Source organism: Pelobates fuscus, chromosome 3 (assembly GCF_036172605.1).
Source record: "Pelobates fuscus isolate aPelFus1 chromosome 3, aPelFus1.pri, whole genome shotgun sequence".
Lineage (NCBI taxonomy): Eukaryota > Metazoa > Chordata > Amphibia > Anura > Pelobatidae > Pelobates > Pelobates fuscus.
Window position 1 is genome coordinate 397,386,684 of NC_086319.1, and position 72,089 is coordinate 397,458,772.

General features: G+C 40.4%; 1 protein-coding gene across 1 annotated transcript; it reads left to right on the forward strand.

The window, feature by feature from the left end:
- Positions 1 to 32,207: 32,207 nt before the first annotated feature.
- LOC134601519 (uncharacterized) lies at positions 32,208 to 56,729 on the forward strand. Its single transcript, XM_063446027.1, has 8 exons — positions 32,208 to 32,361; positions 40,070 to 40,471; positions 43,932 to 44,267; positions 45,089 to 45,451; positions 47,360 to 47,740; positions 49,815 to 50,150; positions 52,001 to 52,363; positions 56,637 to 56,729. The coding sequence occupies exons 1-8, from the start codon at positions 32,319 to 32,321 to the stop codon at positions 56,657 to 56,659; spliced, it is 2,247 nt and encodes a 748-aa protein (XP_063302097.1). The 5' UTR covers positions 32,208 to 32,318; the 3' UTR covers positions 56,660 to 56,729.
- Positions 56,730 to 72,089: the final 15,360 nt, after the last annotated feature.

A 72,089-nucleotide genomic window follows, 5' to 3' on the forward strand; every position in this document is an offset into this window, starting at 1 on the left:
ACACAGCAGAGGTACTAAAAAGGAATATTTCAGAGGGTCTTCCTATGCCTCTTTCTTAGGAAGGGGATTAGGTATGATACATGGCAATAAGGTTCTGACTCGATCTGTGTTTTGTTACGCTGAATGTTTAATACCTTGCACACTTTAGTAGTTATACACAGAATCTCATCTGAAGCATAGTGGAATGCATTCTCATCAGGGACTAATTAATTTGAATCATTATACTATGGTCATGCCCCTGTATTCTCACTGCTCAATTCTCTGCAATTTAGGAGTTAAATAAATTTATTTATGCAGCTCTAGTCACACCTCCTTGCACGTGATTTGCACAGCCTTCCTAAATACTTCCTCTAGAGTCATCTAATGTTTACACATCCTTTATAGCAAATTCTGTTTCATTTGTAATTTAGTATCTCCTGCTCTGTTAATAGCGTGCTGGACCCTACAGGAGCCTCCTGTGTGTGATTAAAGTTTCAATATTAAAACTTTTAAAGTACATGCATAATATAAAGGGCTGCATAAACAGAAACAAAAGTGATTTAACTACTAAATGGAGGTGAATTAAGCAGTGAAACTGCAGGGGCATGATGTATACACCAAACCGGCTTAATTAAGCTAAAGTTGTTTTGGTAAATATAGTGTCTCTTTAATGTTGCTGCACCACTGAAAATGCTGAACTACTGGAATCTGAGCCAAAATATTTTTGAATCACAAACCAAACATACCACGCAATAGCCAAACATGTTCATTTTGATTCATGCTTATGAATTCCGCTGTAGCACCAAAATAGAGATGATTGATCTAGGTTATGCAATTCTGCTGAATCGAGCTGACATTAAAATGATGTAAGAGAAAACTAAATTACTTAGTAATATAGCTACATAATAACATATAGCATGTATTAGATTCATTTTCTCTGATGACCAAAATGCTCAGTATCCTTAAACAAATTCCACCTATCTTGAATAGGACAGATACATCAAGTAAAGATGATCATTTTTTCTGTGCATACTATAATTTTTTTTGGAAGCGCTCACATATGCAAAATATTGAGGTGAAATAGGTGTACTAGACCAGCATAGTCTTAGCTGACCCTTCCAAAGCTGCGGGGAAAAAAATATTAATATGCAATCCTATCTTCCAAGAGTAATTTCCTGAAACCATTAAAAAAAATTATCAACATTACCATAGAGGCTTCAATTGAATTCTTACAACTGAAAATTTTGGAATATTTTTTCTTCTTTTTCTATTGCTAATTCTCACTGGAGCCAGCCGGAATTTCAGAAGCCAAACATGAAAAATGGGTCACCTGTTTAAAATAACACCTCTGATAACTATCATGGGTAGGGAAATATCTAAGAAACAGTGAGCAGTGTATTGTAATGTAAATGGCCCCACCTGCCACCTATAGGATGGTGGCTTTTTGGTCTCTTCCAGGTTATTGTTAATGTAATAGCCCTCACCTACTGCCTATGGGTGTGGGAGGTGGCATTAGGTCTTCCTGGTAGATTATAATGTTAGCCCACACAGACTGACCACGGTTGGGGAGTGGGGGGAAATACATTTGCTCTATTTGTATTTATTTGAGAGCCCTCACCATGGGGGAAGAACTTGTGTGGAAGACACTAAGTCCCCATGCTTTTTAAAATGTAATTTCCTCCATCTGCTGGTCATCGGTGGGAGCACAGGGAGCACCGTTGTTCATATCCAGTTCTTTAATTATTATTATTAGTATCATTGGCATTTATATAGCACCAACTAATTCCGCAGCTCTTTATAATATTATGGGGACATTTACAAATGAGACAATTACACAGTGACACAGGAACACTAGGTAGATGAGGGTACTAGACCTAGCATATTCTTTGCTGTCCCTTCCAAAGCTGCGGGGAGGTCTGACTTTGACAAATATCGAAAAATATTACTATGCAATCCTATCTTTTAAGGGTAATTTCCTGAAACCATTCAAAAAAATAATCAATATCACCATGCTTCAATTTAAATCTTCCAACTGAAAATAGTTCAAATTGACCCCCCTGGGTTTTTGTTATTATTTGCCTGCTTGCTGCTAGTGCTAGTGAATCTGATAGGCCTGTGTAACTATGTATCTGGTAAATGGATTTGAATCTCAGAAGCGAATATAAAATATAGGCTTTGTATTAGATATGCAAACCAATATTTTTGATTCTTGCTAAGCCTTTAAGTACAGTAATTAAAGTATACTTATCTTATTATTCTACTCCAATAACCCCCTGTAATACCATTACAGCCAATTGACAATTGAGGTGATCTCTCCCTATTATAAATACAGATTTTTTTGTTGTTTTGTTTTTCCAATTAAACTCCCCTCTCCTTTTTCAATGATTGTTCCAGATTATTTGGACATTGTAATTATGAAATGATTCTGAAGGGATGTTTATTATACTAATAGGGAATATATAGAGACACAATATATCACCTGTTGGCTTGATTTTTAGGATCACTATATCTAATTAGCATTTAGATACAACTGTCAGTTTTATGTTTATTTTTGGCAACGGATAAATAAAGCCTGTTATATCATTGAATAGACGGTTAAATGGTTATTTTTTGCTATATTGCAGCTGTCTTCTCACACATTGTTTACTGTTGAAGACATTTCATTCAATGAATTACTTAGTTTTATGAAATACCAAACCAGGGATTCTCACATGAGGTTTCCCTGATTTATATCAGTAAAGTAAAGTGATCTCAACTGTTAACTGGGTTATTGGCAGCCAAAAAACGGGCAATAAATGTGATTGACTGGAATGTAGATCAGAGTTAGCGGATTTGCCATAGCTGAGCCAGATAGAGGGTCGGAGTGGGTGCTGCAGTATTATTGATACTAGATATGTCCTAAATTTTTTATTGAAACCTTCCCAAGAGGTGGAGAGTACCCCCCACTTCCTGTATTTTTAGTTATCTCTTCTTCTATTCCTTTCCTGTATTCTTCTGTTTGGCCGAGATCAAACTCGATGATCTCAACCAATCCAATGCTTTCCTAAAGGAAATCATTCGGAGGCTCTTGTGCATGTGTGGCAAAAAGCTGCGCAGCCAATCAGAAACTCCGTGGGAAGCGTTCAGCACCTCCATACAGATCCAGTCTAATACATTGTCCAATCCCCCCATTCTAATACACTGCCAACAAATCCAATACACTGCCCCCCCTCCAACCACTCTAATACACTGCCACACTCACTACCCCCATTTTAATACACTGCCCCCTCCCTCCCCAAATTAATACATTGTCCTCCCCCCAATTTAACACACTGCCCCTTTTCCACCACTCTAATATACTGCCCCACTCCCTCCCCGAATTTAATACACTGCCACCTCCCTCCCCAAATTAATACATTGCTCTTCCCCTAATTTAACACACTGCCCCCCTCCCACCACTCAAATACACTGCCCCACTCACTCCCCCAATTTAATACTCTGCCACCTCCCTCTTCCAAATGAATACATTGCCCTCCCTCCCAATTTAACACACTGCCCACCTTCCCACCACTCAAATACACTGCCCCACCCCCTCCCCCAAATTAATACACTGTCACCTTACCTCAAATTAATACATTGCCCCGTTCCTCAATTGAATACACTGGCCCCCTCCCTCCCCCAAATTAATACACCGCCCCCTCCCTCAAATTAATACACTGCCCACTCCCGCCCAAAATTTAATACACTACCCCCCTCCACAATTTAATACACTGGCCCCCTCCCTGTCCCAAATTAATACAATATCCCCTCCCTCAAATTAATACACTGCCCCCTCCCTCCCTCAAATTAATACACTGCCCCCCTCCTCCATTTACCACACTACACATGAAGGTCCCCCAAGCCCCTCTTCCCCTGCCTTAAGATGAGCCACCTGTCCTTCAGTTCCAGCCATGCTCTTCTCTGCTCAAGCACACCAGATGCTCCTCTGGCACTGAGAGCAGGATGGAGGTGTAGTGGCTGGCCTGCTCTGCAGACAGACAGACACACTGCACTCTTGCGGCTGTGGGAGCATGCGATCAGCCGTGGGAGGGAAGACAAGAATCTTCCCACAGCACAAAGTAGCCCCAGGGCAGGTAGGCCTCAAATATATTCATTGTGGGCCACATTCAACCCATGGGCTGCAAACTTGACATGCTTGATGTAGAGGTTTCTGTAAAGGGGTCATATGTGAGTAGTCTCCAAACAATTGCTCTCTGTCCAGTAATTCCAATAACAGCTCTTTACTATCAATGCAGATCAGATCTGGGTGAATCAATTGGATGTCATTCCAGCACTGCCAGGAGAAACGGTCACCATTCCCTGTCCCATCCATTACCCACATGGAAGAAAGGTTACTGTGCAGAAAGTGACCTGGAAAATGGGAGCAAGTGAAGTGTGCAGTGAGAAACAGACAAAATTCACATGGGATAACTCAAACAAGCAAAGACAGTTCTCAGTGGTAAATTTCCCTGAGGATGTCTCATTAATTATCACAAATGTGAGTCCTATAGATGGCCGTCGATACTGTTGCGAAGTGACAGTGGATGGGTCCCTGTATGGAAGTGTTCGTGGAACAGAGCTAGTTCTTGAAGGTAAAAATACAGATACATGCATCTTTATGTCAATTTTTTTTTTGGCAGAATGCTCTAGGATTTTTTAAGACCTGAGAGTTACACTCTTTAATTTGTTACTAGTATATATACTTATTTGTGATTACTTTTGAATAGATGTCCTTTAAAATTAAGGCTAGTATAATATGAAATTATCTAAAGTTTCAAAACTAAATAATTGAAAAATGTATTCTGAAAATGCTAATTTTTATTTCTGCCGCAGTGATTATAACTCCAAATGTAGATTCTCAGAGTTTCAAGCTTGTTTCCAATCATAATCAATGTATATCTTCTTTATGCTATAGTGTATAAAATTAGTCAAAGCTGGACAATAGTAGCAACACATTATGTTGTATGTGAAAATACTATGATTACTACGATTTCTCTTAAAGAGTTCAAATTAAATTTTATATTCATAAAAGCTTGACTATTTATTGAACAAACCCTTCCTTCTAAACAAGTACCAGATAAAGTCCTCTAACTGCACTACTTTACCAACTTGACAATTTTGGAATATGTGTTATACGTATGAATATGCTGTTTTTTTAAATAAAGCTTGTCTTTCAATAGCATTTAGTAGATGTTTTTTAAAAGATTTGTTTCTATCTTTTCAGCACCCTCTTCTGTATACTTTACTGTAGTTCAGCCTCCTGAAATCACAGCCCAACTGAGTAGTCCAACCACCCTTGGCTGCTCATACAAACACTCTGCAGACGTAGTTTCAGTAATGACTGAAATTTACTGGAGAGTTGGCAGTCCAACTGGAGATTACGCTTATCATCCTTCCCAGGAGATGATCCATTCCACATACAGAGGCAGGACTGAGCTGAGAGGACAGGCAGATCTTCACATACAGGATGTGAAAATCACAGACACCACCTTCTATTACTGTCTAGTGATGATCCGGGACTGTGTCGGAAAAGTCAAAGTTAAAACAAGTATTGCAAAAGGACTAGGAACCAGACTAAATGTCCCAGGTAATATCATGCATTGTTTTCCATATTTAACATATCCACTGCTATCTGTCACTGAACAGTTTACAAATTATATTAGATACACACGTATCTCTGTCATCATTATTCATGGTGTGAAAATATATTGAGAAGGTTCGTACCCTACACATTGGCTAGTTCATAAACATTAATGTCTTTTGGCTCACTAGAGTGCAGGTGGAGATGTGTGGGATTAACTGTATGATGAAATATGCTGCGAAAGGAATTTGTTAGGCACAAGGAGACCCTTAAAACATTGTCCCACCCACTCTTTGCAATCAGGACCTCCAGGCATACAACAAGTTTGAAAAACCACAAAACGCAGTTGAATTAGTACTCCAATCCAGCTTTATTTAAAATATTAAAAACACACATGGGCACATTAAAAGTGTGCACGATATTAAAAGGAAAACAGCCCAGTGATAGGTGAATTCACACACATGGCATATCAATTCTAGGATATATAAATATAGAAGTCCAAAATGTAGGTTTCCATACGGAAGTAACAGTTATTTCATATGAAAGACAAAAACAAAAACATTGTTAAAATTATGCAAAACCACATCCACTAAGAAGAAGTATGCACTTACATAAAAGTGGAAAATGCATTATTTGGGCACAGATGCCACCCTGGCAAATTTCCTTGTCTTCCTTCATGGTCTACAGGTATACTCGGTCTGTCAGCAAATATAGAGGAGGAAAGTATTCACTTAACCCCTTAAGGACACATGACATGTGTGACATGTCATGATTCCCTTTTATTCCAGAAGTTTGGTCCTTAAGGGGTTAAGTGGGACACTGCCGGGCATTTTAAAGGACTCATAGCATACAAGTTTCAGTGAAATAATGATAACCAGTTTCATAATAAAACTTCCTCATGGCAACATGTTTTCATTAATCCTTCTCTATTCCATTTAAATGCCCTAATAATTAGCTTGCTAAACATTCTCACCAACTATATGCACAAATTACACTAATTTAATCAAAGTATTTTTTCTATATCACATGCTCCAAATACAATTATGATGATGAAACCACACTCTTCAAAAGTTGAAAACTCAATGTAACGGACCGTTTCAGCATAAAAGGGAATAAAATCCGTTTAGGCGATAATCCCCTTTTTGAGAGACAGGCACAGCTACTGCAGAACACCAAACTCCGAACTGGATACAAGATAACACTCCGAACTGGAACAGCTGAACAAGAAAAGCATACAATCCGCTTACACTCCTGGCAGTCAGCTTACAATCCAATTCCCCCCAAGAACGAGACGACACTTCATTTTGAGGGTTAAACAGGAACTGAGGACTGGCTCATCCAGCCTGGCTTTTATTTCCAACTCACACATACAGGCCACACCCAGGGGGAGGCATAAAAGAACCAATGACATAGATGTTACCTCCCACACATCCCCTCCCCTTAGTGTGACACATAATCCCATTATGCATACAGTTTAAAATATACTTTTACACAACTTTCCTAACTCTAAAACCATACATCACATTCACATAAAAATACATATCCACAATCAATCCATTCAGGGGAACAACATATTAAAAAAATGGCATGGATCAGACCAGGGGTTCAAAAGTTAGTAAAGTATATTTTAAAACCCCTAGCTTTCCAGCTCAGACTGTGTTTTTACAGAGCCTTCTCTGTGCTGGAGAAGTAATCCAATTATCTCCAGCACAGAGACAGACTCCATTAACCACATGGTTACAGAAAGACATAAAACACTTTAAAATACAGAAAGTTACTTTTTATCCATAACACACAGACATTTCACATATCCCCAGATAGCTGGGATCTGAGCGCACAAACTACCGAATAGCGCGCAGATCCTATTCACACAGTACAATTCCCATGGAGCTAAAGTCTTTCCCATAGTCTTTCATTATATGAATAGGCTCCATGGTATATCTATCTGGGGTATCACATTCCCATAAAGTCTGGTCCATAGTCCAAAGGCAGCAGGCGGGCAACCAGGCTTCTCCAGTTCACAGTGGCGAAGTTGGTTTCGCCACACTCAAGGAAACCTGAATAGAAACATCCAAAAAAGATACTACAAAAGCGACATACAAGTGATTTGCTTTCCACCAACCCAAATGTAGGTTGAAAAGAAAAACCTTTAAAAATAAAACAAAATATAATTTGCCAAAAAGTGCAGTAACAGAGAATAAAAGAGTGTATATCTATCTATCTTTTAAAATTCCAATCTTTAAAAACAGGACCAACATTTCAGTCTCGCTCGGGACGTTCATCAGGATCATAATAACACATCATGTATCAAGAGCCTATTTATAATAATAATACAAATTTTAATAATAATTTATTGACTTACCACCGAATGAGAAGTGTGTGACTGCGTGTATGTGCTCCGCCCACTATAATCCTTGATGACATGCACATTGTGCGGGTTGTAACCATAGCGATGCGTGTACACCACTGAAGCTATGGAGATATAGTACAAACACTTTTGTAGCTGTAGTGATTCCTCGATGTGTCCGGCAATATATATGGCTATAACAGCTACTAATACCCTATTGCAATCAATGCTAAAATTAATGCTAAAATAGAGCATACTGTATATATGCCCACACATTGCCAGTGTGAATATGGGATAAAGATGGATTGTTGATCTATTGTGTCTTAGTGCCAGATTGTAAATAAAGATATATTGAGCATGAAAAGTGCTCAAAGCGAAAATGCTTAATATTAACAAAAGCATGCAACTATAATAATGATGAAGTGTATTAAATATAAATAAAGTGCTTTGTTATAAATAAAGTGCATCTTTGTTGCAACCGGCAAGACAATTTAGGAGCTTAGTGGGGAAATAAGTGAACCACGGTATTTAATTTTTTTAAATTCTTTTGTTTCAAATATTGTACCGGAGGATTGGAGGAAGGCAGATGTTGTTCCTATATTTAAAAAGGGTTCAAAATCCTTGCCTGGAAATTCTAGACCTGTGAGCTTAACTTCTGTAACTGGGAAAATATTTGAAGGGCTATTAAGAGATAATATTCAGGAATTCATTGGGAAGAACTTTGTTTTTAGCAATAATCATCATGGTTTTATGAAACATAGGCCATGTCAAGCTAACCTAATTGCATTCTACGAAAAAGTAAGTAGAAGTATAGATCAGGGTGTTGCAGTTGATGTGATCTACTTGAATTTTGCCAAGGCATTTGATACGGTTCCTCACAATAGGTTAGTCTTCAAACTAAAAGAAATTGGTCTAGATGAATATTCTTGTTCTTGGGTAGAACATTGGCTTAACGATAGAGTACAACGAGTTGTCATTAATGGTAAACTTTCAGGCTGGACAAAAGTGGTAAGTGGTGTCCCTTAGGGTTCTGTTTTGGGACTGCTTCTATTTAACATATTTATAAATGATCTTGAAATAGGCACAAAACTTTGTAAAGTAAAATGTGAGCAGGATTTTGATTTGCTGATGGCGCAAAACTTTGTAAAGTAATAAAATGTGAGCAGGATGTTGCTTTGCTGCAGAGGGATTTGGATAGATTGGGGGACTGGGCACTAAAATTGCAGATGAAATTTAACGTAGAGAAATGCAAAGTTATGCATTTCGGGGTTAAGAATGCACAAGCAATTTACACGCTAAATGTTAGTGAACTAGGGATAACCACACATGAGAAGGATTTGGGAGTTGTTATAGACAACAAATTAGGCAGCACTATGCAATGTCAATCTGCAGTTGCTAAGGCCAGTAAGGTTTTGTCATGTATAAATAGGGGCATAAATTCTCGGGATGAAAATATCATTTTGCCTCTTTATAAATTGCTGGTAAGACCACACCTTGAATATGCCATGCAATTTTGGGCACCTTTTCTAAAGAAAGATATCATAGCACTAGAAAAACTTACCAACTGTTTATATTGCTGTAGATGCCGTAAAGGCATTCAACAGAGTAAATTGGCAATTCTTGTACGCAACAATAACAGTTTTTGGAATTGTAGGAACTTTTAAAGACCTAGCCATGGCACTATATACTTCCCCTAAAGCTAAAATTTATGGTAATGGACTGAATACACATTGGTTCGATATTAGGAACGGAACACGTCATGGTTGCCCTTTGGCTCCCCTGATGTACGTTCTTTCTATCGAACCTTGCAATGTTAATCATAAAGTCTGCAAATATTACAGGGATAACAACAGATGAGAAGGAACAAAAAAATAACGTTATTTGCAGACGATATAATATTAACCCTCACTCACCCAGAAACGTCTATTCTCTCAGTAATGAAATGCATAGAGGATTTTAGTTGTCTTTCAAATTATAAAATACATTTACAAAAAACCCAGATAATATATCGAAATTTAACTCAAGATCAAGAAAAATCACTTAAATTTAAATATAAATACAACTGGGACCCACAAACAATAAATTACTTAGGAACCCTATAAATTTTGATATAGAAACTTTGTTAAATTTAAACTATAGGAAGCTACTTGGGACAACTTAATACTTTCATGGATGGGTAGATTAAAAAGAATAAAGGCATATTTGATGCCAAAACTTGAATATATATTTTGTACAATTCCAATAAGGGTATCAAACAAAATACTGAAAATGTTTGACATTTTTTTTGGATTCATTTGTATGGTCAGATAAAAAACCAAGAATCAATAGAAAAATAATGATGACACAATTAAGAGAGGGAGGATTATCATTCCCAACATTCAGTTAATTCATAATTCAGTAATGTATTCCCATTTCTTGGATTGGGGTAATGGAAAATCTAGGGATAAAGCATGGTACAAGATAGAGAAACAACAGTGTGTAGGAATTGAACCCTTCCTTTTTTTTTTTTTGGGCTGGACCGAAACATGTTTAAAAATTTAAGAATCGATAATTGGGTAATATTACAAATGTTTAAATCAATTGATCCGATAAAAAAAACTATTCTTGGCTCATAATCAAATTATCTCTAAAGCTCCATTAGGAATGACTAAACTATTTATAAAAGACCTTGATTTAATCGAGTGGTTAAGAAAAAAATATTGTAAAAGTTGGCCAATTAGGATCTAATATTTCTCCAAATACTTTTTATGAACTTCAGCAGAAATATGATTTGTCTAATAAAGAAATATTTACATATTTAAGAATTGTCAACTTTCTGAAATCAATCCAAATAGATCTCTCTCCTTTGGATACGGTCTTGTATGGATCGCAGCCTTTAAGATCATCCAAAATCAGACAGATCATTAATAAATCTACCGGAGAAATCAAAATAAATACTATCTTAAAATGGGAAAAATACCTAGATTGTAGCATCCCTTACCACTTATGGACAGAGTGTACAGACAATCTTAAAAAGTCAGTACATTGTATAAATATTTTAGAAAATTTCTATAAAATTTTAAATAGATGGTACTTAGTCCCTTCCAGATTATGTACATTTAAGCCTCAATATACAAATCTTTGTTGGAGATGTAATGGGGCAGTGGGAACTCTAAAACATATATGGTGGGTGTCACGATTCGGGGAACCCAACACGCTAACATACACACAGACACACACACAGAAAGTGTGCAGTACCGGTCCTTAGAGTGGCCGGGCTAAGCACACACAGAATAGTCAGGAGACAAGCCGAGTAAGGGGAACCAGAAAACAGAATAACGAGAAACAAGCCGAGGTCAAAGGGTAGGAGAAAGTCACAAAGTCAGTATAACAAGCCAGAGAGTACGTAACCAGAAATCACACGTTCAGAATCAATACTATAAAGCAAAGACCACAACAGGGCAGGGAGGAACAGGAAAGGTAAGTATATAAACCAGAAGGTTAATTCTGATTGGCTAATTTCCAATCAGAATTAACAATCACACGTGGGAGATATCTAAACCTCCCACTGTGATTGAGGCACTGTGCCTTTAACGCCGGGTCAGGTGACTGACCCCGGCGTGTAACAAATTGGCCGGTCTCCCAGCGTGCAGCGTCATGCATGCTGCCACTGGGGGACCCGGAAGAAGACGCGGGCGGCACCCGTGGCTGGGAGGATGCCGCCCGCCGAACACCTGGCAGGAAGGGGACCGTGGACGGCTGGAGGGTGAGTGCCGCGAGCGGATTGCAGCCTCCCCTCGCAGCCGCCCGCGGGATCCTGACATTACCCCCCCCTCGAAGACTGCCCAGAGGGCGGGAAGCTGAAGGCTTCAAAGGAAACCGGGCATGAAAGGAGCGGACCAAAGAGGGAGCGTGCAGATCAGAGCACGAAACCCAAGATCGCTCCTCAGGGCCGTACCCCTTCCAATCCACCAGATATTGCAGCCGACCCCTAGAAACACGAGAGTCGAGAAGGGCAGCCACTTCGTACACATCACTGGGGACAGCGCGAGGGGAAACAGGCCGCCCGAGGGGACGAGAGAACCTGTTGCAAAGCAAGGGCTTCAAAAGCGAAACGTGAAACGTGTTCGGAATGCGCATGGAAGAGGGCAAGTCCAGGGAGTAGGAAACGGGGTTAACCCTACGTAACACCTTGTAGGGACCAAGGAACCTGGGGGCGAACTTCATCGAGGGAACCTTGAGGCGGAGGTTCCTCGAGGACAACCATACCCTATCACCCGGAACATAGGAAGGGGCCGCACCCCTATGGCGATCAGCAAACTTCTTCTGAGCAGCCGCTGAACGGGACAGCGCAACATGGACCTGATCCCACATCTTCCGCAAAGAGGCGAGGTGCTGGTCCAAAGCGGGCATTCCCTTGTCGGAGAACGCACCGGGAAGGACGGAAGGCCGAAACCCATAAGCAACCTCAAAAGGACTTAAGCCAGTAGACGAATGAGACACCGTATTCCTGGCAAATTCAGCCCACGGAAGGAGGCGAGACCAGTCATCCTGGTGCGCATTAGTGAAGCAGCGCAAATACAATTCCACAGACTGATTAGCACGTTCGGCTGCACCATTAGATTGCGGGTGATAGGAGGAAGTAAACGACAAGGAGACCCCCATCTCAGCACAAAAACCCCTCCAAAACCGAGAGACAAATTGAGGACCCCTGTCAGATACAATATCCTCAGGTATCCCATGCAAGCGGAACACTTCCTTGGCAAACACCTGAGCAAGCTGAATCGCAGAAGGTAGTTTCTTAAGCGGAATAAAGTGCGCCATTTTAGAGAACCTATCCGTCACAGTTAATATCACTGTCTGACCATCGGAAGGAGGAAGGTCTACAATAAAATCCATGGATAAGTGGGTCCATGGTTTCTTGGGTATCGATAGAGGCATCAGGAGACCCTGGGGTCTCACATTAGGGGACTTACACTGCGTACAGACCCGACAAGCCTGCACAAAATCCACTACGTCTCGCTTGAGTGAAGGCCACCAGAACTGTTGAAGGAGGCCCTTATAAGTCTTGGTAACCCCCGGATGACCAGCAGTTTTGGCGGTGTGAAATAAAGTTAACAACTTCTTTCTGTCATTCACTTTAACGTATAGTCTGCCGACAGGCGTCTCAGGGGGTGCTTGAGTTTGGTATGTCTTAATATTATCAAGAACAAGAGACGAAACAACCAAACGGGTAGCAGCTATTATCTGAGACGCAGGTACAATAGGTTCAGGGGTCGGGTTAACAGATTCTAGAGGTTCATACTGTCGAGAGATAGCGTCAGCTTTGGCATTACGGCAACCAGGTCTATAGGTAATCACGTATTGGAAGCGTGAAAGAAATAGAGACCATCTAGCCTGCCGGGCGGACAACCTTCTAGCATCAGCTATATAGGAGAGGTTCTTATGATCTGTTATGACCATAACTTTGTGTCTAGAACCCTCTAATAAGTACCTCCATTCCTTAAAAGCTAACACAATAGCTAATAGTTCCCTGTTCCCAACATCGTAATTCTTTTCTGGATCAGATAACCTTTTTGAAAAGTAGCAACAGGGATGGAGGGGTTCGTCATACGATGACCTCTGTGACAGTACTGCTCCCACGCCTGATTCAGAAGCGTCCACTTCCATAACAAAGGGAAGAGAAGGATCGGGGTGGCATAGTACTGGAGCAGAGGCAAATGCCTTCTTGAGAGTGTCGAAGGCCTTAAGGGCTTCAGGAGTCCAAACCCTAGGGTGTAGACCTTTCTTAGTCAGCTTCGTTATAGGGGAGATAAGTGGTGAAAAGTTTCTTATAAATTTCCTGTAATAGTTGGCAAATCCTATAAAACGCTGGATAGCCTTAAGACCTTGGGGAAGCGGCCAGGATAGTATGGCTTCTAACTTAGCAGGATCCATACTGAAACCCTGTTCGGAAATTATATATCCTAGAAATTGCACCGAGGTCTGATCGAACAAACATTTTTCCAATTTACAATAAAGTCCGTTCTGTAATAACCTTTTAAGCACCATCCTAACATGATTATGATGTGTCTGCAAATCAGGGGAATATACAAGGATGTCGTCAAGGTACACCACGGCACAGACATGCAATAGATCCCTGAGGACATCGTTTATGAGGTCCTGAAACACAGCGGGAGCATTACACAGTCCAAAAGGCATGACTAGATACTCGTAATGTCCGCTACGTGTATTGAATGCTGTTTTCCACTCATCATTCTCCTTTATACGAACAAGGTTATAAGCCCCCCTGAGGTCTAATTTAGTGAAGTATTTAGAACCTTTGACCCGGTCAAACAACTCCGTGATGAGGGGAATAGGGTAGGCGTTTTTGATCGTTATATTGTTCAGGCCCCTGTAGTCTATACAAGGCCGTAGGTCACCCTCCTTTTTTGCAACAAAAAAGAAACCAGCCCCAGCAGGAGAGGAGGACCTTCTGATAAAACCTTTACTTAAGGCTTCCTGTATGTACTCCTCCATTACCTGGTTCTCTTTTTCAGAAAGAGGGTATACCTTACCCCTAGGTGGCATAGTACCAGGTAAGAGGTTTATGGCACAATCATATTCACGGTGCGGGGGTAGTTTGTCTGCCTCCCTTTTTTCAAACACCTTAGCTAGGTCCGCATACACAGGAGGAACATAAACAGAAAGTGGTTTGGCTGTGGGTACATTAAGCAAGCCAACAGGACAAACACGAGTCATACATTCCCTTTGACAAGATTTCCCCCAGGAGAGAATCTCCAAACAACCCCAATCAATCATCGGATTGTGTTTAACCAACCAGGGGAAGCCCAAAACGACAGAGGCTGTAGGGGAGTTGATTATTTGAAAGGACAATCTTTCCTTGTGCAAGGCACCCACAGACATAACCAGTTCTTTGGTCTCATGGGTCACCAGAGGTTTCTCCAGTGGTCTACCATCTATGGCCTCCACAGCCAAGGGAGTGACCTTTTGGATCAGAGTCAAAGATGCGGTTTTAGCAAAACTCTCATCCATAAGATTGTCAGCAGCCCCTGAATCTATCAAGGCTTTGGTAATCACGGTAGTATTACCAACAAAAAGGGTAACCGTAATAAACGGTCTAGTAATGGGGACGTGAGGGGTAAACGACATAACACCCGAGGCCGACCCCTCTATAGGCCTTGGGTGCTGCAGTTTTCCCCGCAATTCAGGGCAGGTTCTTAGAAGATGTCCCCTTTTCCCACAGTAAAGGCATAACCCTTCCCTTCTTCGGTATGATTTTTCTACCTCAGTTAACCCAGTAACACCCAATTGCAAGGTTTCAGGGGGAGGTTGGCTAGAAGGGGGTAATGCCAGTAACGCAGTACTGGGTAAAGCAGGTAACATCTGAGTATACATACGCCTCTGACTACGTCTCTCTCTAATACGATTATCAATACGGATGATATAATCTATAAGATCATCCAGAAGGACAGGCAATTCCCTGGAGGCTATTTCGTCCAGGATGTAAGCGGCCAAACCCTCCTGAAAGGCTGTAACGAGGGCATCATTATTCCAAACCACCTCAGCTGCTAGAGTGCGGAATTCGATAGTGTAATCCGCTACAGATCTGTTAACCTGTCGGACCCTAAGCAGAGCTTTGCCAGCAGAAGCAACCCTGCCGGGTTGATCAAATGTGCGTTTGAAAGCGGTCAAAAAGTCTGCAAAGGACATTGGGGAAGCATTCTCCCACATGGGATTAGCCCATGCTAAAGCTCTCCCTGACAAGTGGTTTATCAAAAAGGCTATTTTAGATCTGTCAGTGGGATAGGAACGTGGATTCATCACCAAATGGATGTCGATTTGGTTGAGGAAACCACGACACAATGCCGGGTCACCGCTGTAGCGCTGTGGCGGCGTCATATGCACTACATGAGCAGGAACGGGTGCCGGAGTGGGAATGGGCTCGGGCACAGCAGCAGCAACCTCCTGAACGGCAGGCTGCAAGTGTGCAGTGCGAGCCAGTATGGTTTGCAAAGCTTGAGCAAACTGATCCATACGGTGGTCCAAGCCATCCATTCTAGCCTCCTGATTAACTAGGAGCTGTGGTATGTCAGCAGGTTCCATTATGGCCCTGTTGTAATGTCACGATTCGGGGAACCCAACACGCTAACATACACACAGACACACACACAGAAAGTGTGCAGTACCGGTCCTTAGAGTGGCCGGGCTAAGCACACACAGAATAGTCAGGAGACAAGCCGAGTAAGGGGAACCAGAAAACAGAATAACGAGAAACAAGCCGAGGTCAAAGGGTAGGAGAAAGTCACAAAGTCAGTATAACAAGCCAGAGAGTACGTAACCAGAAATCACACGTTCAGAATCAATACTATAAAGCAAAGACCACAACAGGGCAGGGAGGAACAGGAAAGGTAAGTATATAAACCAGAAGGTTAATTCTGATTGGCTAATTTCCAATCAGAATTAACAATCACACGTGGGAGATATCTAAACCTCCCACTGTGATTGAGGCACTGTGCCTTTAACGCCGGGTCAGGTGACTGACCCCGGCGTGTAACAAATTGGCCGGTCTCCCAGCGTGCAGCGTCATGCATGCTGCCACTGGGGGACCCGGAAGAAGACGCGGGCGGCACCCGTGGCTGGGAGGATGCCGCCCGCCGAACACCTGGCAGGAAGGGGACCGTGGACGGCTGGAGGGTGAGTGCCGCGAGCGGATTGCAGCCTCCCCTCGCAGCCGCCCGCGGGATCCTGACAGTGGGATTGCTCAAACTTAAGTTAGATAAAATACCTTGTACTACACCTCTCTAAAGAATTAGACCTAAGGATATCAGATTTGACAATTGAGAACTTTCTAAATACCTAATGATGAACATACTAATGGCAATAAAGATGTGTATCTCGAGATATTGGAAGAATACAAATATTCCGTCTGTAACAGAAACTTTAGCTCAAATTAACCACCAAGGAGTTATGGAAAGAGCGTTTTCTTTAATAACAACAATATCTCGAAATATAACAATATTTGGTCCAAATGGTTTGAATATTATAACAGGTTTGATAGATCATGAGCTAGTCAACTGGGCAAGAAAGGTAAACTTATGGTCATGTTCTGCTTGCTCTTGATCATTCTTAATTATTTAACACTACTAAATGATGTTCTCCTCTCTCCGCCATGCAGCGCGTTTCGGGGTCCCCCCCCCTCGCTAGATGGTATATTAACGTATATTATATCCATATTGTGATGCCTAGTATGTATTTTGTATTTTTATGTGTGTTTGATTTGTGCATGACAATGAGAAGCATAATAAGTGACTGTCACAGTCACACATCCTGCTCCTATTATAAAGAGTAGCAAAAAATAATCTTAACATTGTCATTATTGTACGTTGTTATCCATGTCATGCAAACACTAATGTATAACGTAAAAAGGAAATGTTTACCAAAAGTATGACTCATTACTGTTACATGGACACTGTTGATTGTTATGGTTTTTTTTTTATATAGAAATACAATAAAAAAAATCGAAATAATAAAATATATGTATATATATATATATATATATATATATATATATATATACATACATATATATATACATATATATATATATATATATATATATATATATATATATATATATATATATATATATATATATATATATATATATATATATGTTCTCACTTCGTGTCTATGAATGGTTTGTTCCAGTAGCTCTCTTGCATACATGGAGAGGCACAACCAAGTTGCTGGGAAGGTGAACCCATCTGTACAGAATATAGGCGGGACCTGCCTAAGTCCAGATGGGAGATACCATAAAAGGTAGTTGAGAATGACATGGCTATGATCCAGTGGGACTTCCACATCCAGACATACAAGAAAGTACTGGCCAACCAACCTGGTGGTTGATAAGGAAAGGAAGGCTGCAGTTTGGTGGATGTGGCAATACTTTGTGTATCATCAGGAATAAGAAACAAGAGAAGATGAAAAATTACCAAGGACTGAAAGTAGAGTAATAAAGAATGTGGAAAGTGAAGGCAGTAGTAGTTCCAGTCGTGATAGGAGCACTCAGGGCTGTGACCCCAAATTTGGGGAAGTGGCTTTTACAGATTCCAGGTGGGACATCTGAGATCGCTGCCTAGTCTGCTGTCCAGTCCTGTCCTGGGGGTGTATTGGTGATAGTGTGCTGTAACTCCAGACATCAGCCATCATGCCGCTTCCCTGCTCCATTATGATTTGTAGTGTAACTTCACATAGTAGTGGAGTATGAAAGAGTGTGCTGCCCTCATCCATCTGTCATCAGCCCTCTCTGTAGCCCCAATCATCCACAGCCACCCTCCAATTAGCTCTTCCTCTTGGAGGGGTGATTTTCTCATTGATCTGCCATCATTTCTCTTTGAATGCATTATTTTGTATCCTCTCACATTTTCTCTCTCTGTTTAATACAACCATAGAATCAATCCAATCTGAAGAGTCTCCCCGTATGATTCTTGTTGTCCGATTCATTGTGTTCTTCGTCGTTATTCTGAGCGGGATTCTGGGATATAAACATATGAGGAGTAAGTACATATGAGCTTGTGCAGTGTACCTTGTGTTTAGAAAATCTTTTGTAAATTGTACAATGATTCTCTCTGTCTGAAACACTCTGTTTTTCTATCTGCCTCACGCTTTGTAATATTCTCTCTATAGGTCTGTAAGTTTATGCATTACTCTGACTAATTTAATTTTGCTTTATTTCTCTATCACTCTGATTCTTTCTTTGGACTCAATTATTTCTTTGTACCCATATCCTGCTCTCTCTCTCCCCCTCGGGCTGCTACTAACTCACTTCCTCTAGTCGTTCTAAGAGTAGATTAAAAACAAGATGAAGGGTGCTCATTCACTAAAAGTTGGACATTTTTGATAATCAAAATGAAAGAGACTAAGATAAGTAAACTGGAAAAAAAAATAAAGCCATTTTTTTCAACTCAGCATTTTCACATAAAATGTACAAATGTTTGTGTGTATAACAGTCAGTTCTGAACTCATCAGAACTCATCAGAACTCACAGGTGAATAAACTCCATAGCCTACAAGTCAAAACAAAAGTATATGTATCTGTTCGTAATAAATAATTGTGAATTTAAATGTTTTCCTTGAATAAAATTGTACTCTCTTTCTTTCTCTCTCTTTCTTTATCTCTTTCTTTCTTTCTCTCTTTCTTTTTTTCTTTTCAGGTAGCGTTACAAGCCCTGGATGACGCCTGTATTTAGGACACACAATTAAAATTCTGGATTTTTGTAGGTGTGGACCCATATAGATTTGTCTTATATTTTTTAATTAACCAGATGAATGTAAAACACAACTGGGAAGCTTGAACCTCATAATAGACCTGATATGTAACCACTCTATCTTTAGCAATATTTAATTTGACGAATGTTCATGTGTTGTCATCTGAATTCAACACGTGCGGATATAAATTCAATGCAATACATTATGTGTGTTAAATTATGTCCTTCTTATAGTTGGCATTAGTATTAAAGTATTTCTCTTGTAACATTGTTGTGAGAATTCAAATACAAATACTTATTAACCCTGAATAGGGAACACATGAGATGGGCGGCAGCATTGTAACCAGGCTGTGTGATGCAAAGTAAAAACAAATACAAAAAGAGAAGTCCTGTGCTTACTCCCATCACTAATGGGCCGGCAGCAAGGACTACAATACACATCAGCCCCAATATATAGTAAAAACCAAAGAAAAGAAAAAGTAACCTGCGCTCTCTCCTTAATCCCTATGTATATTTAGACAAATGGAGGTCATTTAGTTGCTCCAATGGCCATTGGAGGGAATGCCCGCCTGCCAACGTCAAGGCAGACCCCCCTAAGCGGGTCCTAACACTGACCCTTCAGCCTGCTTCCTTTAGCTTCTGGCAAAGATATCTCTAATGAGACAGAGAGGGGTATTTTTTTTATATACACCCCTCTATACTCATTAACCCTTAATAGGGAACACATGGGATGGGCAGCAGCATTGTAACCAGGCTGTGTGATACAAAGTAAATACAAATACAAAAAGAGAAGTCCTGCGCTTACTCCCATCACTAATGGGCCGGCAGCAAGGACTACAATACACATCAGCCCCCATATATAGTAAAAACCAAAGAAAATAAAAAGTTACCTGCGCTCTCTCCTTAATCCCTATACATATTTAGACAAATGGAGGTCATTTAGTTGCTCCAATGGCCATTGAAGGGAATGCCCACCTACATAGGGATTAAGGAGAGAGCGCAGGTAACTTTTTCTTTTCTATTGTTGTGAGAATGCTGGTTGCAAATGTCAGAATGTACAATCTACCTGTTTCATCTTTGCATATATGTGAATATTATGATGGTTACAGGCTTTTTATTTTGAAACACTGCACATGCAGGGAAATAAGCACTTTTGTAAACTGGGGCTAGTTGCACCCCTGGCACATGTGACTTAGATTGGAACTCTGTTCTGGACTAACTATTGTCAATTTTGTTCAATGGACACATCTGTTGCCAGTCTGTTGCCAGCGCACTGGGGACAGACAGATTGCTTCTATCCTTGCAGACAGCACTGCGGGCACTCCTGCAGACAGAAGCTTTAATGTCCACTCCGTCCCTCTCAGCTCTCCCCACCTCCTTTTGTTTAGTATAATTATTTTTATTTTTTATATATGTTTAAATTCCATCCTACATCCTACCTCCCCTCACTGGCTTAGAGCATGTGAATGCTTTTTGAGCCTGATATAACGGGCCAATCAAATGCTTCTATGTGAGAAGGATCTCATTTGACCTCAGCATGAAGCAACATGACAACTTACAGGCATAGAAACAAACATGCAGAACCTCGTCTGGCATTGGCTTCAAGCTAAGTTTTATCTTTTTTTTTTACTTTTTTTTTCTTTTTCATGGAAAAAGTGGGATGGACAATGTAATATTGCTCAACAGGGCATTATAATTTAAAAAAAAAAAACACATTGTAAAAAAGATTTCTGATAAAATGTTCATTTTGATTTATATAAGTTGTAATCTAGTAGTTCATAACTGATCCCAGTACAGATGCTCCAGAGGACTTGGCATGGCATGTAGAGATTACTTATTTTTTTAATTCTTTAATAAAACAGTCCTTTCCCCAGTGAATATTTTCCCAAGTCACCCACTGCACTAAGATAATGATCTCCACTGTACACAAGCACAGAAATACAATGCAACTCAAATAAATATATATATATATATATATATATATATATATATATATATATATATATATATATATAGTGATGGATGCCCTGATCCCTCTAATTTGTTTCATGACTGTTTGCAATGTACATATTACATGTATTGTGTGTACATCTATTATATACAGAGCTGTCTGTATAGGCAGCTGTGCGTCAAGAGATGGGAAGGGACAGCAGCTCTCTATGTGTGAAATGCATTTTGTATGTGATCAAGTTATGTACTGTAAGTGGCCCCCTGCTGTTGGAGCCAGCAAGTCTACATTTAATCTACTACAGCAAAGGGCTGTGTTAATGTAATCAGAGATTGCTCTGAAGGGACAGTGGATCTAGATATCTACCTGACCAATCAAGATAATCTTTTGTTGTCAGAATGGACTTGCAAATGGGGGGAGGTGAAGAACGATTGTAATTAATTATTTTGTTACAAGTTCTTTTATTTGTGTTCTATTTGCCCAGTTCTGAATTCCCATAGGTGAGAATGTCTGTACAATGTTTTTACTGAATGCTGTGATCTATGTAAGCTGGATGTTTCTACATTAAACTTTTTTGAGTTATTTTGAAGAGGAAGCAGGTTTGTCTCTTCCTTGAGGTATCATAGGATATTGACAAGAAAGTCAATAAGAGTGCTGCTCTATACATATATTAAGGCCACATATATTCTACAAATATATAAACAAGGAAAACACAATGTTTAAGATATCTCGGTTCAACTTGGCATTTCTACACATCCTACTATGGAAGTAATGATAAGCTGTGGAATAGATGTTACATTATCTCCTCAAGAGGTGGCTTTACAAGAGTCTGTAAATATGTTAAACAACAGCTGGATGAATTCTTGCAAAAATGTGATGTAAATAATTTTTTCATCCACCCCACTGAAAATGTGTTTTTTTTATTTGCAGACTTTCAGCTATTTACAAATCAAACAAAAGCATTTAAAATAGCCCAACACAACCAATGCTTCAAGTGGTCTACACAAATAATACTGAAAATGCATCATATTATGACTTCTCCAGTCTAAAAATTATTCAAGCCTATGAATAGAATCCCACACAGCAGAAAAAATATGCAAAATGGGTGTCGTCTCAAGCACACCTGATGCAACTAATCAAGGGCTTCATTAGTTTCACCAGATGTGCTTGAGCTGGAACACTTTAAATACCTGAAATGGCTAGGGGTTTGTTGAGTGTCACTTTGACTGGATGTTAGAAATATATCTATGTCAAAAGAGATAATAACCCTTTACAAGCAAGGAACAGAATATAAAAAAGATAGCAAAGGCTGAATGTTCCTAGAGACACCATTTAAGGCATAGTTTGCAAGTTCAAAGTAGAAGGAACACTGGTTAAACTACCAGATTGGGCAAAAAAAGGAAGCTATCAATAGCTACAACCAAATTTCTGAGAAGGCAGGTTGTGAAAAACCCCACAGTGACTACAAAAGACCTGCAACAAGACTTGGTTGCAACAGGCACTGAGGTTTCAGTAAGCACAGTATGGCGTGTTCTAAACACAGAAGGTTTAAGACATACACCACTACTGACCCAAAAGCACAAAAGCTGGCTTTAATATGCTCAAAATTATATAAATAAACCACAGAACCTTTGGGATTCTTAAGCATGGTGGTTGCTCGGTGATGCTCCACCATGCTTTGCATCATCTAGCACTGGAAACCTGCAGAGTGTGGAAGCCAAGATGGATTCATTGCGGTATAAAAAAAACCTAGGAGAAAAAGTAATTAAGTCTGTGAGGAATCAGAAGCTTGGGCATCATTGGACATTCCAACAAACCAATGATCCCAAGCATACCTCAAATTCCACAAGGCTCGGTTGCAGAAGTCCTGGAAAATTCTACAGTGGCCATCACAGTCACCTGACATGAACTCCATAGAAAATCTCTGCTGGGAAGAAGGCAGTGGCAGCACAAAAATATTACTGAACTGGAGGCCATTGCTCATGAGCAAAGGGCTAAGACTCCTCGGGAATGCTGTGAGAGCTGGTGTCTGGCTATGTACCTCATTTGCATCAGGTCACAACAGCAAAAGAGTACTCTATTAAGTATTAAAGATGCTTGCCATGAAGTGTTTGAATGAATTTAAGATTGGATAGGTCATTATAAGTTGCATTTTCAGTTGAATGTGGGGAAAACCTTTTGAAACATTTGTTGTGTTGAGCTATGTTAATTGCTTTTGTTTGATTTGTTTTGTTCATTCAAACAGCTGAAAGGCTGTAAATTTTGACATTAAAGATGATTTTCAATGGGGGTTCAATAATGGTGATCACAATTGTACATATATTTTTGAAGATACGTTTTCATTAGGAATGTCAGTTAGCATTAGAAAAACAGTAATATGTTGAGCAAGCATAAACAAAGGCAATATGCATGGTAAAATGATGCGATAGACACTCCAAAAGTAATTTTACAGTTTGTTACAAAAAATACTTAAAAAAATAAAAAAATAAAGGGAAGGAAAACGAATACATTTGTCCACACTCCTCCATCCAAATCCCCTTGCCTCTGTGTGGGAGACAAGGGCATCCCAGTAGTAAACAGAGAAAGAAAATATAAATATAAATATCCATTTTTATGTATTATTAGCTATATTGCCCTATGAGAGTATATGTTCTTTTTTACGGTAACTGCCCAAGAACATTTAAGGGGTATATAATTTTAATATCACTGTATTTCACTATTCAAGATTTGTTGTGTCGTACACTATTGCAGTGTTTTAGTGCACTGTTCCCTTTATTGTGTGTTTACATTTTATCTGTGAAATTGATGTGATTAATTTCACGATGATAACAAAGTGCACATTTCTTTACACTACATAACTGCACTTTGAATTTAGCGCCAGTGGTTATTACACTAATTCTGTACTGTGTAGTTTTACTTCGAAGACTTCAAGACCAATTGCTCTTCCCCTGAAATTGGGAAGACTGGGCAATACTGATACTCTCAGCCTATCAATAGCTCCCCACTGAGAAAAGAGAGTGAAAAAAGGTATGTTTCCCTGGTGAAGTGTCAGGCATGGAGTGTGGAACATCAGCAATTGGGTGCCTGCTTAAAGACATTGGGGTTACATATTTGGTAACAGTTTAATCCCTTCAGGTAAGCAAGAGGTCTAGTTTTGATTTTCATAAATCCATCTACCCATTACTTTATCTGGAAAAAACAAGGTTTATTGCTTACATTTTTATTTTCATGTGTTCAACACTAATTTACCAGTGGTTATGGAATAAAATATATATTTTTTTATTGGCTGTTTTATTATACATTGAACCTCACTTTATTGACCTGTGTGTCACATCTAGAAAACTACTGCCCATTTATGTAACCTTATCTCACAGAGTGCATGAAAGTCATCCTATAAAATTGCAGTCAAATAATTTCATTCAAAAATTAGTTTTTCAGCATAGTTCATGGGAATTGTATCTAAACATATGTTCATAACACAAACCATTAAAAATATTCATATAGTAAAAAAATAATGTAATAAGTAGGGTTTCGACAACAGCAATTACAAAGTAAAAGTAATAGAAATAAACCTTAAATATAAAAAGAAAACATTCACAAATATATTAGTTAAATGTATAGATGACACAAGTTTCAAATTATCATTGAGAAATATTCTGTTTATTACCTTTTAGTTTACCATAAATATTTTGTTTATTTGCGTGCATCTTCTGTGTAATGGACCGTTTTGCTCAGAAGGGGATAAAAACCGTTTAGGCGATAATCCCCTTTTCCATAGACCAGCAGCTACTGCAAGCACCAATCTCCCGAACTGCAAACTGTACGAATTCACCTGCTCCCGAACTGGAAACACACAAACCCTGGAATCAGCCGAACAGGAAAAGCATACAATCTGCTTACACTCCTGGCAGTCAGCATACAATCCAATTCCCCCAAAAATGAGACAACACATCGGTTTGAGGGTCAAGCAGAATCTGGTTTACTGAGGGCTACCTGCCCAGTATTTATGCAGGTCTCCCACCTGGTGGACACTCCCCTAAGGGACCAAATGGGAGACTGAAACAACAGACAGACATGTATCATGTAGTACATACAGCCACAATACTTTCCCACAATGCATCCTGGCTTCCTCCTCTCTGTCCTGGAGATAATTAGAGAAGTAATTCAATTATCTCCCAGGACAAAGGAAAAACTCCATTACACACGTGGGGACACAAAGACAGACTATCACTTTAAAATACATAAATCCACAAAGAAAAAACTCACAGGCACTCCAACTTCAAGCCGCAGGCAGATTTATTATGACAGAATGCAACGCAACGTTTCGACTGGAAAGGTCTTTTTCAAGCTGACAGCTTGAAAAAGACCTTTCCGGTCGAAACGTTGCGTTGCATTCTGTCATAATAAATCTGCCTGCGGCTTGAAGTTGGAGTGCCTGTGAGTTTTTTCTTCTTGGATTATTGTACTGGGATTGCTGGCCCTGCTCTGGAGCACCCTTGGCCGTTGGGACTGAGTGCGGTTCTCATCACTTACTCTCTTTAAAATACATAAAGACACATTTTATACATAAAACACAGACATGTAACATATCCCCAGATAGCTCAGGTCTGAGTGCACATTATTAGGTGAATGGCACTCAGACCACACAAATACAGTTTAATTGCCATGGAGCCAAAGTCTTTAATTACACAAACAGGCTCCATGGCATGGCTATCTGGGTTAAAGCATTCACATAAAACAAACTACCGAATTTCCATGCATTCGCCCAATCCATACAAATAGAACCAGGGGTTGGAAGTTCAGCGGTGCCTGCACGCAAAAGTGTCCGGGTTTGGTGCATGAAAGCCATCGTGTGGCGGCTGAGTGTAACCGCGACCACCCTGTCACAATCAATTAGGCTGCGGTTAACCGGCACACGCTCAATTGCCGGCACACGCTCGTTAAGCTGTGCTTAACCGCAGCTTCTGGGAGGGAAATTGAGGGCACACTCCAGCTTCTGGGTGGCCCATTAACAGCGCCGGCCGGCTTCCCACGGCTCTGAGGAGTCTGAAAAACAGCTGTTTGTTCGGTAGATAGCATCTACCGAACGGTTGTGCAGAGAGGGAGAAATAAATCCTCCTGCACCGCAAAATTAACCCTTTAGCTGCCGGTCCATAATCTAAAGGCAGCAGGCGGGCAACCAGGCTCCTCCAGTTCACAGTGGCGAGGTTGGCTTTGCCACATTCTGTTTCTGTTATTTGTTTGTGCAGCTGTTTTAGCTGTTTTGAAATTCAATGTCTTTCATAACCTTTCCTGGCGCTGTACCTATATTCTGGTTCATTAACTTTTTTCTTAAATACTGCTGAGTGCACATATATCCCACTCTGCAAAGCTTATTACATCTCTACCAAACACAATTTCAATCACAGAGATGTGATATCACGGCTTGTAAACCCAACCAGTCACAGTAACAGAAAGTTTTATTTGAGATGCCTTAATAAATTAAAGATCATTCAATGGTCAATGACCTTTGCTTCCACTGTATGATCAAGGTTCAGTAGTGAGTAATGCTACGGACCATGACTATTTACCAAATGCTTAAAATAGTTCCTTGATATTTTGTTACATCTCTAGAATGGATCTATAATATATGTATACATTTAAGTTAAAAGCTTACATACGCAATTATTTGATTGTAGGTGAGAAAAATAATAAAGTGTACGGGTATATCTTAAATTGTTGAATACAGTCCACTCTTAAAAGTCCCAAGTGTTAATGTCTTGAATTACCAAGGGTTATAATGAACCATACATGAAAACTTTCAATATAAAGTCTTTAGCAATATTTGTTTGTAGCCACTAAGTTGCACCCTCTGTAAATTCACTGCTATGTTGTAGAGTATGATAAGCCACTTGTGTCCAAATGTATCTAAATATAAGTTAGGGATTAAAAATAAAAAATCCCTTACTCGATGATAAGTCTTTTCAACTATAAAAGACATAGAAACAGAAACATAGTGCTCACTGCACACAACACTTTATTATTTTTAGGGTGAGGTAGATTAACACTACTTTTCCTTATTTTAAGCATTATTTTGAGACCATAAACCTATTTATACTACTCCCATGCCCGCTTACCATGCGACGAGTGGGGGCATTCCTGATACACAGCGAGCAGCAAGTGTCTAAAAACAACTAGTGGCTTGCCAGCTATTGCTGCTTAATTGCTAGTGACATACAAGCCCCATGCCCCCAATTTACAGAACATGGTTTGTACAGATTACAAAATATAAGAAAATAATAAAATAAAGCAAGTGGGACATAGTTCCCCATGCCCCCACTCATGAAATTGCAAAGTGTGTGAAAGCCCGAATATGAGCTTTTCATACCTTGTAACCTAAATCTGCAAAGAGCCCTCGATTAATACATTTTTTCGGCATTGTGTTTTTGGGGAGAAGAGGGTGCAGCTACCCAGTCGCTATTTTTTTTATTGTTTCATTAAAGCGAGCAAACACTTCAGAATTTGCCAGCTTGTGGTGGCTAGCTAAAAGGTTACTTGTCAGTCACCATATGGTTAACCCTTGCAACACCAAGGGCTATTTGCCCACTTGCTGCTAGCGCTGTTAGTGCACCTTAAATTAACAGTCATATGAAATTCCAAGACCAATGAAAATGTTCACCGCATTTTGGCCAAACAGGTTAGACATGTGACTGAAAGTCAGTCAAACTGGAAAAAAAAATTTTCTTTTCATGAATTTTTCGAAAACACCTACCATTTTATCCGTGCACATGCGTAGAAATAAGCTTGATTTTTTTTTTTTATGGGGGTTTGAAGTGTCCTTTAAACAAAGAATGGAACAAGTAGGGTTTCAGCAACAATAAAGAAAGAGTGATGCAATAAAACCAAAAATTAACAAAAACAATCACATTAAAAAAATGTTAGTTAACTCCACAAAATTTTTTTTTTTTTAAATGATCTTTGAGAAATGTTATGTTTATTGCCTTCTCATTTACCCTACATTATTGATATTTATCATCTGTTTCTGTGTTATTTTTTGTACAGCAATTCTAGATGGTTTGAAACTACGTCTTTCATAATCCTGCCTCGTGCAGTACCTATATTTGTACATACTTTTCTTAAACATCAGCTTCTTATTCTGAAGAATCGGTAAATGCACGTGGATTCTGCTGTGTTAACAAAAACACTAAAGAAACAAACAAGCAAACTTGAAAAATCTTTTAACACAGCTAACCTATGACACTTTTTTGTGATATTCATAACATGGTCTGCAGTTGCTACTTTTGTTCCATTATTTAATTAGTTGCATATAACTTTTTTTTATTTTTTTTTTTATAATTTGTGGGGGCCATCTTTTCCTTTTTCCTTTTTTTTTTTCTTCCAATGTAAAAGTATATCTGGATTATTCTCTAAACTCAGAATTTATGCAAATGAATTCTAATTTGAAAATCTAAGATTAAAGAAACATTTTTTTCTTTTTTTTGCTTCAGTTTAACCATTCTGAATTATTTGGCAAACATCCTGAGTTTATATAAAATTAAGGACGATATTCTTCAGAATTGTGATCGTGTCTGAGGACATGCCAATTATTGGTTTAAGATACTTTTAATTCCTAGTATTTTATCTGAAACTACGAAAATCTAATTAAAATAATCTTGGATCCACTATAGCCTAGCATTGGATCAATATCTTTGCTATTTTACTTTACTAAACAACATAATATCATGACAGCATTGCAATGGTTGAGAGTACTGTGTCTTGGTTCGGTTCGGCACTTCCAAAATTCGGGACTTCAGCAATTTGGTTCGGTTCAGGCAATTTGGGACATCAGAATTCTGAACATCTGTAGGGCTTCCTTAATATTAACCCCACCCCTAACCCTATTCTAACCCGACTTTAATCCTACCCTAACCCTACCCTAATCCTACCATAACCTAACCTAACCCTAACCTTATCCTAACCCTACCCTAAACCTGCCATAACCTTAAACCTACGCTAAGCAAACCTAACCTAACCCTTCTCTAAATCTAACCCTATCTTAAGCCTGTCCTAACCCTACCCTAACCCTACCATAACCCTAACCCTACCATAATCTAACCCTAACGCTACCATAACCCTAACCCTACCATAATCTAACCCTAACGCTACCATAACCTAACCCTACCCTAACCTTAACCCTATCCTAACCCTACACTAACCCTAACCTTAACCCTACTCTAACCCTAACCTAACCCAATCCTAATCCTACCCTAACCCTAACCCTACCACTAACCCTACCCCTACTCTACCCTACCCTAACCCTACCCCAAGTGAACTTCGGCACTTCAGTAATTCAGCACTTCTGCTATTCGGCACTTTGGCCATTCAGTACAGCACTTCCAAAATTCAGCACTTCGGCACTTCAGACATTTGGAAGCATCCAAGTGTCCGAATTGCTCGAAATTTGCCTAAATTTACATTTGGACCGAAACGAATTGCGCATGTCTACAGATAAATACACATTCCAATGTGAATGGGTTGATGACAGTTGTAATTCGATTGCTCTCAGCTTCTTGAGCAGTTCCAATCAACCTATTTGATGAGCAGAACTGTAGCTGGAGGAAAAATTATATATTATAAATGATATATTCCAAAAGCCATTGCTGGACAGAGATTTATGGGATAAGAAAGAAATCCATCAAGCAGAATAAGAAGCATCTGACTAGTAGAGCTTCTTATTCATCAGGGAGGGTGTGCTTTCCAAAACTATTTTGTGTATACTTTTAATATAAGGTAGAAGTTAACAGTCACATGAAATTTGAGGATCAATGAAAATGTTCACTGGATTTTAGCCAAAAAGGTTGGACATGTGACCAAAAGTCAATCAAACTGAAAAAAATAAAAAAATCTCTTTGATTGCGTGATCAAAAACACCTAACATTTTCTCTGAGCACATGCCTTTTTTTAATGCGGGTTTGAAGTGTCCTTTAACCCTTAAGGACCAAACTTCTAGAATAAAAGGGAATCATGGCATGTCACACATGTCATGTGTCCTTAAGGGGTTATACTAAAAAATGGAACATATAGGGTTTCAGCAACAATATAGAAAAAGTAAAAGTAATAAAAGCAAAAGATAATCACATTAAACAACTATGTTAGGGAAATCTTCCAATGATTTTTTTTTTAAATGATAAATTAAGATATTTTAGGTTTATTGCCTTCTTATTTACTCGAAATAATTGACATTCAGTGTTTGTTATTTTTTGTACCGCAATTTTAGATGTTTTGAAATGATGTCTTTCATAATCCTTCCTCGTGCAGTACCTATATTTGTACATCCTGTTCTTAAATATCCACTTTTTCTTCCGAAGAATTGGTAAATGCACGTGCATTCTGCTGTGTTAACAAAAAAAAAAAGAACTTGAAAAACATTCTAAAACAGCTAACCTATAACACCTTTTTAATGACATTCGTAACATGGACCGCAGTTGCAACTTTTGTTCCATTATTGAATAAGTTGCAAATAACTTTTTTTTTTTTTTGCAATAATATATGATTCATTCGTGGGGCTATCTTTTCTTTTCTTCCAATATATAAGTCTATCTGGATTATTCACAAAACTCAGAATTTCTGCAAATTAACTCAGAATTTGAAAGATAAGATGTAATAATACAGACAATTCTATAATGAATACAAACAATTCATGTAATGTGCGATGTGCCTGGACACTTTAGTCCCCTTACTATTCTACAGCACAGGAGGGGTACTTGTTTTGTAATCTTTTTTTTTTAAATACTATAGATTATCTGGACTAGTGTCTGATTTAATATGATAAGGGTAGTGTGGTGTTAATTGTGTGATTTTGTTTTGAGGCATCTAGGGACATGGTTAAGGTAAACCATCAGTTTATAAATATATATACATCCCAGGTCCTTAAATGATATAACTCTCTTTATTTTATACAATTCTCTTTTATCTTGTTCCCCCATCTCTGTCTTTTTCCAACCGTCACATTATTGCCAATTTGTATATGGGAAAATATTTGTTTGGATGGAGTTATAATGATAAATTTCAACTGAGCTGCATTTTGAGAATGCTGATATGTTATTATCTCCTAGTACTTTGATGAACTGTTTAAGGGACTCTTTGCTTGTTACCACTTGTTGCATTATTTTCTGACCTGGCCTGATGCTGTATTAGAAATTTGTAAGTACTTCTAACCAAACCTAAATTGGAGAAATTAGTGATGAAACTGGTGCCTAGTGTTATGGTTCATTACAGAAAGTTTGAAGTGACTGTTCCTCCAGTACAAAAATGACCAAACTCCAAAGGTGATAAGCAATAATAAATCCTTATCAAGGAGCAAAAAAAATTAAAAAATAAAAAATAAAATGTGTTACGTGTCATCCAATAAAATCTGCCCCACTTTAGCCCTGTGCCCAATCTTTTCTCTTAGTGTTGTGATTCAGGTCTAGAAGTAAAATTTGTTCTCGAGAAACAACTAATAATTAAAAATGTATTGGAATGATGCTACAATTAAAGTTCTTAATCAGCCATATCCATTTAATATATACAGTGCATATTCATTAATTATCTAGCATTTCGAATAATTTGAAGTTTGACAGTATTTAATATGCTTTAAGATGCTTGTGGATATTGTCAATTCTGCGTTGCAATCTACTGGTAATCATTATATATTACTAGGTCTATTACAGAGCATTTTGTTACTCTAGCAACTTACTAGACAGACAGACAGACAGACAAGTTTGGTTCATAATAAAATAAGGTATTGTAAAAAAATGTTTATGTATAAGAAACTACAATGGGTTTACCAGGTCATCGTGGCACATTGTGAATTACCCTACCACCACTGATATTGTTCCCCATTAAACTGCATTACTATTATTTACCCCAGAGTTCAAGTGATCTCAATATATTCTATCATTATTTTGTATTGTGTGTTGGAATCATTAATAAAACATATTTAGAAATTAACTGTTTGTTTAACAATTCGTATTCAAGTAAAAAAAAAGTCAAATTTAGTTTGAAAATTGTGACAATGGCAGATTCACCCTCCCTTTCATTCCTCTTTCTGTGCGTATATAAGAGCTTGGAGAAGACTCCTCAGATCATTAGCTGTGGGGTCCAGACACTTGCAAAGCTTAAACTATAACCACTGGCAGAAATCACCATTACATTATCTGTCTCTGCCCAGCAAACCATGGGCGTGATCCACCTGCTGCTTATCGTCTGCTCTCTCACAGGTATGTGACCACTGATTTTTTCTTTATTTAAGATTTTTCAGATTTACCACATATCCCACGTCGATTTTTTTGGGTTTACACTTTCTCTGCTCATTTTGCAATATTGTTCTGAATTGAGAGGTGAATGTTTTCAAAAGTTTCACGGAAGGGAAATTACAACATCTAAGTTCTTTTTTTTTATTTTTGCCGAAGTCGTATCTGTATCTTTGGTACTTTTAAAACTAAAGCAACATAGGGCAGGATAGAGCAAACATTGTTTGCCTGAGAAACCCCGTTCTACAGCACTGCTTAATTGGTTGGCGCTTTATAAATAATAATAATAATACAAATAATAATAATAATACCGGGGACTATTTTATTTTTTATTTATTTTTTGTTTAAAATATAATGATTTAACCCCTTAAGGACACGTGCCATGTGCAACATGTCATGATTCCCTTTTATTCCAGAAGTTTGGTCCTTAAGGGGTTAAACACCCCGGTTAGCAATACAGTAACATGTATTATAAATAATCATATGCAATAATTTGAAAACTATGGATAATGAAACTATACATTTATTTTCTTAATTTAATATTTGTATTTATTTTTCATTTTAATTTATCAAAAAGACAGAAGGGAAGAGAAAGGATACATAATGGTGAATATTGTATAGGAAAAAATATACCATTAAACTCTTTACTGTCAAGCACTTTTTGTTTGACAACTCGTTGTGTAACATTTAAACTAGGTGCATATCTAGTACATATAACACAATGTTATATGCTTCTGAACATAACTGTATCCAACTGTTATTGTTGATTTATTCATGTGTCTTTTATAGAAGGTTTTTGGATAGGAAATGCTTTTCACAGAATAGAGGCTCCTTTATTTTCCAAAATTGCATGCAGGGTCTGAAACAGTAAGTGGTATAATTACCTGATTTAACGGATATGTTAATCTAAGATTTGTTTACAGGTCTTTGATGAATCTTAGTTTATAATCCACATTCCTGTTTATGCACCTTCTGCATGGCTAACAAAACCATTTTTTCTTTTTTTTGTCTTGGTTTTTTTAAATCTTTTTTTTTTACTCATCATATCCATAGCAGAGGACCTGCGTGCCCCTTTCTCATACCTACTTCTTTGTTGCTTATGGAAAGTAGCAAAACAATGTAAAACTAATGTCTATATAAAGGCCTGAAAAAACACAGTTAAATCTCATGTTTCAAAATTACAGATATTTACAAAGTGCTATAACAACCATTACCAATCTCTGGAATGCTAATGTAATGTTAATTGTATGACCCATTGGAACTTCCTTTACTGTAATTTTCAGAAAACATGTAGACATTAAATAGGTAAATAATGGCTACTGGGAGAGGCTTCTATTACTCTACAGACTGGTAAACATTTCTGGGTATAAATGAGAGTTAGTGAGTCCTTTTGGACTAATCTTCATCTAGAAAAGTAAATGAAAATTAAGAATCTTCGCTATGGTACTTTTAATATTAAAGCAACATAGGGCAGGATAGAGCAAACATTGTTTGCCTCAGATGCTTGCGGGGTTTGGCTCATTGGCTGAGAGTGATCTGCTGATGCAGAGCTTAGCTCAGGAGATCTGACAAAAGCTTCTAATTAGGAGCTTTCATCTATCCATTGGAAGAAGTGCAGGTGGGGAGCATTTAGGATTTAGGGTTAAGGGTAAGGTTAGTAAATGTCCGAATGTCCAAAGTCCTGAATTGCCGAAGTTCCGAATTTCGGAAGTGCCAAACCAAACTGAATGCCATTGATCCGAATTGCCAAAGCAGACAATTTTTTTTACTTATCCGAATTTCCGAACTGAACCAAACCAAACCACATTTTTTGCCCATGCACATCCCTATTGTCTAGTTCACACGACCATTGCACCCAGGCCACTTGACTAAGATAAAGTGGCCTGGGTTAATCACTTTGCCTACTTCCTGAATAACACACTTAAGTTTACACAATCAATTGCCCAGGGGGATGCAGTGATTGTTATATAATCCTAATCCATTTTTTCCTTATGTAGAAAAGTAGTGAATGTTAATAGAGGCAGAGGTGGAACTACCGCCAATACAGATGGTGCAGCTACACTGGGCCCAAGCGCTGAGCGGGCCCATTGGGTCACCTGGGCCCTGTTTTGTACCCTTGCTCTTTATCAAGGTTACTGGGATGAAGTGAGAGCCTGTCACGTCCTCCCAGCTAACAGAGACTGAGCTGCATGGTAGGGAGAGGCAGGGACATGAATGAGTCAGTTTCTGACTACCGACAACCTCGGTCAGCAGAGTCCACCCTCCTGCACCCAAAAGGTACAAAACTAGAGGGTGGCTAAAATGGTGTAGATTTTCACCAGCATGTGTGTATGTGTGGGTATATGTGTGTCATTGTGTGTATCTGTGTGTCTGTGTATCTGCATGTGTATCAGTGTGTATCTGTGTTTTTTGTATTTGCATGTGTGTCAGCATGTGTATGTGTGTGTGGCATTTTGTGTTTCTGTATCTGTATGTGTCAGTGCTTGTATCTTTGTGTCTTTGCATCTGTATATGTGTCAGTGTTTCTATCTGTGTCTCTGTATCCCTATGTGTGACTTGGTTTGTATCTCTGTATCATTGTTGCATCTGTCTATCAGAATGTGTATCTGTATGTGCATAAGTGTTTGCATATGTGTCTGTGTATCTGCATGTGAGTTAATGTTTGTATATGTGTGTCTGCATATCTGCATGTGTGTCAATGTTTGTACCAGTGTGTCTGTGTATCTGTATGTGTGTCACTATGTGTTTCTAGTGATGTACCGAACTGTCCGCCGGCGAACAGTTCCCGGCGAACTTAGCGTGTTCGCGTTCGCCGCGGCGGGCGGACACATGCGCAGTTCGATCCGCCCCCTATTCGTCATCATTGGGCAAACTTTGACCCTGTGCCTCTCGGTCACCAGACACATTACAGCCAATCAGCAGCACTCCCTCCCTTCCACACCCTCCAACCTCCCTCCCAGCATCCATTTTTGATTCATTCGGAAGATGCATGCTTAGTGAGAGGAGGGAAAGTTTAGCTACTGCTGATTAGATAGGGAAATTGATAGCTAGGCTAGGGTATTCAGTGTCCACTACAATCCTGAAGGACTCATCTGATCTCTGCTGTAAGGACAGCACCCCAAAAAGCCCTTTTTAGGGCTATAACATCAGGCTGCTTTTTTTTTTTTTCCTGTGTAATGTAATTGCAGGGGCCTGCCTGCCAGCTTCTGTGTGAGGTGCACATTGGATACTGTGCCTATTTGCCCAGTGCCACCACTCATATCTGTTTTAACAATTGGTTAAGCTTTACATTTAAAATAAATATTTTTTTTTCACTGTAATAGAAGAGCAGTTGCCTGCCTGCCAGCTTCTGTGTGAGGTTGGATGCCTTGCCCATTTGCACAGTCAGTGCCACCACTCATATCTGTTTTAACAATTGGTTAAGCTTTAGATTTAAAATAAATAATTTTTTTTCACTGTAATAGAAGAGCAGTTGCCTGCCTGCCAGCTTCTGTGTCAGGTTGGATGCCTTGCCCATTTGCACAGTCAGTGCCACCACTCATATCTGTTTTAACAATTGGTTAAGCTTTAGATTTTAAATAAATCATTTTTTTCACTGTAATAGAAGAGCAGTTGCCTGCCTGCCAGCTTCTGTGTGAGGTTCACATTGGATACTGTGCCCACTAGCCCAGTGCCACCACTCATATCTGTTTTAACAATTGGTTAAGCTTTAGATTTAAAATAAATAAATTTTTTTCACTGTAATAGAAGAGCAGTTGCCTGCCTGCCAGCTTCTGTGTCAGGTTGGATGCCTTGCCATTTGCACAGTCAGTGCCACCACTCATATCTGTTTTAACAATAGCTGAAGCTTTAGATTTTAAAGAAATCATTTTTCTTCACTGTAATAGAAGATCAGTTAGTTGTCTGAAAGCGTCTGGGTGTCAGGCCTACTTCAGCGTGTGCTCTGCAGACCTGTGCCAGCGTGCTTTGACAGTTGCCAATCATATCTGGTGTCTCTTTAGCGTGCTTTTACAAAGAAAAAAGGTTTCCAGTGTAAGCTAATAGCAGACAGTCAGTGTCCTTCAAGCGGCTCTGTCAGGCCTTCCTTCAGCGTGTGCCCTGCACAACCCTGCCAGCGTACTTTGACAGTTGCCACTCATATCTGGTGTCTCTATAGCGTGCTTTTACAACCAAAATTTTGTTTCCCCTGTAATAGAAGAGCAGTTGCCTGCCTGCCAGCTTCTGTGTGAGGTTCACATTGGATACTGTGCCCACTAGCCCAGTGCCACCACTCATATCTGTTTTAACAATTGGTTAAGCTTTAGATTTAAAATAAATATTTTTTTTTCACTGTAATAGAAGAGCAGTTAGTTGTCTGCAAGCGTCTGTGTTTCAGGCCTACTTCAGCGTGTGCTCTGTAGACCTGTTCCAGCGTGCTTTGACAGTTGCCAATCATATTTGGTGTCTCTATAGCGTGCTTTTAAAACCAAAATTTGTTTTTCACTGTTATAGATTGAATAGCAGTTACTTGTCTTCAAGCGGGTGTCTCAGGCCTGTAGGCTCATGCGTCCTTTTGAGGAGGTGACAAACCTAGTCAGTCGCAGTTGTGTGTGTGCGTGTGTATGGCTGTCTGCCTGTGTGTGTGTGTGTGACAGGGTGAAGATTTCTTGCACATGGGTGTGACAGGGTGAAGATTTCTTGCACAGGGCGCCCAAAGGCCTAAGGCTGGCCCTGCGCATGGGTCAGTAGCTCTGCACCAGACTTCCTTCCAATTGATCAAAGTTAAAGGATTTCAAGTGGACTGATTACAATTACAGGGCCTCTAAAGAGTCCTGTATTGTTATTTGTCGTCACTACCTTCCCGCGTCGGGAGTGGGTCATTTGCGCCCCTGCTGCCTTCCTTGCATGTGGTAGCTGTTTGTCAGGGATTTGTCAATCCATATCTGCCAAGTGACCCTATGTAGGGGTAACAGTCCCTATTCTGCTCTGTGTCAGTGTGTATCATGGTCTCTGTGGACAGGGAACAGTCTCTATTCTGCTCTGTGTCAGTGTGTATCAGGGGTTTTGAGGACAGGTGTCAATCCATATCTGCCAAGTGACCCTATGTATATCTGCTGTCAGTACACAGGAAAAGTTTAAATATTTCTTGTTCTACGTTCTCTGCAACTCCACGCACCGACTCATCCAATACGTGAAGATCTGGGGTTTCTCTGACTCTCCTCAGTAGTGTATCAAACAGAGTCTGCACTGTGGTAACACGGACATCTTCAGGACATAACTCAACTATTTGCAGATAGGCAGTCTGCAGCTTCTCTTTTTCACCTGTTCTCTTCTTTCTCTTATGCGTATTCTTGTCTATATGCAGGTGGTCTCTTGCCTTTCTTTTAACCAATTCGTTCCTTCCATATGGTTTCAAAAGATCTGTGGCATCATTACTTTCAACGCAAATAACGTCATCATAGTTAGTCTCCTCATTATTCACCGGGAAGAGAGTGTTTGCACTGACTACCCACAGCATGCTCTTGCCATTGCCTACTCCACCTTCAACGACAGGGTGCAAGTCCCAAGGAGAAGGATCATTCACTTTATTATCTGTCTTTATTTCACAAGTAGTGCCTGGAACATCCTCATGGGTCACAAGATGTAAATCTGGACTAATGTCAACCCCAGGGTCTGGAAAATCATCAATTTGAAATTTTTCGAATAATCCCAGTGGGCTGCCACATTCTTCCTCCTCTGATGGTATTAAAGTTTGCAGAGATTCACTATGGGGTGGTGTCAAGCATTTTGGAGAACAATTAAGCATCTCCATCCCAATACGTTTCCGATGTCCTATCAGCTCTTCCACCCTATGCGATACTATGGGCAGGCTACCCGTGACGTCATTACTCACGGCCCTATTTCACGCGGACACTCTGTGTCAGTGTGTATCATGGTGTCTGTGGACAGGGAACAGTCTCTATTCTGCTCTGTGTCAGTGTGTATCATGGTCTCTGTGGACGGTGAACAGTCTCTATTCTGCTCTGTGTCAGTGTGTATCATGGTCTCTGTGGACAGGGAACAGTCTCTATTCTGCTCTGTGTCAGTGTGTATCAGGGGTTTTGAGGACAGGTGTCAATCCATATCTGCCAAGTGACCCTATGTAGGGGGAACAGTCCCTATTCTGCTCTGTGTCAGTGTGTATCAGGGGTTTTGAGGACAGGTGTCAATCTATATCTGCCAAGTGACCCTATGTAGGAGGAACAGTCCCTATTCTGCTCTGTGTCAGTGTGTATCAGGGGTTTTGAGGACAGGTGTCAATCCATATCTGCCAAGTGACCCTATGTAGGGGGAACAGTCTCTATTCTGCTCTGTGTCAGTGTGTATCAGGGCTGGGCTTTGAGGACAGGTGTCAATGTTAGGTGATTTCTGCCCTTTATGGATTAAAAGCAGACTCTGCATCAACTGTGCAATTTTCCATGGGAGTTTTGCCATGGATCCCATCTGGCAATGCCACAGTCCAGGTGTTAGTCCCCTTGAAACAACTTTTCCATCACTATTGTGGCCAGAAAGAGTCCCTGTTGTTTTTAAAATTCGCCTGCCCATTGAAGTCAATGGCGGTTTGCGCGGTTCGCCGGTTCGCGAACATTTGCGGAAGTTCGCGTTCGCCGTTCGCGAACTGAAAATTTCGGGTTCGCGACAACACTATGTGTTTCTGTTTATCTGTAAGTATGTCAGTATGTGTATCTGTGTGTCTGTGTAACTGTATCTGTGTCAGTGTTTGTACATGTGTGTTATTTGTATCTGTATGTGTGTTAGTGTTCGCATCTATGTAACTTCTATTTGTGTCTGTGTATGTACATGTGTGTTAGTGTATCTGTGTACCTGTGTATCTGAATGTGTGTAAATGTTTGTACCAGTGTTTCTGTGTATCTGTGTGTCACTGTGTGTTTCTGTTCATCTGTATGTGTGTCAGTGTGTGTATCTGTGTGTCTGTGTATCTTCATCTATGTCAGTCTGTTTGTGTACCTACATGTGTGTTAATGTGTGTTAATGTGTGTATCTATGTGTCTGTGTATCTGCATATGTGTATCTGTGTTTCTGTATATGTGTGTGTATGTGTATCATTGTACATACTTTCAAGTGTATTATTGTGTGTGCATGGCAGTGTATGTGTATATGTGCAAACATCTCAGCATTCAAGTGCCAACACTACACACAAATACACCCCTGCATTCAAACATCAACACTAAATACAAACACACTTCTGTTTTACAACACCAACAATATATATATAGGCACACCCATGGTTAAAACAAACAACAGTACACACAAATGCACACCTGGATTCTAACACCAACACTGCATACAAAAACACTACTACATCCATGGTTTAAGAAATATATTTCTTTACTCTTTATGGTTATTTGGACCCTATTTTGACCCTTTGTCTAGGATTTTTTTAAAATGTGTTCCTGGTTTTAGCTGCCTGAAAATTAAATCTCACAGTAGTTATTTAGTCTTTTAGCCCTGTACATAGAAAGGAAGACTTTTTTGTTTATGCCGCAGTAGCACCGCAGCATGGACCCATGTATGAGATGCTGTCATGCGATTTTCAGTTCTGTGTAAAATCATCTGCTTTATTAACATTACAGGGACGTGCATGTCTATATAGGGAGCCTATCATACTTATGGTTAAATGTCTGTATCTCTACAGGTGGAATGCTCATTAACTCAGAGAAACCCTCCTGTGCTATTCAAATAGAGTCAATCGCGGTGGAAGAAGGGTCAAATGTCACCATTCCATGCAACATTATTTACCCATGGGAAGACTGGGACAGCACCACAGAGATAAAAGTGCATTGGAGAAGTGGACAAAATAGCCCGTGTGGGAGCAATAAAATAATCTACAAATATCCTGAAAACTGGACACATCAAAAATTTGCAGGACGAATATCCATGGTGGGAAACCCCAGGGAACAGAAAACAGCTTCTATTAGAATCCAGGGGGTGAGCAGATCGGATGGTCCCTTCTACTGCTGTCGGGTAGAATTAATAGATAAGAACACAGGATTGCAAGGGTGGCAGAACCATCATGGGACCTCTCTGCAATTTCCTGGTAAGTTGAAAGTGTAATGAAAAAAATACATAGCACAAAAGTCTTTAACTGGACCATGCCACCCACTTCCCATACCATCTGTATTACCCATGTGGCTTACTTAGACTGTACACATGTTGCATTTAACCTTCATGCCAATATTTCCATACACACCGCTCAATGTATATGCCTTTTGCACTGACTAGGAATGTTTAGTACTTTTTATATGGTTGATCATTATTAACTTCTTTTATTTAAACAGAGTTTGTAAATAGATTCTTCTGTGTCTCTTGTATATTAATTATGTTTATATTTCATGTCAATGCATGCTTCCCTATGATATACTTTAAACACACTATAGATCATATGTATGTTGTATACAAATGTTTACCAGACTTGTGGATGGTGAACAAATTTGGCTCGTCTGAATCTATTTGTCTTAATTTTTTTTTTCTTAATGGAAATCATGTTTCATCTATGTGGCATTTTAGTTCTGATGAATTTTGCCCATGAGGTTGTTTTGGAAAAAATCATTTGGATGACATGAAAAACTTAAAGGGACAATATAGTCACCAGAACAACTACAGCTTAATGTAGTTGTTCTGCTGAGTATAATAGTTCCCTTAAGGCATTTTTATGTAAACACTACCTTTTTTTAGAGAAAATGCAGTGTTTACATTGCCCCCAGGGACACCTCCAAGTGACCACTCCTTAGATGGCCAATGGAGGAGTTTCATGGCTCAGGGCTGAACGTAAGCAGCCCTGCCGTTCAGTGTCCCCACGCTCTGCATGGAGATGCTGAATTTTCTTCATAGAGATGCATTGATTCAATGCATCTCTATATGGAGGTCCTGATTGGCCAAAACGACATTTGGCTTTTCCCTATGGGAAAGCATTGGATTGGGAAAGCATTGGATTGGTTAAAAATTGGCTATTTTGATTATGTCACAAAGTGGGTGGAGCAAGTGTCGGCGGTGAGTTTTATAGTTTTACAGGAGGGGGCTAAGGGGGGGGAGGGGGGCAAACCACCTAAATGGTGGGTTAAACACTATGTGTTCAGGAATACATGTTTGTGTTCTTGACCCTATAGTGATCCTTTAGATACAATAATGCATTTCAACACACTATCATTCATAGCTCAACTGAGAAGAAGTAACCAACAAGGGGAAAAAAGGAGGACCAGTAAAAACAAAAAAAAACAAACAAACATATATTATGCATTTATTAAACATATAACTATAGATTTTTTTATAAAAAATGTATTTACTGTTTCTCTTTTTTTGTCACTTCTCACTTGATCTGTGTATAAATGGCTGTCATGCTTATTTTTGTTTTTTTGGGGCCACATGTGGAACTCGAAATCAAGAAACAAATGGAACAGATTGTTCGTTGTTCATTCTTTGTCCATATGGCTTTTCGTATTTTATTTATTCATAAAATATTTTACCAGGAAAGACACATTGAGATTTCTCTCGTTTTGAAGTATGTCCTGGGTCCACAAAACATTGCATTGATTCAATTGGGTACAATAAAATACAAAACCAATATTAATAAACACTATATACAAAATTTTACATAGAACAGGTAAGAAACATATACCGTATATACTCGAGTATAAGCCGACCCGAATATAAGCCGAGGCCCCTAATTTTTCCCAAAAAAACTGGGAAAACTTATTGACTCGAGTATAAGACTAGGGTGGGAAATGCAGCAGCTACTGGTAAATTTCTAAATAAAATTAGATCCTAAAAAAAATATATTAATTGAATATTTATTTACAGTGTGTGTATAATGAATGCAGTGTGTGCGTATGAGTGCAGCGTGTGTGCGTATGAGTGCAGCGTGTGTGTGTATGAGTGCAGCGTGTGTGTGTATGAGTGCAGCGTGTGTATGAGTGCAGCGTGTGTATGAGTGCAGCGTGTGTATGAGTGCAGCGTGTGTATGAGTGCAGTGTGTGTGTGTGTATGAATGCAGTGTGTGTGAGTGCAGTGTGTGTGTATGAGTGCAGTGTGTGTGTATGAGTGCAGTGTGTGTATGAATGCAGTGTGTGTATGAATGCAGTGTATGAATGCAGTGTGTGCAGGGCCGGTGCAAGGATATTTGCCCCCCCCATATGTCCTGACCTCCCCTCCTCCTCCCTCAGTGGTCCTTACCTCCCCACCCCCGTGTTCCTTCACCCCCCTCCCCCAGTGGTCCTGACTCACCCCTCCCCTAGTGGTCCTTACTTCCCCCTCCCCTCCCCTAGTGGTCCTTACTTCCCCCTCCCCTCCCCTAGTGGTCCTTATCCCCCCCTCCCCTAGTGGTCCTTATCCCCCCCCTCCCTCCCATAGTGGTCCTTATCCCCCCCCTCCCTCCCATAGTGGTCCTTACCCCCCCCCTCCCTTCCATAGTGGTCCTTATCCCCCCCCCCTCCCTTCCATAGTGGTATAGCGGTCCTTATACCCCCCCTCCCTCCCATAGCGGTCCTTATCCCACCCCCTCCCTCCCATAGTGGTCCTTATACCCCCTTTTTTTTATTATTATTTTTTTTATTATTATTATTATTATTTTTTTTTATTATTATTTCTTATTTTATTTATTTTTCGTCCCCCCTCCCTGCTTGATACATGGCAGGGAGGGGGGCTCTCCTTCCCTGGTGGTCCAGTGGCAGTTCAGTGGGGGGGAGAGGGGGGCTGGCAGAGCTGTACTTACCTGTTCTGCAGCTCCTGTCAGCTCTCTCCTCCTCTGCGCCGTCCGTGCAGCTCCTTCTATCAGCTCACACTGTAAGTCTCGCGAGAGCCGCGGCTCTCGCGAGACTTACACTGGGAGCTGACCGAGGTGCTGAACGGACGGCGCGGAGGAGGAGAGAGCTGACAGGAGCTGCAGAACAGGTAAGTACAGCTCTGCCAGCCCCCCTCTCCCCCGGTCTGTATTATGGCAATGCAAATTGCCATAATACAGACCTTGACTCGAGTATAAGCCGAGTTGGGGTTTTTCAGCCCAAAAAATGGGCTGAAAAACTCGGCTTATACTCGAGTATATACGGTAATCAACCAAGACAGGTGCATTCTGTTTTCAGATATGTAGAGAGTGATCTCTTAAAGGATTTTAGTCTTGGGGAAGATTTGAAAGTGTGTGGGAGGTCGTTCCATAATTCCGGTGCTCTGTAAGAAAAGGAGGATAGAGCTGCTTTGTTTTTGTATTGGGGTATACTAAATAAAGTGCTGCATTTACAGAATTCTAATGAACCACTTATTACCCTAAACTCTGACCTAATGTTTGCCCACTTTATGTTTGATCCTAGTTGTAGCAGCTCCATGAATATTGTTCTCTTTCCATGTTTTGCACTCTCCCTATAACACTGAGACTATTTGCTTTCTGCCATTTGTAGCTCATGTGCTCATGAGCAGACCTTTAAGTCTGATTTATTTTGTGGGTTTTTAATGACACTCTGTACCTAAAAATAAATAAAAGTGCCCACAGCTATTTTCTCTCACTGCAGATCAGATCTGGGTGGATCAGTTGGACATCATTCCAACACTGCCAGGAGAAACGGTCACAATTCCCTGTCCTATCCATTACCCAAGTGGAAAAACGTTTACTGTGCAGAAAGTGACCTGGAAAATGGGAGCAAGTGAAGTGTGCAGTGAGAAACAGACGCAATTCACATGGGATAACTCAGACAAGCAAAGACAATTCTCACTGGTTAATTTCCCTGATGATGTCTCATTAATCATTAAAAATGTGAGCTCTAAAGACAGTCGTCGATACTGTTGTGAGGTGACCGTTGATGGTTCTGTGTATGGGAGTGTTCGTGGAACAGAGCTGGTTCTTGGAGGTAACAATACAAATATATACATCTCTATGTGTATGGTTTAGGTGGTAGCTAGCCTTATGGGATTTTATAAGACCTGTGAATTACATGATCAAGACCAAGGGTAGGTCACCTTTGGCACTTAAGGTGTTGTGGACTGCATTTCCCTGATACTTTGAGAGCATTATGGGAGATGTAGGCCACAACACCTGGCATCTCGAAAGGTTGCCTATCCCTAATTTAGATGATCATTCTTTTATTAGTAACTATTATATATAGTTATTGGAGATTGCATTTGAATAGCTGTCTTTTCAAATGCTAGATTAGAATAACAGGATATTGCGTAGACTTTCAAAATGATTTTCAAATGTAGGATGAATAGCATATTTTTTTCTTTCTGCTGCAGTGTCTACAACGTGTAGGATTTCAGGATTGATCTCCGGCAGGGTCAATTTAACTCTTCTTCATTGCACAGTTGATAAAATTTGTAAAACAAAGATTGATAATAATAGCGACACTGAAATCTGATTGTATGTGAAAGTACATTAATTATTTACATTTTTCTCTGAAAAAGGTTCACATCAAATTTTTAATCCATGAAGGTTTATCTATTTATTGAGCAAACCATTCCTTCTAATAAAGCACCAAAAACAGCGCCCTAATCAAAATGTTTTTTTTTCACAATTTAAAAATTTTACATTAAGACTTCAAAAACAGTGTTTGTTTGAAAATAACTGGTCAGAGAATAAACTCGTGTGGTTTAGGTGACATAATTTTGAATATGCTGTTATTATGGCTTGTCTCGCACATGCTTTTAGTAGTAATTATTTTTTCTATCTTAATAGCATCAACTTCTACAAAATTTACTGTAGTTCAGCCCCCTGAAATCACAGCCAATCTGGGAGTTTCAACCACCATTAATTGCTCGTACACATACTCTACGGAAAAAGAAAAAGCATTGGCTGAAATTTACTGGAGAGTTGGCAGTCCTACTGGAGATTACGCTTATCATCCTTCCCAGGAGATGATCCATTCCACCTACAGAGGCAGGACTGAGCTGAGAGGGCAGGCAGATCTTCACATACAGGATGTGCAACGCACAGACACCACCTCCTATTATTGCCAAGTTATTATTTGGAACTGTATTGGAAAAGTCAAAGTTAAAACAAGTGTTGTCCATGGACAAGGAACCAGACTAAGTGTGAAAGGTAATATTTCAATATGTCGATATTTCACATACTCACTGACATTGCTGTCTGCCATTACACATTCTGACGATTCTATAAATTATAAACAACTATCTATCTTATCATTATTCACTAATATGAAGGTGAGAGAGATTGTTTAAAGAGAGGCTCATATTAGTTCACAATAACATGCAGTATCATATACAAAAAATATATATATTTTTTCTGTAAAAAAAAAAAGCAGTTACTTTCAGATAAGTGACAGCACATTGTTCCCTCACCCTAGTAAACTCTATTGCAGGATTTCACAGGTCAATAAAGCAGAGGAGGTAAGTATAAAAACAGTAAGTCAAACCAAGTATTGACCATGGACAAGGAACTAGACTGCGACAGGTAATATCATGCATTGTTTTCAATATTTCACATATGCACATAAAGCAGTGACAGTAAGTTAAAAAAGAAAAACATTATCTGTCTAGTCTTTCTCACTGGGCCGATATAGGTGCCTGCTCCAGATGATGCTCACAGCCCTCATCCTGTGTCTGCCTAATCCAACGTATCAGTGATGCTAGCTTCCAAATATCACAAACAAAAATTTAAAAAGGTTGCCCCAATCCAATACTGGACATCAATATGACAATACATTTATCACCATATAGTGGTGATTACATTAAATTACATTAAAGTGCTATAAAAACTCAAAGCATTCTAATGAAATTATGAAATAGACATTCTATCTGATATATACCCTGTCCTGACGCATTTTATCTGTGTCTGTGCTACTGACATTCTCATATAACTCTAAACACCCTTCATGTATATCGCACATCGAGAATAACATAAAATAAAAAATACTTTAAAAACAACCTTTTTTTACGTATTTCGCACATTCAGAAAAAAAAGTCATTGAAAAATGGCCGATATCTTCTGCCATTTTTTGAGTTTTATAGCAGTTCAATACAATTTATACCAGTGGTTTTAATATCTCCAAGTCATCTGTATTCTTGAGACACACATTTACAGTGGAAAAAAAGTTATTCAGACGGGCCACAGAAAAACTTACCGCAGTAATTTTTTGAAGTGAATGTATTTCATATTAGTTTATTTTAAGTTGTGTCCAAAAGCAAACATTTTATGACTGATTTCAAAAGGAATCATGCTGATTTTTCAACTTGACATACGTGCATAAATAAATGGCATAAATGCTTGTCTTTCTACACTTTCTATATTATTAGGATCTTGCTTGTTAATTTTGATGAAAGCACTTATTGTGCTGCCACCTTCTGGACCAGCAAAATAATTGGTGTCCATCAAAAGTAGCCCGTGTCTATCATCTCTGTCAGGAACTTATCCTCACACTCTCTCACTGTCTCATAATCCTCATAATTCTGTCTAAGGGCAGATACAGAGGGGCATATTCACTATATGTTGTGGTTGAAGTACAAGTTAAAAGAACTACACTGGGGGCAGGGGCGGGGACCCAAAAAAGCACATGTTGTGATTTATTTTTCAAGCTTAGCTAATTTCATCTAAAGTTTACAAGTGTCTGTCAGCCAAAGCACTGCAAAAATAAAGATTGACTAAAGAAGAAAAGAAACATTTTATAAAAATGACAGGACTTTGATGGTTTCCAGAGTTAATGTATTTTTTAAATGATTAACTCCCTTATCTGAATTTGGCAATATAAATTGTCTGTGTAGGAAGTTCTTCCTTTCAACGCAAGTGTTTATTTAAATAGCAGACACATTTTGTCCTTAACAAATCATAGCACAAGAAGTTTGAATTTACAAATTGTGCTGTATTAATTGGATTGCTGGATATGCCTACATTGGTAAATACACTATGTACCTGACATTGTGAAAAGAACATTTTCTAGACACTCCTTAGTTATGGAAAGAACTGTGACTATGAATCATCTGTCGTTTGCAGATAATCCCTCCTGTGCTATGCAAATAGGGTCAATCCCAGTAGAAGAACGGTCAAATGTCATCATCCCATGTAGCATAATTTACCCCTGGAGGGACTGGGAGAACTCTACAGAGATCAAAGTGCATTGGAGAAGTGGAGAAAATAGCTCATGTGGAAGCAATAAATTAATCTACAAATATCCTGAAAACTGGACCCATCAAAGCTACAAAGGAAGAATATCCATGGTGGGAAACCCTAAGGAACTGAAAACAGCTTCTATTAGAATTGAGGGGTTGAAAAGAACTGATGGTCCCACGTACTGCTGTCGGGTGGAATTAATGGATAGGAATACAGGATGGCAAGGATGGCAGAACCATCATGGAACCTCTCTGCAGTTTCCTGGTAAGGTGAAAGTATATTGAAATACATATAGCACTAAAGCCTTTAACTGGACCATGCCCCCCACTTGCCATACCAGCTGTATTACCCATGTGACCTTACTTACACTGTACACATTTCACATTTAACCTTCATGCCAATGTTTCTATATGCACTGCTAAATGTAAATGCAGAATGCCCTAACTAGAATGTGTAGTAAATTTGCACCTGAAATTTAATTGGCGTGCTCTTAATTTAAACTGGTTTGGTAAAAAGGTTTTTTTAATTCCTTTCATGTTTTATGTCAATGTACATGTCCCGATGACCTCTCATATGTTTTGAATACACTATAGTTTGTATTAATATTTTATTTATATTTGCAGCATCTCCAAGATAACTGCTCTATGTATCACACTCTGCCTAAAACACATGGTTATTTTGCATTCTGACATTTATCTGATATTTCTCTCTCCCAACTCTCCTTCAGTGTCTTTTCTAATGATACCTCCTCCCTTTGTCCTGTCTCGTTTGGAGTCCCTGTCGTTTGGTCCCCTTCTATTTTCTATTTATACTGCCTCTCTTGGCAAACTTATTACCTCCTTTGGATTCCACTACCACCTGTACACTGATGACACCCAGATATATCTCTCCTCCCCGGACCTCTGCCCTACCATCCTGCAATGTGTCACTGCTTGCCTTTCTTCCATCTCTGACTGGATGTCCTCCCACTTTCTGAAACTCAATCTCTCTAAAACTGAGCTCCTTGTCTTTCCTCCTCCTAATACTGATCCTCCTCTTTTACTTTCTCTTGAAGTTAGTGTTATCCACATCAATCTATCCTGGCGTCATACTTGAATCTGGCCTCACCTTTGAGTCTCACATCTAGTATGTTACCAAATCCTGTATATTCCATCTTATATACATAGCCCACATCCACCTCTTTCTTATGCAAGATGCTACTAAGGAGCTTGTTCATGCTCTTGTAAATTCGCACGTGGATTATTGAAACACTCTCCTAATTGGTCTTCCCAATATCCGTATTGCCCCGCTACAGTCTGTAATTAACGCTGCCACCAGACTGATTTTCCTCTCTAGTTTTTCCTTTCACCCCTCACCCCTCTGTCATTCCTTACACTGGCTTCCTGTATCCTATAGGAGTCAATTCAAAGTACTAAACCATACCTAGAAAGCATTGAACAATTCTAGCCCCTCTTATATCTCTTCACAGATCCATAGCTATGCCCCTTTTCGATCTTTCCGCTTTGCCATGACCTTCTCCTGTTCATTGCTCGCACTTGTAGGGCCAACTCAAGCTTGTAGGACTTCTCATGGGCTGCTCACTTCCTGTGGGATAGCCTGCCTACCACCATCAGACTTTGCCCTAGTTTTCAATAGTTTAAAAAGTGACTTAAAACCCATTTCTTTAGAATAACTTATGTCCTCACAGAGTAACCTCTACCTCACATATCTGTCTCTTGCTCTCTCCTAAAGGCCAGCAGTCTACTCTCTCCTCCAGCTCCGCTACACTCCCACCTTATTTGATTGCTATTTTCTATCCTATTGTCTTTTATACCTCGCCTCCTATAGACTGTAAGCTCATGTGAGCAGGGTCCTCTTCAACCTATTGTTCCTGAAAGTTTTCTTGTAATTGTCATATTTATAGTTAAATCCACCCTCTAATAATATTGTAAAGTGCTACAGAACCTGTTGGCCCTATGCAAATGGCAATAATAATAATAATAAGTGCTCATTAGTAGATCTTTAATTACTGATATATATTGGGGGATTTTTAAGAAATTCTCATAGCTAACAATTGATACATTTGCCACAAAAAAGAAAAAGATGAGTAAAACTGTATCTTTTATCTGCCAAAAATGAGAAAATGAGAACACATAAACTCTACCTATTGGCAAATTCCATCACACTAACACAAATTCTACAGAATTACATAACTTTCACTTCTGAATTGTGAAAAATAGCAACTATTGCCAGTTGAAGTAACTTAGTGCGAATAGAGGTTAGTGAAAACTGGTCATTTCCAAAACTGGTCATTTCTCTGTCTAGCAATTCCAATAACAGCTCTTTTCTCTCACTGCAGATCAGATCTGGGTAAATCAGTTGGACGTCATTCCAGCTCTGCCAGGAGAAACGGTCACCATTCCCTGTCCTATTAATTTACCGAATGGAAAAAGGTTGACCGTGCAGAAAGTGACCTGGAAAATGGGAGCAAGTGAAGTGTGCAGTGAGAAACAAACAATATTCACATGGGATAACTCAAACAAGCAAGGACGCTTCTCACTGGTTAATTTCCCTGATGATGTCTCATTAATTATAAAAAATGTGAGCTCTAAAGACATCCGTCGATATTGTTGCGAGGTGACAGTGGATGGTTCCCTGTATGGGAGTGTTAGTGGAACAGATCTGGTTCTTGGAGGTAACAATACAGATATACACATCTTTATGTCTACATTTTTACAAGCAGCATGCTTCATAGGATCTTATAATACCTCAGAGTTACATGACCTAGGCCTAAATAGCGATTGTGTCCTTGCTAGTACTGCAGATACCAACTCTCTATATCATATTAATTGTCCGACAGCACTGAATTGTTTGGTACTTGTTTTTTTAAGTTTTTACTATTTATACTTTTTTCAGATTACTTGAATAGCTATCTTTTAAAATCTTAGCCGAAACGCGCGTTGGGTTAGACTCCACAATTGTGGATTTTTTACTTTATTACCACTACTGGATGCCTCTATTTCCGATTTCCTTTTTAGGATTGTGGGAGTCCAATTACTATTAGGTAGCAGTCAATATTCCAACTAGACTAGGGGCTGCCTCGAAGCAGTTGCTAGGTAGTTCATTTAGAGATAGCTATTTGGAATAGATCTAACTAGACCAGGGACTGCCCTGAAACAGCTATCAGTAACTATCAATAGACTATCAGGTTTTACTCTAGTTATCTTTTTCTTCACACTATGAAAGATGCCGCTTCTGAATCTTCTCTCCTAATAGGCAATACATCTGTGGGCTGTCTATCGCCAGTTTAGCAATTTATTTGCATTACCAAAACAACAGTTGGATTCAGGGCCCTTGATAGATTACAAGCTATATTATTTATAGCATTTAAATCCTTTAGAGCACACCATACAGGCGAATTTGGTCTACCATTTCAACTGTTTAGTACTGTTTATATCAAAGCACTATACTCCATTTAGCATCGTGTTTCTTTTTATGCTAGTGAGCGAATTCCATTGATGTCTTGCAAAACAACACCACACTAATCTATTGCATTCTGAGTTATTGGGATATACTAATAGGGGATTTATTTATTATCATTTTTTCCCTACTTCCATCGCTAGCTTCTTGATTGTTATTAAAATCAATCTGGGGCCTGCTGTTTTGGATCTCCCCACATATCCCTTCACCGCACCATACGAGACTGCACCCACTCTCCCACTTTGAAGGTATTCTTTGAGCTTGAACATTGAATCAGAGATACCCACATATAAATCTATTTGCAACTTAAATTGCTGTTTATTCTCCATAGCATATATATGTATATACTCTTATAAGGCTCCAGCAGTTGGTGCTATTTTAACATTTTGTTTTTCTTTTTTGCACTTTTTGTTCACACATTCATTTATGTTTCTTATTTATCCAGTAAGGGATTCAATAAAATGAAATAGTTTTTTCTTTATTAAGGCATTAACGCCTATTACTGGATAAGCAGCTTGTATCAGGGTATTAGGATTATAACTGGTCTTGCTTTTTGTAAATCCTTTCTAATCTTACTTATTATTTTCACGTTGGGTTATGCCCTAAGTACCCTACACCCATTACAATCTCGGTAAAGGTTTTTCTCTCACCGTTCTTGTATATTTCCTAAGTTCAACTCTTCTTTCCACAGTTGATAAAATAAAATGAGTAAAATTAAGTTGATCAATAACAGTAATACTGAAACCTTAGGTTGTATGTGGAAGTATTATTACTTCTTATTTTATCTCAATGAGTTTTAATAAAATTTTTCATTCTTAAAGGTTTAACTATGTATTGAACAAACCCTTCTTTAAAACCAGTACCCGATACACTTTTCTAATTTAACATTTTCCCAGTTTGATAATTTTGGATTAATATGAAAAAAAATAGTGTTTAGCAGGAAATAACTGTCAAGACAATAAACTCATTGGGTTTTAAAGCCAGAAATTTGAATAAGATGTTCTTTTATTATGGCTTGTCTCTAGAGTGTTTCTAGTTTTAAAGGTTTTATTTCTATCTTTTCAGCATCCTTTTCTGAAAAAGTTACCGTATTTCAGAACATTGAAATCACAGCCAATCTGGGAGGTTCGATCACCCTTAGCTGCTCGTACAGATTCTCTACAGAGGAAGAACCAGCATTGGCTGAAATTTACTGGAGATTTGGAAGTCCCACTGGACATTACGCTTATCATCCTTCTAAGGAGATGATCTGTTCCAAATACAGTGGCAGGACTGAGCTGAGAGGAAAGGCAGATCTTCATATACAGGATGTGAAAAGCACAGACACCACCTCCTATTACTGCCTAGTGATGATACGGGAATGTGTTGGAAAATCTAAAGTCAAACCAAGTATCGTCCATGGACAAGGAACCAGACTAATTGTAAAAGGTAATATTTCAATATGTCAATATTTCATATACCCACTGACATTGTTATCAGCCATTCCACAGTCAGACAAGTGTATAAATATACACAACTGTCTCTCTTCACATCGTTTTTCACTGATGTGAACATATGAGAGTGAGAGAGAGTGTTTAAACAAGAGATACATAGATACTAATATCTCATTCTCAATATATCTTCACATTAGTGAAAATTAATTAAGGACATGCAGTGTCACATACAAACAAGTCTTTTTTGCAAAAAGGAACTTTCACAAAAAGGTAAAAATAGTGTCCTTCTCTTATACTGCATTTATAAATCAACATGTCAAGATGCCCTTACCCTAACAATTATATATCCCCCAAAAACATTTAACGACAATACACTTAAAATAGGTCAAACAAAACACTATTACAATTTAAATAAACACGCTATAAAAACTAACATAACACTTTGGGAAGCAACATTTAACAGAACGTCTATTCCAGACAATTATTCCGATATATTCCCTGCCCTGGAACATTTTGCTTGTGTGCTATAAACTTTCTCAATTGTATTTTCTAGTGGACTTTAAAAACCTTTATTGCATCCTTTAAAATTAACTTTTATATATATTACGCATCGAAAATACAATAAAGAAAACTCAAAAATGACTTTGATATTTCATCAATATAATTGAGTAAGTCTGTATGTGAATAGTAGGAAGCCAATTGTAACGGACCGTTTTGCACACAAGAGGTTAAAAAACGTTTAGGCGATATTCCCCTTCCAGATAGACGAGCAGCTACTGCAATCACCAATCTCCCAAGCTGCAAACACCTGAAAACTCCAACTCCCGAACAGGAAACACACGAATGCTGTAAACAGACGAACAGGAAAAACCATACGAACAGTTTACACTCCTGGTAGTCGCACTGTAACAGCATACAATCCACTTGCCCCCAAGAACGAGACGACACTTTGTTTGAGGGTCAAGCAGAACAGATTTACTGGGGCTACCTGCCTGGCTTTTATGCAGGTCTTCCACCTGGTAGACACTCCCCTAGGGGACCAGATGGAAGACTGGGAAACATATTGGACATTGACCAATCACAGACATACACCTTTAAACACTCCCACAATTACATCACAATCCCTCCTCTCTATCCCGGAGATAATTGGGAAGTAATCCAATTAGCTCCCAGGACAGAGGCAAACTCCATTGAGCACATGTTAGTAAAAAGACACAAAAAATAGACAGCAGGACCCAATGTTGCAAATAATGAATAAAACACATATATTCTACATATCCCCAGATAGCTTAGATCTGAGTGCACATTATTACCGAATGACGCTCAGATCACATACATACAGTTCAATCGCCATGGAGCCACAGTCTTTCCCATAGTCTTTCGTTACATGAATAGGCTCCATGGCATGGCTATCTGGGGTGATGCTGTTCATGCGGTTAAACTACTGAATGAACAGGCATTCGGTTATACTACCGAATACAGAGGTAAGGAGGCTGGCGGCTCAGCGGTGTTTGCGCAAATAAGTGTCCGTTTCCAGTTCTATAGTATGGGCGCTGAACACCACTGGCCGTTCGGAAGTTAAAATGGCCGCTGCCATGTGTTTGGCAAACGAACAAAGGCCACCCAGCATTCGTCAATTAAGCTGCGGTTAACCGCAGCTTCTGGACAGCCAATTGATGGCACACTCCAGTTCCCAGGTGGTCGATCGTTCAGTACTTTGTTCGGTAGATTGAATCTACCAAACACCCCAGCAGAAAGGCACAAATAAGCCTTTCTGCAGGGAAAATAAAAAGATTTTTAACTGCCGTGCCCTAGTCTAAAGGGAGCAGGTGAGCAACCAGGCTCCTCCAGTGCACAGTGGCGAGGTTGGTTCCGCCACACCAATATGTGAGTTTTTGTTCATATGTGAGTTAAATGCAAATTGTACTAGTGGTTTTACTATCTCAATGTCATCTGTATCCTTCCTCTAAATGATGAAAGAGAAACATCTTGGAGTGGAAACCATTATTCAGAGAGGTTACAGACAGCACTACCTCAATCATTAGTAAATTCCACATGCACCTTGAAACCCAAATCAAAACTCTACAGCACCTTCAAAAATGAAATATTTTTACTTCTTACTTTCAGTCAAACAAAATGGCCATATATATGCATGTCTTTATTTTGTTCCTCTAATACTGGAACCATGCTTGTTCTGTAAATTTACTTTAGAAATTATTGGGCTTCCAACATCTCAACCAGCAAAATTAGCAGTGTCCATCACAGGGACAGTGTCTGTCCTCTCCGTCAGGAATTTATTCTCACACTCTCTCATAATGTAAATATTATGTATATGTTTTACATATTTTCCCACCATTTGATTCATGATCAAGTAAGAAAAAGTAACCAATAGAGTATCAGTAAAAAGCTATACTTATATGTTTAGACAATATATCATATATGGGGTGAAGCCTAACCTCTGAGCTGTCTAGACGTGTGCATTCATGAGCTCCTGCCAATTTGGGCCAATTTTGGGGTGCTAACCCCGGCCACCAAGCTATAAAGTCTCAATAAGTGCACTGCCCAAGTCAGGGGTTCCCAGGCAAGCTTCCTGATACCCCACACGACACTCTACATCACCAGGAACCCTGCTGGGGATGGAGAGGGAGAGAGGCGGACGATCGTCAAATGGACAAGCTACACTCCTAACCCAGCCCTCTGGATCGGTGGGGGATATCCCAGTGCTCACTGGATACTCTCACACCATCCCAGCGTCACTTCTAAGCCTCAAGAGTCACTATAGGGTCGAGCCCCAACTCGCCAAGATGGCGGATGCCTCTCTCTCTGCTTTACATGGCCCAAATCCAGCCCAGAGAGACTCATGTGGCTCCATCAAGCACTTCTTACAACGGCTCGATGAGCATTTCCAAAGCTTCTGAGCAAAGTTGAAGGACCATGACCACCGAGCCTGGGCTACAGGAGGGAGAATATAAAGTGGTGCTACTGAAGATGGGGGAGGCCATCTCAAGGTAAATGCTTACCTGAGCTGAGGGCCACTCGAAGCGAAGGCTCAGTACGTCGCCTACGTGGACAGAAGATCTCCCGTATGAAACAGTGATTACCAGTATGCTCAGGTACCACCGGTTAGGGAGAGTCTGGGCCTCTGGAAGCAAACAAGATGGTGGCACAGTACTGCGGGTTCCAATATTGTGCTGGGGGACTGACCCTTCTTAATATTGCTCAGCAGTCACACAGAAGGACTCCCTAAATTATGCTCCTGCCTTACCTCTCTCTGGAATTGACTGACGACAGGCCTGAGCTCCACTCTGTCCTGACCACGGCCGATGCAATCTCATAGCATCCCATGTTGGACAGTCTGTGATTACAGTGATCTCCATTCATGAGCTTATTAGTTGCTTCTCCTTTACCCTCTTGAGAGCTGCAGCATGCCAATAAGCCCCAGTGGTAACAAAGCTACTCTGTCCCATCTATAACATGTCATGTTTATGTCTCACCAGTACCCACCATGTCTAGCATTTATTATCTGACAGCAACACTGCTCATTTTATTGCTCTTACATACTGCATCCTCATGCTTTTTATTTCAGTTACTGCATAGTTGGACATGATGAACCAGCTTGACATATAACTGCTTCTTCTTTCCTTCATAAAATTGTGCTAGTACACTCATTGCCAACAATGTATTAGCGTGTTTAATGCCAAATGCTTGCCATTGCTGTTGAGGCTTTGCAAGCCTGTTTGTATTCTATTGCACACAAAATAAAGAATATATATATATATAGATTTATTTATTTCTTACGGCTCCTCCTTTTTTCCCTCCATTCTATATATAAAATTAATATTTAGTGGCTGTCTCCTAGCCATCAACCTTTTTTTGGTAGAGTGGGGGAAGTTCTGAAGCACGAATAAACATAAACATTCTCATCCATTGCGCAATTTGTTTGTTTCATGGTTCAGCTACATTATAGCTCAGAGATTGAGAATTCATACGATTGGCTGCCTAGTGCAACTTTAGATAAATTGCAGTTGGTAATGAAACAAATCTGCAAGTCTAGTGGTCACCCTTTCTAACGTCAGATTTGAGACCAGATAAAGGGGGCATGGATAGCAAAATAACTGAACTTCAAAAAAATTAAATAATAATAATTCAAGAACTAAAAAGTATATGTATCTACTAGTCAATACTTGAGATCAATAAATGTACACTTATGTGAAATATTTTCCTTGGAAAATATAATTAATTCTTTCTTTGAAATATTTTTTTTTCAGGTGGCGTGTCAAGCTCTGGATAACTCCTGTATTTGCTGATACATAATTCAAATTTCATTGGAATTGGAAGTGGAACTAAACAAAGCTTGGATGATTTTTTCTTATAACTTACTAATTAACTCCATTTACTCAAAGCACAACAAATTTTAAAATAGTGACCTTTTTAACATACCTCATATACAGGAACTTTTGAATTCTCTCTGACTTCAACAAAGTTAATTTTAACAGGGTTATTCAATAAAGGGAGAATTGCAGAGAACTCACAGTAAATTCGAAGTAAATTTAAAATTAAATTTTAAAAATGACAAAAATCTCCCATTCAGAAATTCAATTTAAATTAAGTTTGATTTCCCTGCAGTCCTCACTTTAGTGAATTACCTTGTAAGTATTTGTGTTTTGTTTGTAACAAATGGATAGTGTTATCTGCATTGAAACCCTTTTCTTTTATAATTGTTGTAAAAACCGATGTAAATGTCTCAGACTAAACTGTCTAATTTAAATAATACCATATATCTGAATATTATAATGATTGAAGGCCCAGGGCTGTTTATTTTAGTGTCCATTCATTCCTGATATCATAGCACATTTTGATCTTGGATACCTGTTCCTATTTGCTGCTATATTTCATATATGATTTTATATCATTACACGTTTGTTAGAGGGTCCTCCTTGCATTGAATAAACTACTAATCCCCTCTTAAACTGGAGTGCTGTCTGTGTTATTTGGACCTGTATACCGAAAGCACACAGAAGACTGTAACCAACAGTGTCTTTGTAAAAAAAAGTTGACAGATTAAACCAGAATAATCAATCCTTGTTTGAAAGAAGTAGTGGGCAGAGTAGGCGATATCTGCTTATTCACTGGGTAGCAGAAAATCTTTACCTGTAAGAATTGTGGTGGTCTCTCGTGCCAGAGGAGTAAGGACAGGTGATGTCTACATTTCTTCAACAACAAAAAAATTGAAAGTTCACTCAATAGAAAAAGACCTGGAAAACTGAGAATTTCGCTTTATAGATGGAGCTTTTTTTGTGGGGGTTGGGTTATTGGGAATGAATTAAGTAGAAATAACCTATAGAACTTTTATAAAAAGAGGAAGAAGATTTAAGGTATTTAAATTTACACAAAAATAAATTCCATAGTGAAATGGGATAGTAAATTAAGTTATTTTAGAAGAGAAATAAGTAAAAAGGAATAGGGAACACTGAGAATCTAAGTAAGAAACTCAATATGATTAAAAGATGAGAATAGTTTAAGTATAAAGAGGTAATTGGAATTTGAATAATACCATGTAAACATAGTAGACATATCCACAAAATAAATCATTTGTAAGAGTTCAATAGTGAATAGTGATGTCCCGAACTGTCCGCCGAACCGTTCGTGAACTGTTCGCTGGCGAACCTAAGCTTGTTCGCGGTGGGCGAACATACGCGATTTCCGGTCTGCCCCCTATTTATCATTGAGTGAACTTTGGCCCAGAACCTCACAGTCAGCAGACACATTCTGGGAGGGAGGGTCAGCTGCTGATTGGCTGGAATGTGTCTGCAGACTGTGAGGTTCCGGGCCAAAGTTCACTCAATGATGATGAATAGGGGGCGGACCGGAAATCGCATATGTTCGCCCACCGCGAACACGCTATTGTTCGCTGGCGAACCGTTCGCGAACGGTTCGGTGTACAGTTCAGGTCATCACTAATAGTGAATAAGGGTGGGGATTTTCAGGGTTACACCAAATATATATTCAGTCAAGAAGAGGAAGCAATTTGCCAATTTAAGCGTAAATTTAGTTAAGTATAATAAATTGGAATAAATTCAAGCACTTAAGACATATACACAAGAATTTAGTTTTTTTTGTATTTTCTCTCTCTATAATGGCAAATAAGTCAAATCTTATGAATAGTATATTGCAAAGTTAAGAATGGGTTATTAGAGATACTAAGTAATAATTAAACAGGTAGGAATCTCACCGCAAAATAAAAAAAGGATAAGCACGAAAATAGAATTTGTATATAAGTTAGTTGCTTCCTTATCTCGCCGTCACATTGATCAACGTACCCCGCCCATGAGTTCTAAGTAGAACTTAATGATTGCCTTGATAAGGCATCAAATCAAAATCATGTATGAGAGAAGGTCTCTTAGGATTAGAGACCAATACAAAGAAGACAGTATGAATGTGTGTAAACGAAGGATGAGAATGATTGGTACAGCGGTGTTGGCAAGTATAAATCATGAGGATAGTCGCGGGGAATTGTCAAGTTTTAGAGATCTAAGAAACAGGTATGGTTAAATTTCCATCAATTAACATCCAAGGTCTAAATCTTTCACACAAAAGATGGGCCTTTAACGATTATTTAGTAACAGAAAAAATTCAAGTGGTCCTGATACAAGAGATTCACTGGACCCTAGGGGATAGTACTAAATGGTTTGGCAAAAATGTTCCATTATTATTGATCTCCTCAAAGAAAGATGAAAAGAAAGCTGCAGTGGCTATTTGTTTTTTGAAACTATTACAAGTAGAAATAAAGCACCAGGACATTGATACAGAGGGTAGATTCATAATATTGATTTGTGAAATTAATGGGGAACTGTACACATTAGTGAATGTATACTTACCCAATAATAACCTGATGAGACTGTTTTCTCATATTTTAGAGCGAGTCGAAAAAGTTTCTATGGGGTACGTGATAATAGGGGGGATTTTAACTGTGTTTTGGACACTGTATTGGATAATGGCATAATGCAGTACTTTCCATAACATAATAAAAAAACAAAAACATATGACATTTGGAGGGTCCGAAAGCCCCTAGCTAAAGAATATACATTCTACTCTTGGCCTCACAATTCATATTCAAGAATTTTTTTATTTTTTTTAGGAGACCCAAAAGTAATAGAAAAAGTGACAAATATAGTGATCAAAATAATGATTTGGTCAGATCATAATATCATCTTAATGGACATAAAGTAGGGAAAGCATATTTACCCTAGAACTACTTGGAAATTATATGACTCAATACTACACAGCATTCAAAACCAGGAGTTATTGAAATAATTGTCACAGCATTTCTTTGAGGAAAATAGATCAGAGGATACCTCAGATTTAAATACCTGGTGTACATACAAAGCGACTATAAGAGGACATTGTATAAATTTTAAAAGAAGAGCCACAAAAAAAAGAAGGAATAGGGCTATCGGAATTATATATTCAATTATTTAAAGTTTCTAAAGAATACAAATTAAACCCAGATAAAGAAGGACAATTAAAAAATAGCTAATATTAAGCATATCATTAAGAATAAAATATCAGAAAACATAGAAAAGAAAATGAATAAATTAAACATTAAATATTATTACCGACAAAATAAAGCAGACAAAATCTTATCAAACCAATTGAATTTTTTTTTTTGCAGATAATTGTATAGATAAAATTATACATGAAGGTAAAACCTATAGAGCTCCGAATGAAATAGGGGAGACCTTTAATCAATTCTATAAGTCCCTCTATAACTTGCCTAATGGAGCTATGGACGAATTAATAGAAAATTATATAAAGGATCTTGAGGTACCAAAAATATCCCCAGACCAATTAGGATTTTTAAATAAGGACATCACTAAAGAAGAAGTAATAGAAGCAATAAATAAATTAGCCAATTTTAAAACTCTTGGACCAGATGGCTTCGGTAATAAGTACTTCAAGGTAATGAAAAACATAATCGCGGAACCATTAACTAGAACCTTTAATGATGCTGTAAATAGAGGATCATTTCCACAAGAGATGTTGAGGGCTAATATTTTACCAATTTTGAAACCAGGCAAAATATCAACAGATGTAAAAAGTTATAGACCGATTTATTTAATAAATGTGGAGGTCAAGATTTTTGGTTCAATTATTGCAAAGAGATTAAAAACAGTCTTACCTGAAAATATTAAAGGGCCACTATAGGCACCCAGACCACTTCAGCTTAATGAAGTGGTCTGGGTGCCTGGTCCATCTATGATTAACCCTGTCTGCTGTAAACATAGCAGTTTCAGCGAAACTGCTATGTTTACCTATGGGTTAATCCTGCCTCTAGTGGATGTCTCATTGACAGCCGCTAGAGGCGCTTCCGCGCTTCTCACTGTGATTTTCACAGTGAGAAGATGCCAGTGTCCATAGGAAAGCATTGAGAATGCCTTCCTATGGACTGGCTGAATGTGCGCGCGGTTCTTGCTGCGCATGCGCATTCAGCCGATGACATCAGAAGAGGGAGGAGAGTCCCATCGCCGAGGGACCCCGGCGCTGGAAAAAAGGTAAGGGATTAACCTCTTTCTCCCCCTTCAGCACCACGGGAGTGGGTCCCTGAGGGTGGGGGCATCCTCAGGGCCTATAGTGGTCCTTTAATCCAGATCAGGTTGGATTTGTTCCTGGGAGAAATGCAGGACACAATATCAGAAGGTTAATAGATTCAATCGACTTATCAGATAAGAAAGGGAGTCCCCTGCTGATCCTGTCATTAGACGCAGAGAAAGCGTTTGACAGGGTCAGCTGGGGATTCATGTTTACGGCTTTGAAGGCCTTTAATATCTCGGGATGGGTGCTGGATGCGATAGGCACCTTGTACAAGAAACCTGCAGCAAGGTCTATAGGTCAAAATATATGTTCAAATTGGCTTGGTTTGGAAAATGGTACGAGACAAGCCCACTTTGTCGCCAATTTTGTATGTCATTACTGTGGAAATATTTGCGTCGAAAATCAGACAAAACATGCTTGTGACGAACCCTGCTGCATAGACCTGTATTGCGGGTTCATCTGTTTCCATTGGATTCGTGGATTTCCTGTCCGTACGCTGTTGGTTTTTCGTTTCCTAAAGTACCGAGTAAAACTACCGAACATCGGCCACCCAGGAGAGGAGTGTGCGGCTCATTAACACCTTGACCACAAATTAGAACGCTGTGGTTAACCGCAAACACCTCTCCATTCCATTTCGTACGGGTGGTCGTCGTTCGTATGCCGACCACGAGGCGGCGGCCATTTTGGACACGAGGCGAATCAGCGGTGTTCGGTGCAAAACCCATGGATCTAAAAACGGACTCTTTATCTACCGAACACCGCTGGAGACGGCCGTCTCCCCTTCTATTCCCTTGGAGGCATACGAACCCTGTTCCGTTCGGGGGTTTTCTTCATCCGTATGAACTTACCCAGATAGCCGTCCCATGGAGTCATTCGTACACCGAAAGACTTATGAGAGACTTTGACTCCATGGCGATTGGACTGTGTACTTCGGATCTGAGCGCTATTCGGCAGGAATATGCCCTCAGATTCAGGCTATCTGGGGATACGTTGCACGAACACTATATCTTCGGTACTTCGGATTTTATGTATTTTATTGCATTTTGTGTGTTTGTGTTTAAAATGGCGATGGTTCCTATCCTCGGAGTTAATTAGGTTTCTCCCTAATTATCTCCGGGATAGGAAGAGATGTATTATGGGTAAAATGGGGAGGGCTTGTGTTATAGCCACTGCGATTGGCTACTGTTTAATATATTTTACAGTCTTCCACCAGGTCCCCTAGGGGAGTGTCTACCTGGTGGAGACCTGCATAAATACTGGGCAGGTAGCCCCCATTAAACACATTCTGCTTGACCTTCAAAACGGAGCTTTGTCTCGTTTGTGGAGGGATTGACTATTGGGACAGCGTTTTCGTTTATTTCTAGCTGTGGAAGGATTTCGGATGGATTGCTGATCGGGAGTTACCGCATTCGTATGCTCCGGTCGGGAGTTTTATGATCGGTTATGCTGGAATTGCATTTCTGGAGAAAGGGGATTATCGACTAAACGGCGGCTTCACTCCCCAGGCGGTGAGTGTCGTAACAATTGGTGGCAAGCGACGGGATGAATCCCACCGCCCTGAAGGCCAGCTACACACCCCGGATTGGAAATGCAATATGAGGAGTTAAGGCGTGCTACCCTTAAAGACATTTTGGAACGCAGAGGACGATCAGCGAGCAATCTCAAGAAAAGAGAGATTATTGCTATATTGGTAGAGATGGATACAGCACAGGGAAGGGAGATAGCTAATGTGCCTGGCCTGCTGGATCTAACACCCGAGGAAATAGCGTTTAACCGGGCAGTTCAGATAAGGCTGGCACACTTTGGCCCCAACCCTGCAGCGGATATTGTGGTGCAAGTACAAGCCGCAGTAGCAGCAGCAGAGGTACCCCATAATAACAATGGGAAGAAAAAGGTACCATTTGCTGCTTTTAAAAACTTTATTGAGACTGAAGGAGAGATAGACGGGTTCCTGGCGGACTTTGAACGACAGTGTGCTTTACACCAGGTGCCCGCAGAAGAATGGGTTCCTATCCTCTCTGGGAAGTTATCCGGCCGGGCTAGTGAAGCTTTTCGGGCCATCCCAGAGGAGGAACTCACTAGCTACCGGACCGTAAAAGATGCCCTTTTGACCCGGTACGCTGTTACCCCTGAGGCGTACCGGAGGCGATTCCGAGACAATAATAAGCAGGCTGGTGATTCCTAATTGGAATGGGCATGCCGGGTACACCGCACGGCAGCCCACTGGATGACAGGGTGTCGAGCGGTAACTGGGGAAGAGGTGCTGCAAGTGTTCCTGCTAGAACACTGCTTTGACAAATTACCTGCAGGAGTTCGAGAGTGGGTCAGGGACCGTAAACCCGCTACCTTCCATGAAGCTGCTCGTCTGGCTGACGAATACACTGATGCCCGTAAGCTCGATCAGACAGCAGCCAAGGTCCCTGCCCGAGTGGAATACAAACCGGCAGCACCTCCAACCACCAACCTATATCACCCCCCAGCACAACGTACCCCCGCGATACCGCCAGCAACCAACCATGGGCAGTCAGCCAGATTCAACAAACGGGGTTACTCCAACCAGGTCCAGTGCTTTGGGTGCAAGCAGATGGGACATAAAAGACCAGAATGCCCTTTAAACCACGCCAACCAAGCACCATCCTGGAGAAACCCAGCCGGCGGAGCCCAGCAGCCACCTCAGCCTTCTGCTCACTGCCTTGAGCAGGAGGAGTTTTGGGGTTTCCTGCACGAAGCAGACCCAGTTTGCGCAGCTCAGCAGGACAACCGCCAACACCACAGACAGACCGTTAAGTTAAATGGGAAAGAAGTCACTGGTCTAAGAGACACCGGAGCTACTATGACCTTACTCCAAAAGAACCTGGTTTCGGAACACCAACACACCGGGAACACTGCGGCAGTAAGGGTGGCAGGAGGCGCCGTGTTCCGTCTGCCTGTTGCCCGGGTTCATTTGGACTGGGGAGCGGGAGCTGGACATGTGAATGTGGGGGTTATGAAGGACTTGCCTGCCGATGTTTTGCTGGGAAATGATTTGGCCCCTTTGATTTCCGCCTATGCTACTATGGGACCTGGCGAAGCCAACCCAGTGACTACCCGTGCTCAGACCCGTGCTGCTGGAACCGGCCCACCTGCTGCTGAGACCCAGGTAAGAACCGATTCCCCGACTGACACCCCAGGGCCGACGTTAGCTAGTTGGGATTCCCCGGAGGAGTTCGGGAGGGAAACCCAGACAGACCCATCTCTCCAGAGGTATAGAGGCAGAGCAGACACTGGAGAGGAAGGAGCAGAGGGGGAGCGGTATGAGTGGGTGGGGGACAGGTTATATCGGATCCCTAAGCCGTCCCAGAAAAGTGTTGCCCCTCCGCCGAATCGACAGCTGGTAGTGCCCGCGAAATACCGGCGGGAGATTCTGCGGATAGGGCATGATGTCCCGCTAGCCGGACATCTAGGGTCCCGCCGCACAGGCCATAGGATTATGCAGAACTTTTTTTGGCCAGGAATTAACCAGGCTGTGCGGATATATTGTAGCACGTGTGACACTTGTCAACGGGTAGGGAAGCGGGGGGACCACCCAAAAGGTAGGCTTATGTCGATGCCTATTATTGGGGAGCCCTTTGCCCGCATAGCCGTTGATATTGTGGGTCCACTGGCCAGGGCTAGTCCATCTGGTAAGAAATACATTCTCACCATGGTGGACTATGCCACTCGCTATCCAGAGGCAGTAGCGCTGTCTAACATAGAGGCAGAGACAGTTGCTGATGCCCTGGTTAGGATTTTTACCAGGGTCGGGTTCCCTCAAGAGATTCTCTCTGACCAAGGAACCCAATTTACCGCTGTGCTCACCCAGCAGCTGTGGAGGGTATGCGGCATTAAACCGATACTTAGTTCCCCATACCATCCACAGACTAACGGTCTCTGCGAGCGATTTAATGGCACCCTCAAACAGATGCTGAGGACCTTTTCTGACACTTGCCGAGACTGGGAGCGATTCCTGCCTCATCTGTTGTTTGCCTACAGAGAGGTGCCCCAGGAATCTACTGGGTTCTCCTCCTTTGAGCTGCTTTATGGGAGAAGGGTCCGCGGACCTCTAGATCTCATTAGAGGCCACTGGGAGGGGGAGACAGAGCAGGAAGGTACCCCCATAGTACCGTATGTTCTGGAACTTCGGGACCGCATGGAGAAACTGTCTCTGATGGTAAGAGAGAATCTCCAGGTGGCCCAGGGGAGACAGAAGGAATGGTACGATCGGGGTGCCCGACAGCGAGTATTCCAGGTTGGGCAGAAGGTACTAGTGCTCAAACCTGTGAAGGCGAACAAGATGCAGGCATCTTGGCAGGGCCCGTATAAAGTATTAGCCCAGGTGTGCGATACTACGTACCTTATAGCCAGCTGTTCAGATGACAGGATCCAGCGATCCTTTCATGTGAACATGCTAAAGGAGTATCAGGAACGACCTGAGGATGTAGCCGCAGTGTGTGCCCCCGCTGCAGACGATACCGAAAGCTTACCCTTACCCGACCTATTAGCCAGAGGTGCCCAGACGGATCTGACTGAGCTCGTACAGCTAGGGGACAGGTTAAGCCCCGCGGAGAAGGAACAGGCGAAACAGCTTCTGTGGGAGAAGCAGGCGACGTTCTCCCAAGAACCCGGCTACACTACCCTAGCTGTACATAAGGTAGAGACCCCTGGACAGAACCCCTTACGACAGCCCCCTTACCGTATCCCTGAAGCAGTCCGAGAAGGAATGCGGAAGGAGATAGAGGAGATGACCCAGCTTGGGGTCATCGAGCACTCCGATAGCCCTTGGGCCTCCCCTGTAGTCCTGGTGCCTAAGAAAGATGGGACCACCCGGTTCTGTGTGGACTACAGGAGGCTCAACGAGCGGACCACCACTGACGCCTACCCGATGCCACGGGTAGACGAGTTATTAGACCGCATTGCCAGGGGACGCTACCTGACCACCATAGACCTGTGTAAGGGCTACTGGCAGATTCCCCTGGCCAAGGACGCCATCCCCAAGTCGGCCTTCGTCACCCCCTTTGGCTTATACCAATTTAAGGTTATGCCATTTGGGATGAAGAACGCCCCAGCTACCTTCCAACGGATGGTGGATAGGCTCCTTGATGGCTTCCAGGAATTTGCTTGTGCATACCTGGATGATATTGCGATCTACAGTGAGTCCTGGGAGGAACACCTGGTACACGTAGGGGTAGTACTGGATAAAATTCGGGCCGCTGGCCTGACGTTGAAGCCAGAAAAGTGTCATCTAGGCATGGCTGAGGTACAATACTTGGGTCACAGGGTGGGGTGTGGGAGCCAGAGACCAGAGCCGGCCAAGATAGAGGCAGTAGCGAACTGGCCCACACCTATAACCAAGACCCAAGTATTGGCCTTCCTAGGGACTGCAGGGTATTACAGACGCTTTGTCCCCGACTATAGCTCGATAGCTAAACCCCTGACAGACCTGACTAAGAAGAACCTCCCTAAGCAGGTCCTGTGGTCTCCAGCTTGTGAAGCTGCGTTTCAAGCACTTAAGCAGGCCCTCGTGAATGCCCCTGTCCTGGCTGCCCCACTTCCTAACAAACGTTTTCTCGTCCATACAGATGCTTCCATGTATGGACTGGGGGCTGTGCTAAGCCAGGTCGGGGAAGATGGAGGAGAACACCCTGTCGCATACCTCAGTCGAAAGCTGTTACCCCGGGAAGTGAGTTATGCGGCAGTGGAGAAAGAATGTTTGGCCCTGGTCTGGGCATTGAAGAAATTGAGCCCCTATTTGTATGGACAGGAATTTTCCCTTATCACGGACCACAATCCCCTTGTTTGGCTTAACCGGGTCTCGGGAGACAATGGTAGACTGCTGCGGTGGAGTTTAGCATTACAACCATATAACTTCACCATCAGCTACCGACCCGGTAAGCAGAATGGGAATGCAGATGGGTTATCCCGGCAAACCGACGTCCTTGCTACTTCCTAGTCCGGTCATCCCCACGTTGACCCGCTAAAGGGCCAAGCCGGGTCTGCCGGAGTGTTCCACAAGGAGGGAGCCGTGTGACGAACCCTGCTGCATAGACCTGTATTGCAGGTTCATCTGTTTCCATTGGATTCGTGGATTTCCTGTCCGTACGCTGTTGGTTTTTCGTTTCCTAAAGTACCGAGTAAAACTACCGAACATCGGCCACCCAGGAGAGGAGTGTGCGGCTCATTAACACCTTGACCACAAATTAGAACGCTGTGGTTAACCGCAAACACCTCTCCATTCCATTTCGTACGGGTGGTCGTCGTTCGTATGCCGACCACGAGGCGGCGGCCATTTTGGACACGAGGCGAATCAGCGGTGTTCGGTGCAAAACCCATGGATCTAAAAACTGACTCTTTATCTACCGAACACCGCTGGAGACGGCCGTCTCCCCTTCTATTCCCTTGGAGGCATACGAACCCTGTTCCGTTCGGGGGTTTTCTTCATCCGTATGAACTTACCCAGATAGCCGTCCCATGGAGTCATTCGTACACCGAAAGACTTATGAGAGACTTTGACTCCATGGCGATTGGATTGTGTACTTCGGATCTGAGCGCTATTCGGCAGGAATATGCCCTCAGATTCAGGCTAATTGGGGATACGTTGCACGAACACTATATCTTCGGTACTTCGGATTTTATGTATTTTATTGCATTTTGTGTGTTTGTGTTTAAAATGGCGATGGTTCCTATCCTCGGAGTTAATTAGGTTTCTCCCTAATTATCTCCGGGATAGGAAGAGATGTATTATGGGTAAAATGGGGAGGGCTTGTGTTATAGCCACTGCGATTGGCTACTGTTTAATATATTTTACAGTCTTCCACCAGGTCCCCTAGGGGAGTGTCTACCTGGTGGAGACCTGCATAAATACTGGGCAGGTAGCCCCCATTAAACACATTCTGCTTGACCTTCAAAACGGAGCTTTGTCTCGTTTGTGGAGGGATTGACTATTGGGACAGCGTTTTCGTTTATTTCTAGCTGTGGAAGGATTTCGGATGGATTGCTGATCGGGAGTTACCGCATTCGTATGCTCCGGTTGGGAGTTTTATGATCGGTTATGCTGGAATTGCATTTCTGGAGAAAGGGGATTATCGACTAAACGGCGGCTTCACTCCCCAGGCGGTGAGTGTCGTAACAATGCTAATTAAGGGTCTCCCTATTTCTAAAGGAGATCTAAAGATCTCATTATATGCAGATGACACCCTCTTATATATTGCTGACCCAGAAAATTCTTTGCCACATGTGATAGCATAAATTGAACAATACAGTAAGGTATCAAATTATAAATTGAATCTATCCAAATCTATTCCAATGTATAAGAACATAGTTCTGGATGAAATAGAAAAACTAAGAAACAGATTTAACTTTTCTCAACCAGAAGAATTTGTCTATCTAGGGATTAGAATAAACAAAAAGCTAGAAAGAATAGTGGAATCAATTTTTTTTTCAACATCTTTCGAAAAATACAAATAAAGATCTAAAAGAATGGCGTCATTTAGAAATATCATGGTGGGGTAGAGTTAACACTCTGAGATTCTACGTTCTTCCTAAGTGGATTTATTTGTTTAGGATGTTGCCATTAATAATTCCTATACCATGGTTAAAAATGATCAAATCCTCTTTTGCCAACTTTGTCTGGAGGGGGAAAAAGCCTAGAATAAAAATTAATACAATGAGCTGCAACATAAATAAAGGGGGATTAGGCTTCCCGAACATTGAAAGATATTATAAAGCTGGGACAATCTACCATATTGCAATGCTGCAAAAAGAAATACACCCAAAGGAGGCATGGTGTAGGATAGAATTAGATCTATGCCAAACCAAACATTTACCCAATATCATATGGAATAACAAAGTTTGTGATTACTCATTTTCATTTGTGCTGAACCAAATAATTCCCATATGGGAAAAAAGAAAAAGAAAATAGATATTAAGAATAAGATCTTGGGTTTTTAAAGTATAGATTGTCTTGAAACGGATATAATAAATATTTCTCTAAAAGCCTGGAGAGATGTAAATATTATAAAGGTTGAAGATTTAATAATGAATAATGACTTAACCCCTTAAGGACACATGACGTGTGTGACACGTCATGATTCCCTTTTATTCCAGAAGTTTGGTCCTTAAGGTGTTAAAGACCTTTGACATATTAATAAGGACAACGTCCCTTCCAAATCGAGAGGCTTTCTCATACTTAAGAGTCAAGAATTATTTGAAGAATAAAACAATCCTGAACAATGCGGAAATATACAATGCGTTAAAAATAATATTTAATAGGAAGGATTCAAAGAATCTTTTTGCTAAATGTACAAAATTACTAGATACTGAAAAAACAGAGAACTACCCAACGGCAATAAAAAGTTGGGAAAAAGCCCTGAACTGCCCCATAGATTTAGAAGAATGGTATGAAGCAATAATTCAAATAAATAAATATGTCCACAGCCTTTCTTTAGTTGAAACATTTTACAAAGTGATCAATAAATGGTATTTAGTACTTTCAAAAATGTCCAGAAGGTTACACGATAATAACGACTTATGTTGGAGATGTGAAGAATCAAGAGGGGATTATCTTCACATATGGTAGAGTTGTAAAAAAGTAATCCCCATATGGATTATGGTTAAATCATTGCTGTGCAGTCTAAATGATATAAAAATAAAAGTTAGACCAGACATTATGTTGTTGCACTTAAGATGGCCTCTTCTTAGCAAAATGAAACAAGTACTGACAACACACTGTCTGGTAGCGGCAAAGATTATCATTGCCAGGAATTGGAAAAAGACACAGTCGTTCAATAAGCTACAGCTCACTCAACAACTAAAATACCAGATTCAAATGATAAAAATCAATATAAGGAGTATGATAAATGGGCAAATTGGCTAAAAATATTGGAGCAACAGGAGCGGGAATTGACAAAAGACAATCAATAAGCCCTAGAGTAATAAGAATGAAAACTACATTATTTCCCACGAAAGTAATAAAGATTACTGACATAGCTGGAATGTATGGTGTGAATGGTGGTATGAATGAGGTTATTTTTCTTTTATTTTTTTTTGTATATGAAGATAAAAAAAAAAAATAAAGTTCACTTCTTTAGGAAAACTGTTATTGGCTTTCCCTCCCATCTTGGAAACCCACCTTGCTTTCTCTCCTGTTGTCATCAAAAAAACTAAGTGTTCACTGTAAAATGTTCTAGTGACCTACTTTTCCCTGTACATGAAATATATCCTACCCCTACCTCTTGTGTTACTTTACCCTACTCCTTCTAGAAAGTAAGCTGGTTTGAGCAGGACCCTCTACAACCTCTGTTCCTGTGCGTCCAACTCGTCTGGTTACAAATACTTGTCTGTAAGTCCATCTATTGTACAGTTATCCTGCAACTGGGTGTCTCCCCCTTAACCCCTTAACGCCGTTACGGCTTTCTATGCCGTCCCGCATTAAGTGGGCTTTAAAGCCGTTGCGGCGGCATAGAACGCCGTAACGGCTTGCAGCCCTGGAGCACCCGGTATACTTACCTTACCGGCGCTCCACTTTGGGAGGACTGCCTCACAGCCCAGGCAGCCCTCCCATGGCAAAAGAAGCCCCGGGGGCCTGTGATCGCTCTCAAAGAGCGATCACATGGCCCCCTATACCTGGCTGTGGATCTGCCAGCAGGGGGACTGTCTGAAATATCAGACAGCCCCCCTGATAGTGGGTAGTAGTTAAAAAAAAAATTAGACATTTAAAATAAAAATAAAAATAAAGATATTTATATATATATATTTGTGTTCGGGGCACTCATATGATATAGAATAAGATGGTTGTAGCGATGTAGCTTTAGGAATAATCGGTTGAGATGTGCCGAAACCGATGTATGCTGTAGGCCGGTAAAAAGTGGGCTTACATAGAGGAAATATGAACAATGGGAGTGGAGGGTGGGGCTATTCGTCTGACCCACAAAGGTAAGCAGGGAAAGGGGGAGTCCCTTATGTAGGTCTATAGCCCCTCCCACAACTTCAGGCCATGCCTTCCAATTTGTGTTCGGGGCATTCTCATATGATATAGAATAAGATGGTTGTAGCGATGTAGCTTTAGGAATAATCGGTTGAGATGTGCCGAAACCGACGTATGCTGTAGGCCGGTAAAAAGTGGGCAAAAAGAGAAATATTAATGCAAAACATTATACAGGATCATAGTGCATTTGTTAACCATCAGGTAGACATTTTAATGAAAGCTTCCTAATTCCTGAATCGGCTGTGGTATGTAAGTCGCATAAGCCTATGATTCCGAGCGGCCCCGTGTCTTTAACGTGTGCGGGGATATCTTGGCTATATAGTGCATGAACGTACCTATGGTAAGGACAGTATTGTACAGTGACAGTAATGGTTCAGTGGTACGTATGGTGGCGTGCCCAAGAACGTAACCAGTACCTTAAACCGGGCACCCAGTATTGCTTGTAAGATAGTAGGTTATATGCACTGGTTCGCACATCTGACTCGTCTTAGTTTTAGGAAGGGACCGGGCATAGTGGTATTGTGTGTTTTAGAACAATAAGTGGTCAACAGGCACTCTTGTTTCTGATGTTTGCAGCTGATAGTGAGTCATACCTTGAGAAAGTAGTTAAAGGCTAGATAGGTAGCAGTTTGATGACTGCATTGGTGCATGGTTCGGAAGGTGCATGGTCGAGTAGTTCTGATATGGTTTGAACATTGTAGGTTTATGGCCAGTATTTAGTTGTAGCGGGAACGTCCGCTTGGCTATGTCTCTAAGTAAGGTATGGATGGGGTAGGAGGATAGGAACCTTTGTTGTTTGGGAAGGAGAAATACGTATAGTGTTGAATGTCCGTGAGATAAAGTTTAACCGTGTTGTGCGAGAATTTTTAACTTAAGGTGGCAAAAGAAGTGAATGCCATAAATGGTGAAACCTCAAACCAGCTATCTAAGTCATGGTCCGACATGAAACGTATTGTATAAGTGGAAACCCTGTAGCAAGCGTGTTGAGTGCTGGTGGACAAGGCCAGTTTAGTCAGAGCCCGGCTATGTTGGCGAGGTTCATGTAATCCATGACCTTGACCATAAATGACCCCCTGCCATGGCAGCTGTCACGTCAGCTGCCACAGTAGTTTACCATTACGTGTGGTTA

Bases quoted from the DNA above. Each gene is read 5' to 3' on its own strand.
- LOC134601519 (XM_063446027.1), top strand. From the start codon at position 32,319: ATGGGCGTGATCCACCTGCTGCTTATCGTCTGCTCTCTCACAG. The intron at 47,741-49,814 runs GTAAGGTGAAAG...CTCTCACTGCAG, and splicing joins AACCTCTCTGCAGTTTCCTG to ATCAGATCTGGGTAAATCAG. The intron at 50,151-52,000 runs GTAACAATACAG...CTATCTTTTCAG, and splicing joins AACAGATCTGGTTCTTGGAG to CATCCTTTTCTGAAAAAGTT.